We start from the raw sequence: 70,462 nt of genomic DNA on the forward strand, positions 1-70,462 counted from the left end.
GCTGACTGGAGCCGCCAGGGTCCCTTTTCAACCAGGTGTTCCACTCAAAGCTAATGTACTCAATGCTTTTTTTGCCTCTGTTTTCACTAACAAGGACAGCTCCCAGACTGCTACGCTGGGCATCACAAAATGGGGAAGAGATGGCCAGCCCTCTGTGGAGATAGAGGTGGTTAGGGACTATTTAGAAAAGCTGGATGTGCACAAGTCCATGGGGCCGGACGAGTTGCATCCGAGAGTGCTGAAGGAATTGGCGGCTGTGATTGCAGAGCCATTGGCCATTATCTTTGAAAACTCGTGGCGAACCGGGGAAGTCCCGGATGACTGGAAAAAGGCTAATGTAGTGCCAATCTTTAAAAAAGGGAAGAAGGAGGATCCTGGGAACTACAGGCCAGTCAGCCTCACCTCAGTCCCTGGAAAAATCATGGAGCAGGTCCTCAAAGAATCAATCTTGAAGTACTTGCATGAAAGGAAAGTGATCAGGAACAGCCAGCATGGATTCACCAAGGGAAGGTCATGCCTGACTAATCTAATCGCCTTTTATCATGAGATTACTGGTTCTGTGGATGAAGGGAAAGCAGTGGATGTATTGTTTCTTGACTTTAGCAAAGCTTTTGACACGGTCTCCCACAGTATTCTTGTCAGCAAGTTAAGGAAGTATAGGCTGGATGAATGCACTATAGGGTGGGTAGAAAGCTGGCTAGATTGTCGGGCTCAACGGGTAGTGATCAATGGCTCCATGTCTAGTTGGCAGCCGGTGTCAAGTGGAGTGCCCCAGGGGTCGGTCCTGGGGCCGGTTTTGTTCAATATCTTCATAAATGATCTGGAGGATGGTGTGGATTGCACTCTCAGCAAATTTGCGGACGATACTAAACTGGGAGGAGTGGTAGATACGCTGGAGGGGAGGGATAGGATACAGAAGGACCTAGACAAATTGGAGGATTGGGCCAAAAGAAATCTGATGAGGTTCAATAAGGATAAGTGCAGGGTCCTGCACTTAGGACGGAAGAATCCAATGCACCGCTACAGACTAGGGACCGAATGGCTAGGCAGCAGTTCTGCGGAAAAGGACCTAGGGGTGACAGTGGACGAGAAGCTGGATATGAGTCAGCAGTGTGCCCTTGTTGCCAAGAAGGCCAATGGCATTTTGGGATGTATACGTAGGGGCATAGCGAGCAGATCGAGGGACGTGATCGTCCCCCTCTATTCGACATTGGTGAGGCCTCATCTGGAGTACTGTGTCCAGTTTTGGGCCCCACACTACAAGAAGGATGTGGATAAATTGGAGAGAGTCCAGCGAAGGGCAACAAAAATGATTAGGGGTCTAGAACACATGACTTATGAGGAGAGGCTGAGGGAGCTGGGATTGTTTAGCCTGCAGAAGAGAAGAATGAGGGGGGATTTGATAGCTGCTTTCAACTACCTGAAAGGGGGTTCCAAAGAGGATGGCTCTAGACTGTTCTCAATGGTAGCAGATGACAGAACGAGGAGTAATGGCCTCAAGTTGCAGTGGGGGAGGTTTAGATTGGATATTAGGAAAAACTTTTTCACTAAGAGGGTGGTGAAACACTGGAATGCGTTGCCTAGGGAGGTGGTGGAATCTCCTTCCTTGGAAGTTTTTAAGGTCAGGCTTGACAAAGCCCTGGCTGGGATGATTTAACTGGGAATTGGTCCTGCTTCGAGCAGGGGGTTGGACTAGATGACCTTCAGGGGTCCCTTCCAACCCTGATATTCTATGATTCTATGATTCAAAATCCGGTCACCTGGTCTCCCTACAGTATCTCCACCCTCTTCCTCCTGGCTGTACACAGTAGAGGTCTCTATCTCAGGCTCTGCTGAGGTATCCATGGTGATCTGTGGGGTGCTGGGGGAGTTTCCGCCAAGTACGGCATGCAGGTCATTGTAAAAGAAGACTGTCTGGGGCTCAGACTCCGAACGATTGCTGTGCTCCCTGCCCTTGTGGTACGCCTGCTGCAGTTCCTTCGTGTTCACGTGGCAATGCCGCTGGTCCCTGTCATACCCCTTTGTCTGCATCCCTCGTGCAATATGCGCATAGATGTCCATGTTGCTGGGGCTGGTCTGGAGCTGTGTCAGCACGGCCTCTTCTCCTCACAGGCCCAAGACTATCTCTTGTCTACACCGGCTCGGAGCGTGTCTGGTGGGTGGAGCTGGCATGGTTGGCTGAGCAGTCACACATGAGAAGAGAGAGCTGCTAACGTGTGCTTGCTAGGGAAAAGACATTTCACTAATGTGTGTGGGGGGGGAAGGGGGTGTTTAAAGCGCAGGGCGGCTTCTGTTGTCCGTGCCCCCTGGGCCGTGGAGTTCACGAAGTGCTGGAGGACAGTTAGGTCGAGACTTGCACCGCGCCGTGCTCACTCGTACACCATGGCTTCGTGCCGGTCAGGGAGGTGGGGTTACTGTGCCGCTGTCTCCGAGCTCTTACGGCGGCCGGGAAGGAACATGCAGGGAGATGCGTCCGTGTGCCTCGATAGGTCGGTGCGTGGTAATTTACGCCAACTTCACTTTATATTGCAGACCCCCAGTTAATCTGGAGTAAGAGTGTCCACACAGCGCTTTGGCCTGAAAGACCCACACCTGTCCCTAGTGAGTGTGGTACCGGCGCGAGCGGACACAAGCCCTGACCCCCTGCCCTCAGAGCACGGCGGGGGGGGCTGTTCCTGAGGAAGACTACATTTCCCAACCGCCCCTGCGAGCCCACGTGACCGGCCGCGGCCCAATGGCAAGTGGCCAGGGGACCTTATATCCTCCCCCGGGCGGGGGGGCCTCTTCCTTTCGCCGGGGCGGCGCGACGCAAGATGGCGGTGCAGATCTCCAAGAAGCGCAAGGTGAGCGCGGCGGGCGGCCCCCAGCGGCCGCGGAGCCCGGCCACAGCGGCCGGGCTGGGAGCCGGGGAGCGCCCGGCAGGGCCCGGGCAGCGGGGCGGGGCTGCCGGGGCGGCGGCGGGGGCGGATGGAGACGGATGAAAGGCCGGGCCCGGCCGGGCGCAACATGGCGGCTCCCTGCGGCGCGTGGGGCTGGGGCCTGGGGGAGGCCGGCTCCCCAGCCCGCGGCGCGGAGCCTGTGCGGGGCTGGAAGGAGGCGCCGGGGAGGCGGCCCGGAAGCGCCCCGCTCCCGGGGCGGCCGCTGGCAGGAGAGTCGAGCCGCCCGCGTGGCTGAAAGCAGCTGCTCGTTCCCGCTTGCGTAGAGGCCAGGGCTCCGCTCCGCGCTTGGCCCCTGGGCAGAGGGTCCCCGCGTTGGGGAAGCGGGTTTCAGGCCCCTTGGGGCGAGGGCCGGTGTCCTATCAGAGCGTATAAACCTTTCGCTCTTTCCTCCCTGCAGCAGAACAGCCAGACAGTGTTTCCTCCCTGCAGCAGAACAGCTAGACAGCGTTTCATAAAGTGGGCCCTGGAGCTGGCAGAGTAAAACTCAGATTTCCAGTGAGTTTGGTCTGCGGAGCTTATCAGAAGTGGAGACACGTAGGGTTAAGGCCTTGGTCACCCCAGGGCTAGTAACCTGGTGTGAAACCCTCTGACGTCCATAACTAACACAGATGCAAAGTAGGGATCAAATCATGCCAAACTTGTAACCAGGTGTAATGTTTCCTGTCAAGTGTTTTCAGGGTCAGGGCCCGGGTTTAAGCAGTAAAACTACTTATTGATTAGGGGTAGTCTGAAATAATTAACTTCTTAAAATTCACACTGGCTAGGAAGAGCTACCATTTGGAAAAGTGAAACAAAGCATGGTTTTATCAGCCAGTTTTGAGCTTGGTTTTAGCTGGATTTGTTTGAAGTCTTGGTCTGATCATTATTAAGGGATTACACTGATGTTAGAAGTGTAGTCTCTAAAGCAGGGTTGAGACAAATTTGGCCTTGCATAGGGAGTGTTTTTGCTGTTCTGTGAAGATAAATGTAGACTCTGAGCTGTTCAGCCAGCACCTTCAACCAGCAATGAAACTTTACTTAGAAAACTTATTTGTGAACTGTTAAACATAGCTTGACTTGTTCTGTTTTCTGTTTTAGTTTGTCGCTGATGGTATCTTCAAAGCTGAGCTAAATGAGTTTCTGACTCGTGAGTTGGCTGAAGATGGATACTCTGGAGTAGAGGTCCGAGTTACTCCAACGAGGACTGAAATTATCATCCTTGCTACCAGGTAATTGAAACTTGCTTCTTATTCTTTCACAGCGTTCATCAGTAGCCAGAATCTGTGACACTTGTGTATAATCCTGCTATACGTGACCGTATTTCTTTGGAAAGATGGTAACCAGAAAATGTGAATGAAATTAAGAAATGGTGAATAAGTGCCCATATATTAGGGGAAACTTCCTTGTGATGAGGGTAGACTGTGGAATTGTCTCTGGGAATGATTGTAATCCCCATTTAGTCGGTCATTTAAAACTAGACTTGGCACAGAAATATACTGTAGTAAGACTGGTACATTGGCATGGAGAAAAAATTAAATCCTCAAATAGGTTTTACTTCACAGCTACAGATTTCAATAAACGTGTTTACTTTATTCAGAACACAAAACGTTCTTGGTGAGAAGGGACGCCGAATCCGTGAGCTGACTGCTGTTGTACAGAAAAGGTTTGGATTTCCTGAAGGAAGCGTTGAGGTAAGTGGCTTTTCTCTTTTTATTGTCTCATTTTCTGATGATACTTTAAAATGAGCCTTGATGTTGCTTTTGATTACATCAGGTCTAGAAAAGGCATTAATTTAATGTGACAACAATTTAAGTCACACATCTGTCTGCATATGTGTTATCAACAGTCATCACAAGTAAGGTTTAATAGTATTGGATATGAGGCATTAGATTTTCACTTTTTCTCACCAGCAATGGAGATGCATTGGTGCTAGAAGACCAAAAATGGGGAATGTATTATGACCTGTAGCAGGTTTGAGTTAGAATGGATCCTTGTTAGCTAGTGCTACCGGTTCTTGTCTTTTACTTCATGCAAAACTGATGGCTTCTGTTGGTCGGGGGTTCTCAAACTGCGGGTCGGGACCCCTCAGGGGGTTGCAAGGTGTCAGCCTCCACCCCAAATCCCACTTTGCCTCCAGCATTTATAATGGTGTTAAATATATATAAAAATGTTATTAATGCATAAGGGGGGGTCGCACTCGGAGGCTTGCTATGTGAAAGGGGTCACCAGTATGAAAGTTTTGAGAACCACTGCTGCTGATTATTGTAACTAGTTTGTGAAACTCATTGTCACAAGGTACCTTTGAGGCCTAGATTGTGATGGGTAACAGCATCCAGAGTACAGCAGTAAGAATTAAAACAGAGTTTGCAAGGACTGTAAAACTGGGTCCATTTGTAAGAGCAAAAACTGTTATCTGATGGAGTTTAGGAAGAAACTTTTCCTCTCTGGAGGCTATTACATAGTTGCCTACCATGTTTCCTCTAAAGAATCTGCTGCTAGCTACTGTTGGAGATGCTGCTGCTGGTAGGATCTGTGTTAATGCGATTCTTAGCTTTCTTTTCCCCATCACACAAAGCTAATTGTTTTATGGAACTTTGATTAAACTTCAGTGGGAGAAATTGCCAGGTGACTGTGACCATGTTGACTTTTGTCCTGTGCTTTGCTTAGGACATTACACTTTCAACCTCACTTTCTGACTGTGATCTCTTTATTAAGCTTTCAATTGTCCCAGAGTGCTGGGCATGTCTGGTAGGATGCTCCTCCAAGCACAGCCCAGCATACCATAGCCACCCTGCAGGATGCATCACCAGCGCTGTCCATAGTTGGACACCTCTGGAAGATTGCACCTCCAGGGCTGTCTAACATTCTGGGCTGTCTAACGTTCTGGGCTGGCTTGGTAGGATTGCACCTCCAGGACTGCACCAAGCATGCCTTAATGGTGCCTTGGTTTTCAAAGGAGCATCACTAGGATGTCTCAGCTCAACATGAGGAGCAGAGGACAAACACCAAAGCACCACAATCTGTTGTCTAAGGGTAAAGATCCAGCAGGTATGTAAGTATCAAGGAACTTAGTGGGTTACTGGATGCAAAGGAGAGGGGAGCACAGAGGGCAGTTGAGGCTCCTGTTATCTATATGCATGAAGTCTGCTAACCTTCACTGTTGTAACTGTTTCTGAGCACTTGTTCCTTGTTTTGTAGCTCTATGCTGAGAAGGTGGCCACAAGAGGTCTTTGTGCTATTGCCCAAGCAGAATCCTTGCGTTACAAACTTCTGGGAGGTTTAGCAGTGCGTCGGTAAGTGCAGAAGTGTAATAAAATGGTCTGTAGATGTAAAAGAGTAAAGTGACTGGGAGCACTGTGGGTTCTGATCCCAGCTCTGACACTTGCTCTGTGGCTTTGAGGAAAATTCTTTAACCACTGTGTTTGTGGACTGGGACTAATGCATGCATTATGCAGGTTAAGTTAGGATTGACAGAATAAAGCTGTAAAGTGATATTATCTAATTTTTCCTGAATATTAATTATCTAGGTGGTAAATTTCAGAGTAGCAGCCGTGTTAGTCTGTATCCGCAAAAAGAAAAGCAGTACTTGTGGCACCTTAGAGACTAACAAATTTATTTGTTGCATCCGATGAAGTGAGCTGTAGTTCACGAAAGCTTATGCTCAAATAAATTTGTTAGTCTCTAAGCTTTCGTGAGCTACAGCTCGCTTCATCGGATGCAACAAATAAATTTGTTAGTCTCTAAGATGCCAGAAGTACTCTGGTAGATTTCTTATTTCAAAAGTAGATTTTTTTTTTTAAAAAAAAAAAAAAGCCACTGTTACACTCCAGCAAACTTAAAACAAATTTTAATTAGTTTATTTGAACTGCCATTTCTGTGTTGTGTTTAAACACAAGGCTGTTGATAGCACATAGCATAACTAAGTATTAAATAAAACATGATTTGTTTAGGGCTGTCACAATTGGCAATAAAATTCGCTATTAGTTTTAATATAGAACTTGCCCTGTTACTGAGGGGATTAGTAAGAGAGTGCAGGCTAAGTCAAACATGAAAAGCTTATATTTACACCCATTTATTTGGAATGGTGGGGGCGAAATATTAGCAAAGATGGCGTTTCGGTCTCAAACAAAGCTGTGTAGGAAATGAATTGTGGTTTAAATGACCTGTGGTCTCACATGTTAAGATCCCTTCAGTGATGATACGATGACGAGTCAGAAAAGGGATATGTATCCTGTTAAGTGTACCCTTTGTAGTGTCATGTTCTGTGATGCTGCGCTTGGGTTCCTTGGCAGGATGGTCCTGTTCAGTGAATGATTTAGAGGCATTTGTCTGAGAAGGGATGGAGAGCCAGAATTTTCCACCTCAATAGGCTGTCCAGTGCTTTTATTTTATGTAATTACATGTAGTAGCAACCAGAGCCCATTGTGCTGAGCAGTGCACAATGCCCATAACATCTAAGCATAAGGTGAAGCAGGCACAGAATTCCCACTCTTGGAACTCTGGAGTGAAATTATTAGAAAAATTGCGTAAAAGTGAACAAGGCTGTGGGGCTGACAATGCTGCAACAGTCCCCTTTGGTGAAACTTACCTTTAACGAGAGCTGGATTTTTGGATCGGAATTTGATGGTTATGGAGGGTTTAGTTGGCACATTCCACAGCCATATCCTCTACTTGTGCAGTACACAGTGCTCTCTACAACCACTGAGTAGCTCTTTTCACTCCCCAAAGAGCCTGCTATGGCGTCCTCCGCTTCATCATGGAGAGTGGTGCTAAGGGTTGTGAGGTGGTGGTGTCTGGTAAACTCAGAGGCCAGCGAGCCAAGTCTATGAAGTTTGTGGATGGCCTGATGATCCACAGTGGAGATCCAGTAAACTACTATGTCGATACAGCTGTGCGCCACGTCCTCCTCAGGCAGGGTGAGTGTTTGGAATATGTATCCCCTTGCAATTGGCTGGCTCCCTGTATTCGCACTTAGTACCAGACAATCCTAAGTGCTGCCACTCTGCTGCTCCTTGGCAGCGTCCCTGCTGTCTGACAGCTACAGGAGTGGTCACTCCCAGAATTGCAGTGCATTTTCTGTTGCGCAGAGTATTCAGCTCTAACTGCTGCTAGTTCCTGGTACTTGTAATGCTGTTTTGCCTTTTGAAATTACAAGCCCTTACAGTCTGGGGCTGTCTTCTGTTTCACACATTTTGTCTAATGTGGCGCATCGTCTGCTCTTGTCCTATATAAATAAATTGGAAATACACGTTAAACTGTCTTCAGCTGCCAGTAAAATTCCTAGTTAGCAAGTTATGACTGGTGCTTAGTAGTACCGTACTATGGGTCAGCACATCAGCTGGTTGTGTTTTCCTGCAGCAGCATTGCCTATCAGTTAGTCAGTCACTTTGGATATGTATACATCTATATTCAAAGTTTCTAATCGTTAGCCCAGAAAATACATACATTTTTCACAGTGCTGTATAGATTGTTCCTGTAATCCCTTTGGGAGGAGATAGGACAATATTATCCCAATCATGCAGATGGGGAAAGTGGGACTTGCCCGAGTTTACACAGTAACTGGCAGTCAGGTTTTCCAGCAAGCTAGACTCTGCTGTCTCTTGATGTAAGGCTTGATGATCAGACATGGACTTTAAAAGTGAGCTGCAAAAGGAAAATGAGCTTTTATGCTTCAAGAGATAAAGGAGGCCTGCAAGGACTTTTGTTTCAGAAATACTGAGGTTGGATTGTAGCATTTTTGTTGGAGGATTCTCTAGAACAGTTGTTCTCAGCCTTTTCCGTGTGATAATCCGATGTGACAACAGAAAGTTCTGGGACTCTCCCATCTAGCCATAAAGAAAGGCAGGGCAAGCTGGTTTGCGATCCCAGGTTGAGTACCTGTGCTGCAAGGGTGTCTCTACACTGCAGCCAGGAGTAAAACTCCCAGACTGGCAGTGTGACTAAAAATAAGAGTGATTTTTTTAAATTTTTTTTTAGTTGGCTTGATTTTTTTTATTATTTTATTTTATTTTTAATCCTGTTTGAAATGAAATGAAATCTGAATTTAATACAAAATATTTTAAGGCCTAAATTTGTTGTACTCTCTTAAAACATTTTAAATAAATAAATATTCTGAATACATGAGCCTGTAGTTGAGTTAAGGCTGCCTTTCTATATAAAGAAAGAAATCCAGGAAAACATCTAACTTTTGAGGTCATGCTTTATAAACATGGCACAACTGGTAATGAACTATAGTAAGGGCTTGATCCTGTGGGGGCCCTAGGAGCGGTGCGAGTGTGTACAAGACACTGGCAAAGTGACTTGCAAGACTGTCATTTTCAAGAAACTTAGTGAGTAGGATCTTAAGCTCCAGTCACTTTCACTTAGACATACTTGAAAATTTTCCCCTGACTGACCTGAAATAATCAGTGCAATTCACTGACTACAGTGAATTCCTCTGTGTAATAAATCATTTAGTTGTAAATGTGAAACGTATTCTGATAAGTGTTGTATGCTGTTCTGTATTTAAATTCCAGTTACCATCCTAATGTAGCTTGACGCAAATTGTGCTACGAGTTCATTATCTAGTAAAGAAGCAATATATCATTCTCCACTTTCTAACATACTAAAAACGTACAGTTAATAATCTGAAACTAGAAACTAAATCATTCTTAAATAAATGTTGGTTGTTGTATAGCCTCCTAGGTAGCAAAAAGATGTACCAAATCTAGTGTAAAGGCTCTAGTTGTAAATAAACGTGTATTAAGGGTTATATCAACCAATGAGAGTGCACCTTTCTGTAGCAGAGAACTGAAGTACAAATGGAAAAGTTGTTTAAAATAGATTTAAATCGAGGCCTTCCACTTGGTGATATAAATAATTGTTTAAATCGCTCTGGTTTAAATCAATCCTCCTGCAGCCAGTGTAGACTGACTTGAGCTAGTGCGCTAAAAGTAGCCATGTGCATATTGCAGCTGAGGCTGGAACTTGGGCTCTCAAGTGTAGGGGTCAGGTGTAGCTGAGCCCTGCTGGCGCGAGTCTGTCGCCCTGGGCTGGGAGGCTCACTTCAACCAGCAGTGGGGGCAATGCCCTAGGTGACTGAAGAGCTACTGGAATTAGTGAGACTGAAATCTAAGTAGTTGAGAGAAGAAAGGATTTTAAGTCACTGTTCAAAACGTGTTAGCTACCTACTTAACCCCTGTTCCTGAGAAGCATTTGAGATAAAATTATGTCTTTGGTTTTATAAAATACCACTGAAAGCCAAGTAGTCCCACCCCAGATCTCTAATCATCCCAGGGCTCCTGGCAGAAACAAAATGCAAGACTAGATAGTCCTGATATTTTTTCCTATGGTAAAAAGCATGAGGAAGAATGTAAAAGTCTTTCAGGTCTATATAATTAAAGCTTCAAAAAGGATGCAAACTATTTTTTACTCTTCGGGTCACTAAGTGATTGTCACATGTGAGCGAACAGTCCTTGAACATGAGATGAGAGCAGTTATCTTACCTGATATCCCTTCAGTGATGATACGATGACGAGTCAGAAAGGACATTTCTTGTGTAAGTGTAGCCTGTTCAGTGCCATGTTCTTTGGTACTGTGCTTAGGTTACCTTAGCAGAGTGTCCTGTTCATTGGATGATTTTGAGGCATTTGTCTGAGAAGGGATACAGAGACTATTTATAAATTAGCACAGGAAACTGGGGCTTAAAGCTCCCACTTTGTGAGAGAGCAGTGCATGAAATGATGAAAGGAAAATTACTGGACTAGTTTTGTTCCATGCCTTCGTACGCCTAAAGGGTGTTGTTAATTCACACTAATAACTGAGTCCTAGTACAGATTACCCAAAGTGTAAGTTTTATGTGGATGTTGGAAGCTCCCACTGAATAAACATGGCAATGTTTTAGAACTTGTATCAGTTCAGCATCTGAATGTATACAGAGCATCTTATCTCCTTTAAATGCAATGACCACAGTTACAATATTGCACTTTTTTCAGGTGTGCTGGGTATTAAAGTAAAGATTATGTTGCCTTGGGACCCAAGTGGGAAGATTGGACCCAAGAAACCGCTGCCAGACCATGTCAGCATTGTGGAGCCCAAGGAAGAGATCTTACCCACCACACCCATCTCAGAGCAGAAGGGTGGCAAACCAGAACAGCCAGCCATGCCTCAGCCAGTTCCCACTGCATAATGGGTAAGTGACTTGATCTGTGACTCTGAAATGGTAGAAACTAGTGTGATGCCCATCAGAAATGATCATTTTTATTCTAGCAAAGATAACAGTAAGGGCTACCAAGCCTCATGCTTTGAGGTAGAGATTGATCTTCTGCTGGAGTCAGGAACAAACAAAGTTAGATGCATTATCTGAGTTTCTCCAAAGAATTCTGTGTGGCCCTGTGGCCAGAATGGGACACATGCAGGGCATTAAACCATTGGTCTGTTCAGGAATAATGCTCCTATGTTGCTTTGAAAATCAGCATTAAGCCACAAATCTGCTAATCTGTCAAATGTAAAATAAAATTTTAAAAAGTTGAGTACAGAAATACATGGGCTGTTATAAAGACTGACCTGTTCAATCAGTAGCTCCCAACCATCCTGTCGCTCTGTATTTGTTCCTCTCCATTTCTAGGGTGCACCCAGTCTTTGACTGCAAGGTCAGTTGCTACAGTGCAGGGTCTGGGGTGATGGAGTGGAAAGTAAGGGCAATAGGTAAGGAACCTAGTTTTGTGAAGTGTTTGAGGCGATTGTGGTGGGTGGAGCACTGTGTAACTCCATACCATTGCTGCATTACTAAACCAGTTAACGGCAGCCCTTCAGTGAAGATATGATGATGAGTCTGAAAAGAGATATTTGTCCAAGTGCCCTGTACCATGTTATGTTCTATATCATGGATTTCAGGACCTTGAGTCAGAGTCCTTGACTGATCACTTCTGGGTTATTTGTCTGAGAAGGGTTATAGCAAAAGAGGCCTCAAACTTAGTGCTCAGACACTAACGGTGAAATTCCAACAAGGATGAAAACTGAGTTATACTTCTTAGGAATCCTTACCCAACGTTTCCCATGATACTCTACCCTGACCTTTTTCCTCTTTTCTGCCAGCTGGTATACTTGGGATAACCTGCCTTGTGATATGAACCCAACTCTCTGTCAGAAACTTCTGAAAGCACCTGTATCGTTCACACCTATACTATGCCACAGTCTGTAAAATTTGCACCATCTTTTCTCCTTATACCAGCTCATGTTCTAAGATTTCAAACACTTCATAGATTTAACCAATAAAGTGCAGGTCTATTCAGTGACTGTAATGATACAATCTCACTCAATAGTTCTGTTCCTGTGTGTATTCAGTCATAGCTGCAAACATGTCCGGATATTTTTTCTCCTGTTGAAGCAGTTTACAAACAAATACAACAAATCACTGGATCATTGATCCCTGCTTCAGGAATTTTATTTGTAAAATCGAAGTATACTTAACGCTCGTTACATTTGCTTGGATTACTTTGGTCCCTTAATTTGTAATCTGACCGATCATTAGAGGCAATGACAAGTGTGTGGATAATGCTAGGGAAGTAAAGGGGACCATTTGTACTGAGTGAAACCACAATTGCTTTCACAATCATGTCAGGAATCCGCCTCCCTGAGCTCGTTTTAGATCTGTTACAGTGGTGGAATGCTGTGGCCTGGCTGGTAATGGATTGCAGTCCAGGGGAGCGTCAGACCAGCAGGATATTTTGGGGTCAGGATGACTAATAACTTTACAGTGATCACTGAAATTTGTGCTCTCGTTAAGTGTTTTGTTTTTTGTTGTAGGATTTTTCAACACTTGGAAGGAGAAGGTGGACTGTGGCCCGTGAAAGGATCTTAATAAAATCATAAAAGACAGTGTAATGTGGAGACTCTTCTTTTGATCAGTGTAGGTCTTTAAAAGTTTTGCCTCCAAGTTCTCTGGAAATTTTGCCCATCCCAAGTTCCTTTTTTTCCTACCACCTTTTGGGGTGAACTGTCAGATGTCAAGCTAAACAGAATCAGGCCGGGTCAGTGTGCTTCTCTGACTCTGGCCACAGTCTGGTGCGTAGGCCTCACGAATGTCCCTTAAATTGGAGTTATGACTCCTCGGTGACACTGATTTTATGCCAAGTGACTTAAAAAAGGGCCGGCAGTGCGGATGTTAATCCTAGTTGCGGAAATGCACTTGGAGACATCTTCACTTCAGCATTGCTGTGTGCTGTTAGCCAGCTGCTTTTTGGTGTTCGGTAAAGTTCACGCCCAAAAGCATTTTGTGAAAGAGGCTACATGAGTTTGGTGTATTGAGGCTTGCAGTTTTTTAAACTCTTGGAGATTTTAATGAATTGAGAGTTCAGTATGAACCCTGAGATGCAAAATTTTTGTAACCTCTTAGGAGTTGAAGGTGGTTCTACGTGGCACTGGAAAGAGCTTTTTTCATTTGGATTTGCGGTAAAATAGGAATTGAAGTGTGTTGTGATTTTTTTCATCATCTCTGTACAAAAGAAACCTTTTTAATGGACTGGCTCCAGGTCTGTAGGATAAACTCAAGTAGTAGATCTTACTGTATTCGAAAATACAACTAAACTGTTCCCTGGCGAGAATTTCATTGGTGTTTACTCAGCATACAGTAGTGTATGCCAGGTCTAAGTCTTTGCGTTAGATTGCTCTGGGAATTCAGCAAGTTAGGAGGTATGAATTTCCTCTCATTTAAACCTGACTCTCCTTGTATATGTTAAAGACCACTGTTTCTGAACTGGCAGGGGGTTGGAGAAAACGTATTCATGAAACGTAGGTGAGGAGAACAAAAGGCAATTGGGTCATTAAATCTTTAAATCTTACTGCAACCCGAAGAGAAAAATCTTGCTCCCCCCCTTCCCACAACACCCTTACCCATAAAGGTCAATGTTTCTTTTGTCAACCTCTTCAAGCACATGCAAATTACATAGGTGTATCATTGATACATTTACTCTTTTATGGTAAATGAAAGGATTGTGAAAATGTCTTTGAATAAGAGGTCATGACTGAGAGATACTGCACTAGCCAGCGTTTCTCAAATGTGGCCACTGAAGGCTTTTCTTGCGGCCACAGATTCCTGGGTGATTATTTGGGGGGTGGGGGAGCAGTGGCCCCTCCTCTAGGACCACTAGCAGGGGTTGGGTCCTTCTCTTTCTCTCCTCTTCCCCCCCCCCCAAAGCCACAAATGCTGGAGGATCAGGCAGCCAGAGTGAGATCCCCACCTTCCCAGGGGTGGTGGGGCTTGGACTTCTGGCTTCAGCCCTAGGGTGGTGGGCTGCAGGCTCCGGCTGTGGGGCTTTGGGCTCTGGGACCCAGCCCTGCGACAGCGGGTGCCAGCCCTGACCTCCCCTCCCCTCCGTTGTCCCTGGCCCTCATTGCCTCTCTGCCTATCTCCCCATCCAGGGCTTACTTTGTTCCTCCACTTGCTGGGGCTGAGTAAATTTGCTGTGAAAAGTGATACTTGTATGTTAATACCACTTTTTCGCTGCCTCCCAGCTAGCTAGCAAGTCTGCTTCTGTGAAAAGTGATAGTAACAAACATACAAATATGGCTTTTCACAGCAGCAGACTTCCTAGCCACCAGGTCTAATTTTTTTTAAAAAGCAACCAAAACAAAAAACAAGAACATGCAAAGCACCTTATTTGTGTTTCAATCCTGTGTAAGTCCAGGAAAAAATGGAGACCACTGCAATTATTTTTATTATTGAGTTTGCAGAAAGCCCTGTGTAAATAAATATATATAAATTTACAATGATTTGAACATGTTTTTTCTAAAGTTAATCAAGTATTTAAGGAAAAATTGTCAGAGTGGCCACCAGCAAGAATTGGTGGCCGCACTTAGACCACAAAAAGAAGTGTTGTGAGAACCCCTGCACTAAGCAGACAATTACAGGGCAGCTGTGCTCCCTCCCCCTGTGAGCACTGGAGAATCAGCTCTTGGGTTGTCAGTCGGGCATGTCCGAAACTTATTTGGTATACTGGAGTATACGAAAGAAAATAATACTTAAAATAGCTTCTGCTACATTATGCAAGGCTGTCCAACTATCTTAAATATAATATCCAGGCCTATATAAGAGCCTTGAGCCAAGGAGCATAGCTTACACTGGTCTATACATTTGCGCCACTGTGGAAGCTATAATAGTCAGTTCAGTAACAGGCTTTTAACCATGAATTCCACATGTCTTTGCTAACTTCATTTGTTAGACTGAAAAGTGTGTATCCATTCCTAACACTGGATATAATGCATTAGGCTACCTACAGTTTTTAGGTTCACAGTGGAAATAAATAGTTGAACTCTGCATTATAAATTCCTGGTAGGCGCTCTGATTCTTATCTCATTTAGGTGCCTCTTAATCTACATATTGCTGTGATAAAATGAGAAATACTGAAATGTGAAAATTCTCCCAGTGTTATATAGGGCATATGGGCTGGGACATTAGCACTCCCCTTGAGCCTTGTTCTTGTGCAAAAAAAATACTGTAGCCAGAAGTGTTGTGCAATCAAAAGAGGGAAAGAGAGAGTGGTTAATGGGATTTCACTAGTAGCCTGTAACTGGTCCATATGCTTAAAAGAAACCCTATGTGCTACAGCCATGCAGGGGAAGTGCCAGGTAGATGCCATGGATTAGGGAAGTAAGGAATACTTGATTACCCTGCCCTAGTACCCTTCCCATTGTTGCCCTGTGCTGCAAAAACAGAATTTCTTATAAAGATACGGTAAACTACTTCTAAAAGGAAAAACGCCTTTGTGGCCAGAAGGTGTCAGTAGAGTAGTTGGTCTACGTTTTAGGGCCAGAAGGGACATTTTAGCATAACCTGTATAACACAAGCCTGGGCATTTCACCCGGTTACTCTTGTAAATGTATTCATCTCAATCCTGCTTGCTAGAGTTATGCTAATAAAAATATTAAGTTTCAGAACCACTGAATACATACATTTGCTGAGAATTTTACCATTCTTGAAGAAAATTCATTTTAATAAGTTAGAGCAATTCTTCTGTCATCTTAACAGGTTTGCTCTCTTGGTTGACTATAGATCCTATTGTTTGCATTCTAATAGTACCTTGAGGCTCCAATTAGGAGAGAGATGTACTTGTCCTGGCTGCTGTACAAATGTATAAAAGACCTACTGCATCAGTGTGTTTGCTAAATGACTGTAGTGACAGATTTACTCTTGCAAACCATCAGACTAGATAATCTAATGATCCCTTCTAGCCTTAAACTCCTGTGGCGAGAAAGGGCTGGCGGCAGTCCTCTCTCCCCATCGCAGCCTGCACCCCAAACCCCTCATCTCTGGCTTCACCCCAGAGCTTGCACCCCAACCCTCTGCCCCAGCCCTACCACATACATTTTATGTGCACCAATATGAAGGTGATGTGTGTCACATCACTTCCACATTGGTGCACATAGCAAAATTCATTCCACACATGGGTGGGAAAAATTAAAGGGAACGCTGGCCCCATGGGTCTTTCCTGCAGTCACAACAGTCTCCTGGGCAGAGATGGGGCAGGGGGCAAAGCTGCAGCCCTTCCCTGCAGCACCCAGTTGCTCTGGGAGCAGGCTTCAGCCTCCTGCAGCCTCAGCCAGGCCCAGTTGCTCTGGCACTGGGCTTCACTCTATTTCTCCCCCTCCCTTCCTGTCTTCAGCCTCAGGACTCTGGGGGTGGGCATGAGCACCCCCCACTTCAGCCTTGGGGCTCTGACAGCAGGCTCTGGTCCTCAGCTCAGGGCAGAGGGACTTCAGGAAGGACAGCCTTACTAGGTGCTGTGGCAAGGAGCAGTGTAAGTATGAGGTGTGAGGCTGCAGGATGGAGCTTGGGGCAATGGGGGGGAAGCAGTGGTGCCCAGGAGGGTGATGGGGAGCTGTGGAGGTCTGGGGTAGGCAGCAGGGGCCAGGGGTGATGGGGAGCCGTGGAGGTCTGGGGTAGGCAGCAGGGGCCAGAGGTGATAGGTGGGGAACTGGGGGAGTTGCCAGGGGCGCCAAAATACAACTACATTATTGAGTCTGCAAAATAAAATTAAAAAAAAAAACCCTACATCAATCAATTACAATGATTTGGCCATGAATATGTGCATATTTAATTAAGTTAATAATTTGAGGAACATTTCTAAGAGCCACCACCAGCAAGAGTCGATGGCTGCAGTCTGAGGCCACCAAAATTTTTGTTGTGAGAAGCCCTGAACTAAATCGTTACCTACGGCTTGGCCTGCTCTTGAAAATACCAGCATAGGAATGTTGGGCAAGGCTGTGAAGCTAGCATGCCCCTGACTGATACAACCTGCAGGGTACATGCAGCTACGCTGCTGGAAGAGTGCTTCTTTCAGCTTCGCTATCATTTGGGGGAGCCGTGGTATTCCTGCAGCAACAGAAAACACCACGGTCGGTGTAGGCTGCGTCTGGACTACAGGGCTTTACCTAAACTCTGAGACTAGAACTCTTTGTCAGCTAGATGAAAAGCCTAACATAACACCATCCAAGAGCTGGAAATTCAGCAGCAAAATTCAAATTGAAAATAAGACACATTTGTAACAGTGTGGGTGACTATTTGTATTACTGTGGTACCCATTAGAACTGGTCATCAAAGCGGGGGATGGGTGGTAAATTCTTCATCAGTTGGAGTCTTTCTATCAAGATTGGGAGTCTTTCTAAAAGGCCAGTTCAGCATGAGTTGTAGGGCTAGATGTAGGAATTGCTGCATGTGAGCTGTGTCTGTTATGTAGAACATCAGGCTAGATTGCATAATGGTGCTTTGTGGCCTTAAAATCTATTAAGCTTCCTGGGATCTGCAGAAAGTTCCTGATGACACAAGTCCAAAAGAGCTGAGTTTTGGGGACTGGGAGTAGAAAGAGCTCGCTTTGTAAATTGTGACTGGTTGAGCCATGAAACCCTTTGGTATTGTCTTACAGCTACTTTTAAGATTAGCCTGCCCCACTCCATCTCTGCGCTCCTTTCCTCTTCCAGTACCTCAGATAGCCTCCTACTGTAATCTTCATGCTATTTTCCCTGCTGTTCCTTTTGCATTAGAACTGAAGAAGAGTTGTATAAACTCAACAGCCTGTCCCTTAGACCAACAGAAGTTGGTCCAATAAAAGATGCCCTCACCTACCTCAATTCTCTCAGACCTGCCTGTCATTTCAATTCTTCCTCAGAACACAAAGCCTAGCGGGTTCATCCACCAAGGAAAGCGCTGTGGCTAAAATCTGCGCTGTCAGATTATAGCACAGGGTGGTGTGTGATACAGTGTGCAAGCAGTGTCCAGTGGTTAAAGTAGAAGTGTGGACCAATGATACATCTTGCCTTGTTTGCATGGGGGCTGCCCATTGTTTCAGTTGGAATTGAGGGTGCTTCAAGCATGTGGCTGGTGTTACCAGCTAATGGGGTCACGCAGAGGATGGAGGCAGTGGGAGGGGTCTATTCTTGGCTTTACCATATTTTCTTTGTAATTGTGTTTGGTTTTTGTTGTTTTTTTTTTAAAAAAAGCCTGCCTTTTCTCCAGCCACACGCTGAGGGTCAAGGCACTGAGCAGTTGCAGCTCCTGTTAACTTCAGAAGGCAGATGACTAACCACTCTGCTGTTTCCCTGTGTCAGAGGAGTGGAGAGGCTAAATGAATGTTCATAAAGTGCTGCTCTGATTGTTGGGAGAATGGTATATTCTGAATTACAAGATGAATAATAAACCCAGGTTTGATTTTAAGTGGACAGGGCAGAGACCTGTAGGACAAGCTTCAACACCCAGATGAGGTTTTGCAGATAAACCCCTTGAACCAATTGCTTACAGCCAATGAAGGATTCAAACAATCCAGGCCTTCATGGTCACAAATTGCACCCACCACACATGCCAAGATTAATTGAAAAAGTTTAATTGCAAAATTATACAACTCATAGTTTTGTGATACAAGAATTCAAAACAGGGGGGAAAAAAGCTGACACTTCCATTCACATGATGCAAATTGACACTCTCCCAGTGTGTTTTCCACACTCCCACCCACCCCCATCCTGTATAATTGTGCAACAGACATGGGTTTCAGTGCACAGATTTGTCTGAGCATGTACACTGCAATATTTTGTGCATTCTGATACATGCCCATGCCTCACCCACCCCCCACCCTGTTGGAGATGATTGTCAAAACTCAAACTCGAGGTGTTAAGGACAGCATTGCCCTGTGGGCTGACCTGTATGTGATTTTGGCATATATGCTTCACTTTACTTTTGTAACATCATCTACTTAAAGAGACAAGATCAGGTCAAATCTTGGCCCCCAGATTTAGGTATATACCCAAAATTCAGATCAACAGGAAAGGCTGGGTTTTTTAAAACTATTGTGGAAGTCAAATTTACCAATTAAACCTCTGTCAGCCTCTGAAATCCAGATGCTGCAGGATTGGGCTTGTGCTTGAGAACCTGAAAGTGAAATAGACTAGAAAGTGACTGTAACCAGTCCAGTTTCCCTGTCCACCCTAACTGCAATCAGCTTCAGTGACATAGAAAGTAGATTAAACTGAAGAAAAAAAAAAAATCTAACCCTTTGTGCCAGTTTTGCTGTGACAGTGAGAGAGAGAGAAGTGTTAGACACACACTTAAGAATTTGTGGGATCAGGACCATTTTTTTTTTTTTTTTTTTAAATACAAGCTTCAACCTGATAATGTCCCTTGAGGAAATTCACTTTGATCCGTCAACTCTAGGCTGGAGTTGGATCATGAGACTTCCCACTTCTCACCAATAAATATAAAAATGCCTAGCTATAAATACAAATGTTACATTATGTGCCCTAGGCAGGTCAGCCATTGGGGAGTGAAGCCTCTTGGAAAGAGGAATGTGTAGAAAGGGTCTTTAGGAAGCCAGGCTATGGAAGATCTAAAGCCTTCCTATTTTAGAAAAAGGAAATGAAGGGCCTGAGCCAGCTCCCACTGAGAGGTGTCAGCAGGAGTCTTCCCCTTGGGAGATGGTTTGGGCTCTAACTTTCTAGTTGCAGAGAGAAATCTTCAAAATATAAACTGTGTTTGTTGCCCAGTCTATCCTGACAAACTGAAACAGAAGCACCAAGAGACATGAACTTCCTCCCCTCCTTTCTAAGGGGCTAATGAAACCTTTCGAGGGTGGGCCCAGTGCTGGTGAGAGTTGGCTGCTTGGTAGCCCCCGAGCCCGAAATCCTCTTGATCCACAGAGCAGATAGAGCATGCTAGCTGCAGAGCAAATCACCCCTCCCCCAGCTGCACCTCACCTCTGCTGAAGGGACCACCTGAAAAAGGGTCTTTTAATCTCTATGGCCCATGCTGTCCTTGGCCCCTTTGCTGAGACATCTCACTGCTGAGTGATTTAAGGTGGATTTTTTTTTAAATAGAGTATTCCCAGAGAAGCAGATTTTTGCAAGATTTCAGCTGTCCATGGGTAAGGAGTGGAGAGGTTTTTACTTTGTGTTCAACTGGAAGTATTTGGGGGGAAGATAACACACATTTCAGAGCATGGCTAAGTGGTTTAGAAGGTACAGGGAAAATTCTACTTGTATCTATGTTCATAGGTGGGCCCCTGCATCAGAGCACCTACTGACTTGTATGGCTCTTACAGTCTGTTTCCCTCTCCTAAAGTATCCAAAATGGTTAAACTAACTCCTGGAGGCTCACTTCTCTCCTTACATCTGCATCTGGCAGCAGTGCCTCCATTGCAAAGCGGGAGCACACTCAGTCCCTGCCCCTCTCTTTAACAAGCAAGATGCAGGCAGAAGAACTTCAAGGAGCGAACAGATAAAGGGACCGGCCCCCTGGCTTCCAGCTCAGCCAAGAAACCCACAGTGCAAGGAACCAGGAACAATCTATGTGTGGCAGGAGGCAAGCTGTCCCCTAAGCACAAACCTGAAGGAAGATATCAGGGAAGAAGGATGGGGAAGCAGCGCTCCATGTGTCTAGAACAAGGGGCATAACAGAGACTATGACGCAACGGTGTGGGCTGGTACCTTTACTGTGGCCTCAGCTGACAGTTTGCATCCTGGCAGCTGGTGCCATCATGCTTGGCATAAGGATTTATTCTACTGCAGGAAGGAGGAAGACGACACGGACCATAACCTAAAATCTCAGCAGATGTACCACTGATTGGGAACAGAATCCCAGTGAATTGGTCCCTCTCATCGTTCCTGGGCCTTTCACCCCCCTCCCTCCCTCCCCCCCTGTTCCTCCCACGCATTTTCTTTTGGTGGAATATTCTGGCAAGGTAAAGTATGCTGGATTTAACATCAAAATGCACGCTGGTCCAGCTAGCACCCATCAGTTCGTAGAGAATACAAAAGAACATTTCCCCATTTAAAAAACCCTGCCAAAACCTGAAAATTCAAACTACAATTCATCGCGCATTTTGTCCCCTTTGGGCTTCACTAGCCTGCCAATGAAAAGAATGGAGTTGGTTTTATTGTCCTTGATCACAAAGACGAATGGGTGATCGGCGTAGAAGAGTTTCGGGTTCCTCATTTCTTCTCGGCCATAGATGTCAGCATCAAAGGGGTTCCCCTCAGTGTCCCACTCAAGGGCCGCGGCATGGAAGACGTTGGAAAGGTAGAGATCTTTCTTGCCTGAAATCTTGGACAGGTCAGCCTTGTTCTTGTCCATGGCTTCAGTCAAGCCAAGGTCCACCAAGTGTTTCTATGAAGAAAGACAGGCAGGTTAGACTCCTAAGGAAGACACTAATGTTCAATCATATGCTCAGCCAGCTAGATTCTGCTCTCAGTAGTGTAAATACAGAATAATACCCCGGCGCTCGAGAAATAGGTCTAGATACCTGAGGGTGTTAACAGCAGGACGTGGCTCCTTGGATCCTGAAAGGAACAGGGGAGTTGGAGAAATTTTCCTCCCCCTTTTGCAAAAGTGTAAACGAGCTGGGTAAAATGACAATACATTGGGTTTAGCCCATAAACCCAGAGCCCATCTTGGAGCCAGGCACTCATTTAAGCAGAAGTGTTAGTCTAGGTTTCCACTGAATAGGGCAGTTAGTAAGTAATAAGCTTACCATGTATAGCAAGCCAACTTGTGTATAAAACACCTCTAATTTCCCCATCTTCACTCCCTACTTTCAGGGCTGGAGAAGAGAATTTCTCAAGTGGGGATCTGGTTAGAACTACATATGCAGATATGATCAAATCTTCCTGTTCTGGGCTCCTCAAATATAGTTCTTATAGGTTGTGCCAGGGGGATCCGAATATATGTCCACTCAGGGAAGCTCCCAAGGCAGAAATAACAGGGTCCACTCTTCCCCCACCCTCCTGGTCTCTTACAACCTTCCCAACGTTGGCAGAAATTTCTCTGCTCATAAGCAAATTACATGTGCCAACCTGTCCCTTCAAAGCAAAAGGTGGGATAAAGACCCAGGAACCACCCATAGCAGCCAGTCTGGTTTATGGCGTCAAGAGAGACTTTACCTGAAGATCATGGCTAACTTCCAAGCTGACTTTCGGCAGAGAAATGGCCACGGCTCTCCTCTTCAACTTGCCGATCCAAGTTTTCAGTTGCTCTCTGGTCAACAGCTTCTCAACTCTCTCCAGTGGCTCCACGTGATTGGGCATGATGAAGATCATGCTGGAGAGTTTGTGAGCGAGAGGCATCTCCACAATCTGAAGTTTCTCTGCCTCATCATCAAAGTAGTTGTACAGACCTTTAAAGAAAAAAAGAGTAGCAAGCAGAGGCAATAATGGTGAGCCATGGGAAGCAGATAAAGCCACCTGATTCTGTTGCTAATTTCCCCCATGTTTTCAGTGGAGTGCAATCTGGGGACTCTCTAGTTTACTGGCCCAAAAGTAGACAAGTGTGGATAGTGACTGAGAGCTGCTACTATTCCAATCTCTGTTTGATGCCCCAATTCTAGATCCCCTATGGAATCTCTTCCTAATGGACAAGTTGTCCAGATCTAAAGCCACCAACATAAGTGGCATTCCATCTGCTTGTCCTAAGATTTAAGAGTAAAGCTGCATAGTTCTGTCTCATCTGAAAGGCTACTGGGGAAAGAAAAACAGGTGAAACGCTGACCAACTGGGCTAATATAATATCTCTGTTGGAAATCAACATGATGGATTTAGTCCAGTGGATCTTGGGGCAGGGAGCAAAAGCTAAAACTTACCTGTGCGGTGCATCATGGGAACTCCCACTGTGTAAGAACGGGTCACCATAAAGCCACGGTTGTCCACCATCTTGTGATGGAACCTCTCCTCCCAGTGAGCTATAATGGAGGAGGAGGAGGAGAACCCATCAGTTAACAAGAAATTGGGAACAGGCTGTGTCATCATGCACAAATTTAACTCCAGTAGCCCCGTAAGGAATACCCTAAACTGGTGAGCATCTCAGAACCCCCAGTTTGTTCGACCAAAGAGAACACGGGTATGTCTAGTGCAGTGTCTTGTCTCTGGCTTTAGAACAGATACTTTGCAGTTTAAAAAAAAATTCCCATTTTTGTTGTTGTGCTAACTTGGGGCAAGATTGGGACTAGCAAATTCCTTGCCACCCCTCACCCCCCAAAACAAACTTCTATCCTGCAGCCTGAAGTTTATTTACCAGGGCATCAATTTGGACCAATTTATTTAACATATGAACTCCTGAAGTTTCAGATGGAGAAACTAATTCACTTCCACTCCTAAAATAAGATTTCTGTTGCAAGCTCCAATGGCTCCGGTTTTTCACTCCAGTGCATTTCAGCGGAGAGGGAAAGATCTCTCCGATCCCTCCCTGTAGGACTTGAGCAAATTCTTTGAGCCTGTGTCTCCTCTCACTTGCCCCATTGTGTAACTCCACTGATTTACAACAGTGCAAATGGGAGCTGAATTAGGCCCTTTGCATCGTTTATGTCTAGATTAGGAAGAGGAGGTGAAGCCCGCTATTGGCTAGCGGGTGCCATCTGCACTTGATCACTCATCTCACTAGTTTAGAGCACCCTTGGCATTTAACTTACGCTTGAAGAACATGGCGTTGACGATCAGGGCCCCGTCGGTCTTCTCCACATTCGTGGTGACCTCTGGGAGCTTGCCATTGGTGGTCTGGGATGCCCACTCGTTGATGGATTTCAGGGCGCTCCTCTTGTCCCTGAAGTTGATCTTGGAGTGTTCATAGTTGTAGTGCTTCTTGCTGCTCTTCACAAAGTCATCAGCAAAGCTGATGGAGCTGGGGCCATACAAGCGGTTCCCGAGCTTCCAGGTGACATTGCGGGCGGTGGAGTTGCTGACCTCGTTCAGGAGCTCCGACAGCCCACCGTGAATGTAGTCGTCGTTCAGCTTGTCGGCGCTGAGCACGGCCTTGGCTTGAGAGGCTGTGGTGTCCTTGCCACCGAGTGACACCAGGCCAAGCGAGGAGGCCACCACCACGGGAGACACGAGGATGTTCTCCATGTTCTTGTCTTTAGCCATCGTGTGGTAGAGGTTGAAGGCGAGAGTTGCGCTGCAGTCAGCTAAGGCGGCTGCCTTATCACTCAGCTTCTTATCTTCCGAGGGCACTGCAGCCACTAGGGCACAGAGGGCCAGAAGACTGGTCACCCACATGGCTTCCACTGAACACGACACTGCTGTGAACCTGCAAGGCAGCGAAAGGTTCAAAATCAGTCAGACTACAGTCCCTCCTAAAGCCACGTCAGCATCTAGACTAGTCTAAGCTCTAACGCTTCCGATTAACCCCATTCCTAGAATCCAACATGGGAAGGTGAAATAGCATTCGTGATGCCAACTGATCTGCATCTGTGGTTTGCTTCCAATTTAATAACTTTAATAGGGTTCCAATTTCCAACCAGGCTTCAGCCCAGCGTCCTTTTTTTGCAGGTGCGAACCTACACCCTCAAAAATCATCCATGCGATTACCTGCAGAAGGAAATTATACTATGTGGAGAGCTAAATGGTAGCTAATGCTTGAGAGTCCAAACTGCACTCTGAAACGCAGGGCCTGTATATTTTGAATATAAGCCTGGTCTCTAACTGAATATTAACTCACTGGTTTGCTTTTGGAACTTTAAAGTGACATGATCAGGCAAGTTGGTTGGTTCAAAGACCTAGGTGATAGGATGGAGATCTCTTCAATTCTAGGACAGTGGTTCAAATCCAGCTCAAGTTAGGAGAGACTGAAGATCACTGCTGTTTGGCGGCCCAGCAGCCACCACAATCAAGGTAGAACATTGCAGGCTGGGATCAGTCATCTCTGCAGGCTACAACTCTGAACAGAAGATGAGGGTGGCTGAAACCCACTCTATTTTACACAAATCAGATTGAGCTCTTTAACCCCAGCAAGCTGCCCACATCTGAAGAAGCAAGTAGTCCCTGGTGTACACCCAAAGGCTGGCTAAGTGCTGCTGTCCTCCCTGCTGGGGTTGTACTTTGGGCTTGAGGGTGCTCCAAAAGGTCGAGAGAGCTCAAAATCGTCCCAAGCAAAGCTACCTGCTTATGTATATTAGGGGTTAAATTCCTTTTCTATGCCCGAGACTTTTTGTTGTATGACATTATCTTTGTGGTAGCCAAAGACCTAATGTTGAATTGTTCAGGCATCCTGCCAGGTGCTCTGATTGAGCTCCACGCTTTAGTCATTCTTCCCCCTGGCTGAGGCTGCTCTGAAGTTCAGTTCCTGGCATGCAGCGGCAAGCAGCAGCTGGAGTGGCAGCATTAGGGTTAAAGAAAACAGAACAGGAAACAGAGGTGGGCCCAAGGAATTACACACACAGAAGAAAGCATTTGTGCAAGCAGCTACAAGCAAACATGTTGCAGTTCACAGGATGGAAATTATACAGCCTTAGGGATAGGGTTAATTTACAGCCTAAGATCTGTTCAATAATAAGCCTTGTTGAAAGACTGAAAATGAAAAGCTACCAACTTTAATTTGCCCTCGCTATCCACAAGAAAGACTATTTAAGACACATACGCCAGTTTATAATCTCCCCGTCTGGATGTGGGGCTGGGATTATGCAGTTAAACAGTTTCAAACTTTTTTGTGTTTTTTTTGTTTTGTTTTCTTCTTCTAAAGATACCTTGAAACTTTTTCATAGTGAGGTCAACGTTTGCCTTTTTCATTCTGAAAGAAAACAGATACAGAAAGTAGTTCCCTTGAGAATGGTGCCTGGTTTAAAGCATGTGCTAGATCTTTAGGACAGTTCCATTACTTCAGAGAGCAATGAAATCTAGCCACCATCCAGGAAGCCGCTGTGCCCAAACTTTGCCCGCAGAAGGGTTGAATCGACAAATGTCTAGGTCTCCCCAAGGACTAGGGAAATGCACAGTAACAACAGGTCTCAGCCTGTAAGCTCCACCCTGTTCTGAGCAATGTCTCCTACCCTTGAATTATGTGAAGGGGTTGTGTTAGTGAGACAACAGCATTGGCCTGTGTGTTATAATTTAGTGCCGCTCTTGGAGTCTCTAGGAGCTCATACTTGATAGCTTCCACTCACACCCTGCACTCCCCAGGGCCCCAGTCTGCCATGAGATGCATGCAGGCAGATCCTTGTGCCAGCGTGGCAGGTCTGTCTGGGATGGGAGTCATCTTGCAGGATCAGGGCCTTAGATCCCCCCCACACACACACACACACACTAGATCAGAACAAACCACATAACAAAGTGACTCACACAAATGTAGTAAGTAAATGCCGTTTGGGTGTTAGTAGAGATCTTGCACTAAGACAGCCGGAGGATTTGCATTTTGACACAGAGTTGCTTTTAGTTCATAATAAGAGAAAACAAAGAGCTGCACCCTTATCCCCAGGGCTGTGGCTTTTCTGCTCTGCAGTTCACCCTTTGGGCAGGGCGACCCAGGGCTCCCGGGGATAGAGGAAGTAGCAGCCACTGGTTTAATGCTGGCTCTGAGCTGGAGACAGGAGCAGAGAGCTGATCCCTGGGACACTGCTGTTTTATTCCTCCCCCTCATTTTATTTCGCTCTCCATTGCTTGGGCTACTTAAACCCGGGCATCTCTGCTCCCAGTGTCTTGAGGATCTGTGTGAGCATCATTGGCAGCTCCTGCCAATAGCTGCCTCTGGTGTGGGGCAGCCTGGAAGATGGACCCCTCTGGTATGGGGCAGGAGAGGCTGCTGCCGCCCTTGGATCAGTGGAGCCCAGAACTGCCTCCCCTCTAACTGCAGGAAAGCAGCTGCTCCAGACCCCAAGTTTAATACCCTGCAGCCCCACACACAGCTGCCCCCACCCCTTTCCTCCCACATCCTCCACAGGGCCAGGGTGGGGCATGCAGCCCCCCAGAAATGCTCCATGCTGCCCCTCCCCACACCCCGTCAATCCCTAGGGAGGGGGGAGCCACCCCCACACCCAAACTTTCCAGGCTGCTGAACAGAATCCTGGTGAGAGCCTCAGGTTTCATCTTAACACCACCCGTGTTCAACCCCCCGCCTCCCCCCAGTCCCATTCCCGGGCTCCTGCTCCCCTTCCACACGGGATTTCCCAGCAACCGGGGGATACTCCACAGGACCCACCCCCCTCCTCTACACCACTGATCTCCCCTAGCCCAGGGACAGTCCAGGCATCTCCCCTGACCGCCCCCCCCCAACACACCCTGCTGCCGCGGAGACCCTCCGGGGTGTGTGTGTCCGTCCCCCCCCCCCCACACACACACACCCTGCTGCCGCGGGGACCCTCCGGGGTGTGTGTGTCCGTCCCCACCCCCCCACACACACCCTGCTGCCGCGGGGACCCTCTGGGGTGTGTCCCCCCTCCACACACACACCCTGCTGCCGCGGAGACCCTCCGGGGTGTGTGTGTCCGTCCCCCCCACACACACACACCCTGCTGCCGCGGGGACCCTCCGGGGAGTGTGTCACCCCCCTCCCCCCCACACACACACCCTGCTGCCGCGGGGACCCTCCGGGGTGTGTGTGTCCCGTCCCCCCCCACACACACACACCCTGCTGCCGCGGGGACCCTCCGGGGTGTGTGTGTCCGTCCCCCCCCACACACACACCCTGCTGCCGCGGGGACCCTCCGGGGAGTGTGTGTCCGTCCCCACCCCCCACACACACACCCTGCTGCCGCGGGGACCCTCCGGGGAGTGTGTGTCCGTCCCCACACACACACCCTGCTGCCGCGGGGACCCTCCGGAGACTGTGTCCCCCCCACACACACACACCCTGCTGCCGCGGGGACCCTCCGGGGTGTCCCCCCCCACCCTGCTGCCGCAGAAAAAGTCCGAGGTGTCCCCCTCATGCACACCCCCCCCCCCCGCTGCCGCGGGGACCCTCCGGGAACACCCTCACCATACCCAGCAGATCCATGGGGCGCCCCCCCCCCCACCCGCGTCTTGCTCCCGCTCCCCCGCGTCCCTGCCCGCAGCCCGGGGCTTGACCCTGCGGAGCCCCTCACCTGGAGGGGTCGCTCCTGCGCCGCGGGGGCTCGCGTCCGGCCTGGGGGTGCGGGGCTCGCGGAGCTGGGGCGCGGAGCGGAGCAGCCGGACTCCCCGGGTGCGCGTCCCTCTCTGCAGCGCCCAGCCCCGCGGAGGGGGCTATATAACCCGCCCAGAGAAACTTCGAGAAAGTTGGGGAAGTTGCACGTTTCAATGGGAGGCTCTGAAGCTCCAAAAAAAAAAGAAGCACTTTGGAGCCTCCCACTGGCAGACGGCCCCTGTCCCCGGGAGCTGCTGCAGGGTCCTACTGCTTGGTGGGTTGCAGTCCTCTGGTGCGGGGCTGTGAACGGCCAAGCCCAGAGGTGCCCTGAATGAAGCAGCACTGGCTCTTCTCCCCAGGGTGCGGGTGGGGAGCTGAAGCTGAACATCTAAGGCCCTGATCCTCAAAGGTATTGAGGCAACTAACTCCTGTTGCTTTCTATAGGCGTTGGGCACCTAGCCCAGTAAGTGACTTCCTCAAAGCGATACAACTTGTCTGTGAGGAGCCGGGGCTGGAACTCAGGTGTCCCAAGTTTTAAGCGTTGTAGCCCAGCCACTGGACCATCTTTCCACACATCAGCCTCCTCTACGGTGCAGTGACAGACATGGCTCCTGCACCCCCATTGCTTACAAACCACAGCCCCGGCCCTTCAAGCAAGTAAGCCTGTGCATAACTTTATTCACTTGAGCCACCTCATAGAGCTTAGTGGGGCTACTGGCTTGATAAATCATAGAATATCAGGGTTAGAAGGGACCTCAGGAGATCATCTAGTCCAACCCCCTGCTGAAAGCAGGACCAATCCCCGAATTTTGCCCCAGATCCCTAAATGGCCCCCTCAAGGATTGAACTCACAAACCTGGGTTTAGCAGGCCAATGCTCAAACCACTGAGCCATCCCTCAGTTACACACGTACTCAAGTGGGTGAAGGATCTGGGTTTATATACAGACAAAACGACAGATTTTATTATTGGTGTCATCCCACTGAAGGCCATGGAGTTACAACAGGGATGAATTTGGATACTGGCTACCAGAAACCATGTTACAAGGAATAGTAAATATAGTATCATCAAAACAACTAAATAAAGGTGACAGTTGTCTAAGCGGGACTATTTAGGGCTCACTGACAGATCTGATATTCAGAGGGTGTCACTGATTTCAAGATGTCTGGTTCAATCAATGTCCCTGCCATCCACCTGTGTGTCTGACTCTTGCATGTCTTACTTTTAAATGACAATATTTTCACAGGCCTCCTCATTTGATGTCACAGAATGGGAATAGCAGTCATACCCATGAGGGGAGCTCAATGCCAGTCTATAAAGAGACACAGCTGGCTCGAGACATTGAGCATCACTACCATGGACAATGTTCTAGATATGTAAAGCTTTCCATGCTATTATTTCTCTCTCCACCCACTCCCCAATATTTGGGCTGCTGTTGGGGTGAATTTTCTACACTGATTGCATTTAATCCCACTTCCAAATCCTTTCAGTGGTCCAGCCATAGGAAGGTCTAAGGCTTTGTCTATGGTAGACACAGCCATGTTAGCGTGGATGGAGCTAGTGCACTAAAAATAGAATTGCAGTCCTGGCTATATGGGTTAGCCACCACCACTAGGAGCCCATCTGAAACCCCAGGTAAGTACTCAGGGCAGCTAGCCCAACCCACCATTTGCACCACTGTAGCTACACTGCTATTTTTAGCGCACTACTGAGACTGGAGCTAGTGTGGGTATTTCTAGCTGAACTGGAAATGATACCTCCAGCTCCTGTGTAAACATACCCTAAGACCGGCAGAATTCTTTTGTGTGTCTAAGTTTAACTGAAGCACGGTGCTTTGAGAAAATTTCTACACACTTTGAAGCATGCTTGAAGCAAGCTGGTATGGATATAGATTCACAGACTGGAAGTAATTTCATTTTCATTTCAAGCTGTCAAATCGGTTGTTTAATTCACTTTAGTGTGGCATCAAGGTAGAAAACATTCTGGGACTTATTTTCATAGACCTTAACATCACAAGGCCCCGTTACAGTGCCAGAGCAGTGTAAATGAAATCTATTCTTATTTCCTCCCTCTCTTCTAAGCACCATTTCATTTCATTGTTCATTCTCTCTAATACTTCTTTTTGCCTCTACAATCACGCTGGTTACCTAGCAAGCCAGGTATCTTAATGAATCCCTGTTGCTGTGGTAGAAAATAGCATAAAGTTATAGCGTAGGACCTGAGGCTTTAGTGTCCTAGCTTTGAATGCTCCGAAAAGTCGCCGTACATATCCGGTGTGCAATGTTGCCCAGCCAGCAGAAAAAATGGCTTGAGAACAGCTCATTCTGTAAAAAGAACAGGAGGACTTGTGGCACCTTAGAGACTAACAAATTTATTTGAGCATAAGCTTTCGTGAGCTAAAGCTCACTTCATCGGATGCATTCAGTGGAACAGTTGCTCCCAGCAAAGCCTATCAGTAGCTGATGCAGAAAGCCACATCCTGATGCCCACCTGCCTTCCTGACCTTTGCTGGCAGGATAAAGGGAAAAATGACAAGTTATTGGTTTCCCTCCTCCATCTCTTGTACATGGGCATCCACCCTCACCTTGTTCCAATCTCTCAAAAACTCACTTCTGCCACTGAAACTTCATTGCTTTTCATTCTTGTAAATGTCATTACATTTAAAAATGAAATCTGTGATGCAATTATCTCCTAACTGCTTCAGGAGCAGCTGTCCTCCCAGGGCATATACCTTTCATGTAGTACTCAACCTGGCTAACGCCTTTGGGTCCATGCCCCACCACCACATCTTTGCCACGCTCCAGGAGTTTGGGATGCCAGAGAACTTCCTCCGTGTGATCCGAGAGGTGTACGAGGGATGCAGCACCACCATTTGCTCGGTTGAAGGGGAGACTGCCGAGATCCCGATCCGGAGCGGAGTTAAGCAGGACTGTCCCCTCAGCCCCATCATCTTTAACCTCGCCATGGAGCTGTTGCTGCGAGCGATCTCCAATGGCGCAGATGGCTTCAACCTCCACGGTGAGAGCGTAAGCGTCCTGGCTTACGCGGATGACCTGGTCCTGACCGCGGACGACCCAGAGAACCTCCAATGTATGCTAGATGCCACCAGTCGAGTTGCCGATTGGATGGGGCTCCGCTTCAGTAAAAAGAAGTGCGCATCTGTCCAAATCGACGGCAGCAAAAGGGACTTGGTGCAGACGACAGGGTTCCAGATCTAGGGTGAGCCCATCATCCCCCTGGCAGAGGGACAGACCTACCGGCACCTGGGCACGGCAACGGGTTTCCATGTCCAGCAGACACCCGAGGACACCATCCAGGAGATCTTGCAGGATGCCGCCAAGATCGATGCCTCCCTGCTAGCACCGTGGCAGAAGATAAACGCCCTGAACACCTTCCTGATCCCTCGCATCTCGTTCGTCCTAAGGGGATCCGCCGTGGCGAAGGTACCTCTCAACAAGGCAGACAAGATTGTCCGGCAGCTGGTGAAGAAGTGGCTGTTCCTTCCCCAGAGAGCCAGCAATGAGCTGGTCTATATCTGTACCGTTTTCTTTTTATTTCAACATTATCTTAATAAAATTATTAAATCTGTTCTTATCAGTATCTAAACTGCCAATGACTTTGTCCTGGTATGTCTTTGACCCAATATCAGGGCATGATCATCCAAACCCTGACTGAAGAAGTCCTTGTCTTCTTTGTTACTAGCTGTCTGTATGGTTCCTAACACAATGGGACCCTGATCCCTGACTGGGTTTCCTAGGTGCTAGCCGTGATACAGATGATAATAGTAACCTCAGTAGAATTATTCCTGTGAGTGAAAACAAACCACCTGTCCAAAGATTTATCAAGCTCAGGTTGGTATGCACCTTGGTGCAGGGATCACCTTTCCATGTGCTGGCCCACCTACAATGCTAATACATAACAATAATAATGAATGCTATAGAAAATCTGTATCTTGCCGTACGTAACAAACAGAGGTGGACACAATGCAAATAGATAATATAAAGCCTCAAATTATTTGAGATTTTTGAGATCTCTTATATAACAAAATGTTTTGTCAACTAAAATGATCTGGCTACCCACAGCTGAAATAACAAAAGTAAATACATGTTTCTATTGTTATTCATGCTGTCAGTATGGTTACCAGCAAAACTTAACAGTTATAGTAGATAACAGGCAGGTAAAGACTGTTTTTTCCATTTTTCCTGGCTTTTGTTTCTGGCTGAGAGAAAAATAGGCTCTTTTATTAGTTCACAATAACCTTTATTATAGCTGAGCTGAGCCAGGTGTAATTTGCACAAAACCTGTCGCATGGAAATAATGCCAAGGGTGCATTATCTGACAGAAAACATGAAAGCATCTCAGCAGCCTAAAAAAGAGACTTCTGACTTTGTGGGATTTTTAAATGGGGAAAAGGACTATTGCATAGGGAAAAAGGAGTCTGAATGCACCAGATTTCCAGATCTTGACCTTCCTGGCATTTGTAAGAGTCTAATCTAAACTGAAGCCTGATCCTGCAACCTTTAATCATGATAGTAATACTTGCTCATACAGTTGTTCCCATTGACTTAAGTGTTGCAACCCTGGGCTCCTGCAGCCAATATTCCTATTAAGACCCTATTGTGAGAGGCTGAGCACCTTCATCTCCCAATGGGAGTCAAGGGAATTTAGTATATGGATGACGATGGTGCTCTGTACCTATTAGGAGACATTCAGCTCCTTAGAAGATTGGCCCCATTCTTGTTAGTCATGGTGACAATGAATGGATTATCACTAACCAAAGGTGCTACTGGAATAGCACTGAATAACCCCACTGATCAAAGGTGCCACTCGAAGGGGTTTGCAGCTCAGGCAGGGCACCAGATTCAATTACTGAAACTATGCACAGAAGTGGAATACTCCATGATCTGTGCGGCAGAACTCTCGCACTAAGTGCTTTTGTGTCACAAGCAAGTGGCCAGTGGTAGCCAAATCCTGTTCACCTGCCTCATGTGTATAGTCTGACTGAGCAGGATTTGTCCCTGTTTTGGGGGAGTGTAGGCTGTCTGGGTAGTGTATATCCAGGCATTACAGATGAGCTTTTTTCTTTTTGTGTGTTGTATTAGCATATTATCTTGGGATCCAATTTTTTTCTCATTCACACCAGAGCATATTTGAAGCAATTCCATTGTCTTCAGTGGAGTTACTCTGGATTCACTGCAGCGTAATGAATCAGAATTTGACCTACAATCCTTTGTTTTTAATCACATACATTCTTTGCTACTTTTTAATTTTCATCCTTTGCAGTAGCATCTTCCATGAGGGGAAAAAATAAGCCACTGAATAGAGAGGCAATCTCTAGGCCCAACACAATGCACCAAGTTCCAGTACAAAGTAGGCAAAAGGTTACTAGAGGCAGCTATACTGTTTGCCTACTGGTGAAACCAGAGGCAGTCCCTTTAAATTTCCAAGATGCACTTCAGCAGCAGGTTCTTTGCCAAACCCAGCATCTGGCGCTGCTCCGCTTCCCCTTCCTCTCTGTAATTACGTCCCATAAAGGACATTGTTCTAGCTAAAATAAAATCTAAACCTTTTAATCCAAATGCCTTTTTATGTTCAGCCTTCCTCCACTGAATGCCTTTGACAAGTTTACATGGCTATATGTACCTTTAACATTTAAAATAATCTTTACTCAGTAGCAGTAATTTTTGGATGAATAAAACTAATTCTTTATCGTTGATCAATGATCTCTGAAAACACAGACTACTCAGTGCAGAGATTTTTAGATTTCCTCAATGATTTTCTGTTTTTTGAAGGCATATTTCCTCCTAGTCATATTATAACTAAATGCCGTTATATACAAGTAATTTATCCTATCCAATAAAACAATTTTGTGAGCAAAACGAGTTGTAATAAATCGACCATGCGTTAAAATTTTAAGTCCTATAAAAAGAACAAACTACATCTAAGTGGCTGCATCGGATTGGACTCAGCCTTTCAAATCTTTGCTGCATATTGTTCAGTGCAAATTGTCTGGAATCAGAGTGATACGTACAATGTGTAACATTTCTTTTGCCAGAAAGTAATCTTAAAGTGGAATTCCAGCTCTGCACATTCTCTAGAAGGCTCGCAACTCCCTGCCCCCACAGTGCCACGTCGGACAGTCTGCATCAGGCAAAGGAATGGGAGGGGGAGAGCAGGGATACTGGAAGTTGCCTTCTTCCCTCTTCTTTGCTCCTCCTCATTACACAGCTTCAGTCCTCAAAAGACACTTCTACTTCTGGAGCACTAAAAACCCACCACTGCAATAAAATGCTGCATGCACAGTACAACTTGTCTTTCTTTTACCAAGATCTATTTGAAATACTCCCATTTCCTGAATGGAGCAGCAGTAAAACTTGCCAGGGACAGAGATTCCTTGCTTTAGGGAAGGATGTGATGAATCCAAGGAAATATAACATACATTCAAAACACCGTTAACTAATGGTCTGATCCTGCTTCTATCCAAGTCAGTGTGAGTTTTGCAATGGGATGAGGGTTGGGTGATACTTATTAGACTAGAAAAGGAGTACTTGTGGCACCTTAGAGACTAACCAGTTTATTTGAGCATGAGCTTTCGTGAGCTACAGCTCACTTCATCAGATACATACCGTGGAAACTGCAGCAGACTTTATATATACACAGAGAATATGAAACAATACCTCCTCCCACCCCACTGTCCTGCTGGTAATAGCTTATCTAAAGTAATCGTCAGGTTAGGCCATTTCCAGCACAAATCCAGGTTTTCTCACCCTCCACCCCCCCACACAAATTCACTCTCCTGCTGGTGATAGCCCATCCAAAGTGACAACTCTTTACACAATGTGCATGATAATGAAGTTAGGCCATTTCCTGCACAAATCCAGGTTCTCTCACTCCCTCACCCCCCTCCAAAAACCCACCCCCATACACACACAGACTCACTCTCCTGCTGGTAATAGCTCGTCCAAACTGACCACTCTCCAAGTTTAAATCCAAGTTAAACCAGAACATCTGGGGCGGGGGGGGGAGGAAAAAACAAGAGGAAATAGGCTACCTTGCATAATGACTTAGCCACTCCCAGTCTCTATTTAAGCCTAAATTAATAGTATCCAATTTGCAAATGAATTCCAATTCAGCAGTTTCTCGCTGGAGTCTGGTTTTGAAGTTTTTTTGTTTTAAGATAGCGACCTTCATGTCTGTGATTGCGTGACCAGAGAGATTGAAGTGTTCTCCGACTGGTTTATGAATGTTATAATTCTTGACATCTGATTTGTGTCCATTTATTCTTTTACGTAGAGACTGTCCAGTTTGACCAATGTACATGGCAGAGGGGCATTGCTGGCACATGATGGCATAAATCACATTGGTGGATGTGCAGGTGAACGAGCCTCTGATAGTGTGGCTGATGTTATTAGGCCCTGTGATGGTGTCCCCTGAATAGATATGTGGGCACAATTGGCAACGGGCTTTGTTGCAAGGATAAGTTCCTGGGTTAGTGGTTCTGTTGTGTGGTATGTGGTTGTTGGTGAGTATTTGCTTCAGGTTGCGGGGCTGTCTGTAGGCAAGGACTGGCCTGTCTCCCAAGATTTGTGAGAGTGTTGGGTCATCCTTTAGGATAGGTTGTAGATCCTTAATAATGCGTTGGAGGGGTTTTAGTTGGGGGCTGAAGGTGACGGCTAGTGGCGTTCTGTTATTTTCTTTGTTAGGCCTGTCCTGTAGTAGGTAACTTCTGGGAACTCTTCTGGCCCTATCAATCTGTTTCTTTACTTCCGCAGGTGGGTATTGTAGTTGTAAGAAAGCTTGACAGAGATCTTGTAGGTGTTTGTCTCTGTCTGAGGGGTTGGAGCAAATGCGGTTGTATCGCAGAGCTTGGCTGTAGACGATGGATCGTGTGGTGTGGTCAGGGTGAAAGCTGGAGGCATGCAGGTAGGAATAGTGGTCAGTAGGTTTCCGGTATAGGGTGGTGTTTATGTGACCATTGTTTATTAGTACAGACTAACACGGCTGTTACTCTGAAACCCTATTTAGCTCTTTCTTGTAAACATCACTGTTAACTAAAGATGGGACCTAAACTCAAACCTCAGATCCAGCCCCCTCAACCCTATATTTTGTAGGTGGATCCAAATCTGGACCCAGACTTCATGACTCAGGTCTGAACGGGCCCAGCCTTTGGGGAAGTTTGCATTGATGCTGAATCCACATCTGAACTTGGTAGTTCGCCACTCCTCAGGTGAGCAGGCTTTGGCCCTGAAGCCATAGAGGAAATACTTCTAGTTAGAGGCAGCTCTCTCTGGGGTGAGGGCAGCATGCTCCATATCAGTGTGGGGACAGGGAGTTTTGCCCAGGGATGCCACTGGAAGCCCTCTACTCTTAATGAAAGTTCATGGGCTCTTTAAGTCCCTGCAGATCTCTAGTTTTTAAGGTCTCCTCCAAGTGATACTAAGCTCTAAGGCATTCAGTTTATCTGCCTTGGAAAGATGTCAGCCCAGATGAGATTTCAGCTTTATTTCCAGGGAGTCTGGGTATTTCAAACCCGAAGCTTAGCTCACTTAGCCAGCCCCTTTGGCCTGTAAACCCCCCCCCCCCCCCCCGCCATATGGAAGAAATAAAATGTTGCCCAGCCCAGGAGACACCTCTGGCCTGCAAGAATAGGACATGATCATGCCAGGTTCTGAGTGTCTCCTGCACTGGGTTGAGCACTCTCAACTCCCTTTGACTTGAATGGAGCTTGAGGACACACAGTTTGTTGCAGGACTGGGCCCATGTGTCACATAGCTGGGGGAGGAGTTACAGATGATTAACAGCACAGCTCAGAACTGGGGGAGTGAAGTAGAACTGCACATGAATTAAGCTGTCATTCCTGATGACAGCCTCTAAAGAGCCCATGACACCGTTGCCTTTCCTGTCTCCCATTCAGCATCATCTCTGTTCCACACACAGAAATCACCAATGTTTGCATGAACTCTCACAGACAGTCTCTTCCCCTGTAGGCATGCAGCTGTCCCAAGCACCCTCTTGAAATGTGGCTGATGATTGCAAAGTCCACACAACTTCCTCCCGCCCCCAGTAATGGCATCTGCAGCCTGCCCTATAGTCTGGGTGTGTTAGGGAGTTTGCCTGCATTCCAGCCTCCTCCGCAAGCCAATCAGCTTGGGCTGCTTCTAACATGTTAATGGACAGGGCTGGGTGGAAGAGCAGGGACAAGAAGGAGGCAGACATGGGGATGGAGGAAATGGCCTGAGGTTACGCCCAGGCACTGCTCTGAGCTGTAATCCAGACACTCTGGCCAGCCCCCTGGTCGTTCCTGATCCTATAAATCATTGAAGTCAAAGGGAGTCATGTCCTGCACACGGAGAGTGCTCATACAGCCCACATACAGTGTAATCCATTTACACTGTACTGTGTAGGGCAGGCAAAATCGATCTGCCAGGCTCAGAGCTGATTATGCTAATTATACTAGTTATCACCTTTCCCACACCAGACCTCTTCTGAATGGCAGAGACCTTCAGACACATAGCACGGCTTTTTAAACTGCAACGCATAATGCATATATCTCAAGGCTATGCTAGCGTGACTGTGAGTCAATAGGAAGCAAGAGTGCAGATACACGGATGAAGAGAAGGTGCATGACTGGCAAAGGGCTGATGTGACCTTTTGCTTTTCTTTTTTTCAGAGGTGGCCAGCCCAGAGCAGACAAGGTGGGTAGGTCCTGCTGGTCAGGGCATGTGGCAGGGGCTAACAATGTGTGACATCTCTGTGCTGCGGGACTTAATCTCTAAACTCGCAGGCTCCTGCTTTTAGCTCTGGAGGCCCCTGGTTCAATCCCCAGTCATCATGACCAAGATGGTTGGCATTCCTGCCCAAGAGGGACTGATCCAGAAAAGCTGGGTAGCGCCTGCCCTTAAGGTGGCTGGGCAGTGCCCACTTGAGGGATGGTAGATCCAAAGACAGTGGAGGCAGAGTTTGCCCCAGTTATCCAGAGAGGCCGGACTCACTGTCGGGTTTGTCCACTTGCTTTCAGGTGTCACCAACCCCTGTAAGGATAGGCACCAAGCTGTTAGTGTGGGAGTGGCTATGCAAATGAGATGAGGTTACTCTGAGTGTGTCTGTGTTGATGTAACATCGACAGACACCGGTCGCTGGCGGGCAGGATCGAACCAGGGACTTCTGGAGATTAGTGCATGAGATTCTACTGCATGAGCTAAAAGCCAACTGCCTTTTAGCTCTGGCTGCAGAGCAGACTCCATCTCTCTCTCTCTCTAAGTGGTCTTGATGCCACAAGAGGGGACAGAATACCACACCCAGGAAGTGTGTGGGTTACACTGACACCTGTATTAAGCCTCTGAGCATGCCCAATGTGCACAGAAGTTTCCAGACTATGCAGGGCACTCATGCAGTTAATAGCAGGCAGGAGGCCTTTTCTCCTGACTCCTGGGGTCTTCCTCGGCAGGGCAGCCTTTGCTGGTTACTGCTGAGAATTTAGTGCTGGTGAAAGGTTCGGCCTGGTCTCTTCTCTAGACTTAGCTCCTCCACTGAGCCACTGGGCAGGGACAGCGTGGGCAGCGGTAGCATGAGATTCCCACCCCGATGCCTAGCCAATGTAACTCAGCTTTGCCCTGCACATCTGGAAGTGCATGAAGAGTGATTCTCTTTGTCCTTGGCCCTGTGTGGAGGCTGCCAGCTGGCATGACTGAGGTAGTGTCTGCGGGGATCTGCCCTGACAGCCCAATCCAAAGAGGGGGCCTGCCAGGTGTCACCAGAATGGCTTTGCAGTCACGGGGCTCCATCAGAATCGATGGTGTTTTCCTCATTGTTATCTGTATTATGGTAGTGCCTAGAGGCCACAACGGAGATCAGGACCCCATTGTGCTAGGTGCTGTACAGACACACAGCAAGAGACAGTGCCTGCCCTGAAGAATTCGCAGTCCAAACAGACAAGCCAGACTAGTGCTCTCCTGTCTCAACAGGAACAATGAACTGTCCTGTCTCATCTGTAACAACAGGCCAAATTCATTTCTGCTGTAACTGATGTTGGTGGAAATACGCCAGGGATGGCAGCATCCCCATGTGTACATTATATTTGTTCCAAACCCAGAGAGTTAGTGAAGCCCCAGGGTAGATTTATACACAGTGCAATGGAAAGAGAATACAATTGTGTAAATCAGTGGGGATCTACACTGCAGCTGGGAGGTGTAATTCTCAGCTCGGGTAGACGTGCCTGCACTAAAAAGCAGCGTGGCCACAGCAGCATGGGCAGTGGCTCAGGCTACCCACCGGTCTACATACCTAGGTCCTCGCTGATAACCTCTGCTTAATGTGCCAGAGAAAGGTCCCCAGATCTCTGCCAGTGTGTCTGGGGGAAGTTCCTCCAGTGCTTTGAAATGAAAATAACCGCAATTGTGAGGGCTAGTCTCCTGGCCAAATTCCAGGTTGCGTAACTGCATCTGCCCCAATTCCCTCTGTACTTTCAAATGGATATGCTTGTTTTTTTCACTTCCTGACCTAACCTGTGCAGGGTTTACTGTGCCCCTGCTAAACAGTTGGTATGCTTCACCCTGCTGGTAGCTGCATTTCAGTAGCTGGTGAAGCGATGCCTATGAATAATCTGTCCATCAGTTTGTAAAATGGGATTAAAATTTCTCTAGTTATCACATGAACAAGGATGGGAATAGGAAGAAAGGTAACACCCAAGTGAGATGGTCATGTCATAGGACAACATGCTGTCAGGCACTGGGGGTCTTGAACTTGCATCTGTGGGGATGGTGGTCTAGGAGTCATCACCACCAATCCTCCACCTCGTAGTTCATAGACAGCAGCTGGGACTGGTATCCATGAAGCCCAGTTGGGGCACAAGCCCTGCCCCTATGCTCTGATTGGGAGAATTCCAAGGCTCCTGATTGGGCTGCAGCCCCTATTTAAGCTAGGAAGATGGCCCTGTAACTAGGCTTCATGTGGCTGTGGATGGCTGTAATGGTATTTGTTTGCTTCTGGCAGCTAAGCCTGACCGCCTGGTGTCCTGGCTTTTGATTCTGATCTCCTGGAGTTCCAACCTGGCCTGATTCCTGGTAACTGACCCATGTGCCTTCCCTTAAGCCAGGCTGCCCATGCCCTAGCCCTGACACATGCTGAGCATGATCTATGATGCCTGTGGTACTGGGGACTGTGCCTCTAAGGGCTGAGCTTCTCAGACCAAGTCCGGGTGGGCTGCTGTGAAGCTGTTGTTGTTATGCACAGCCACTTGGAACTGGACACAGAATAAAGTGGATTTCTTGTGAAGTAATGTAAGACATTCCATTTCTTGCACTTTTCCTCTCTTATGCTGGGCATTGTGTTGACTGCCACAGCGTGTGCAGATCCATGTGCTGGAGTCTGACTTTACGTTTTGCGTATGGGAACGTATGCAAAAAGTGTGATGGGTGGAGTGATGTGATTTATTGCATTTCTTTGGATCCTCCCATAAATCTGTCTGGGGGTACATGTCTCTTGTTATTGAGTATGCTGTTTCCTTTGTTGGCAGTGATATTACTGAGACCCTGACCTGCTGACTGTCTCCTCAGATTCTGCCTTGATATGGAGAGTTGTTTTCTTTTTTTTAAAATTAATTGTTATGTGGCACACTTGTACAGTGTTGCCCTTGCTTTCATGATTCCTTAGGGGCACTTCCCTTGCTGCCAGACATGGACCAATGTGGGCTGAAACCAAGACCCAGTATCTGATTGGGACTCTGTTGGCTGAAGGCGTTGAGATCTGAACATGTACCTGGATGTGAATTTTGCACATGCTAAGTGCTGATCACCCCAGAACATTAGGGTGTTTGAAATCCAGATCCAAACTTTGCAGCCGGGGCTCATCTCTTTTCCTATGAAATTTAAACCATGCAATGCAAAATAGCTTTCTAACACACCTGGGAGTGTTGACCATAGTCCCCCACCCTTCCACGGGGAATCCCATGCTGCACACCTGCTCAACACCCCAGCATCCCGTGCGCTACCCCGTCTGACTTCATTGTCAGCAGGTAGGCATTAAATTGGGGATTTTAGTCTACCTGGGCAAGCTGTGCTTCAGCCCCACTCCTTGGCCCAGGTGAGGGGAGCTACTGAAGCTGTGGAATCCTACAGACAGTGGAGGAGGGAATCGTGTTGCAGGCAGGGGACCCTGTCATAGAGGGGGTGTGAAGCTGGAAGGACCTACCTAAATGTAGGATGCTACTGCTACAACAAATCATTTAATCTGTGAATTTTGGTTTTGTTAGAGGACTGGGAATCAGGATACCAGGGTCCTGCTCCCCTCTTGCTTGGCTTGATATCTGACTTTGGATAAGTCCCTTAGCTTCCCCATCTGAATTAAGTAACCCTGGTGAGTTACTACGTCGGTGTCCATAAAGAGCTTGAGAATGGTAGGTGGAAGTGCACAGTGTATTGTTAAGGAAATTGTATGTTGGAAGCAGTTTCCAGGCTCTTGTGACTTCATTCTTCTTGCTCACGTGTACAGTAAAAGAGCACTGTCTCTTTTTAGACTTGCAGCAGAGTGAAAAGAAACTCCCTTAAATGATGATAGAGCTTCTCCTGAGGCCCACTGTCTAACTGGCCCCCTGCGCTGAGAAACCCAACACCAGCCAATCTTGGGCTTCCAGCTCAGATGCTCTGAGAGCAGAGCAGCAAGCCTGGAGGGTTCATTGCACGCATGCTTCCCTGTGCGAATTACACAACTGTCTGTGCCATCCCGCCAGCTAGTGAGGCTCAGGCCTGGCAAAGGGACGTAATGCTGCCTTGTCAAGTGTCTTTCTAACACTCGATGGCCGGAAAGGGGATAGCTTGACGGAATATAGTCGCTGACAAGGCTGGGAGGCAGAATCCTTGCTAAGATTTAAGCAGCACTTACTATGGGGTTGGGCTCTGATTAGGTGGAGTGAGGGGCACTGGGTCAGTATTGACTGCTAGAGGAGAATGCCAGGGCAGCAGGCATGCTGCTCCGGTGATGCAGGGAAAGGAACAATCGATTGCTCTAATGTTGTTCTCTTAATCAGCCCCACACAATTGTCATGACAACTCTAACGCTCCAGTTGCAAAATCTACTCCCCCTTCTTACAATGAAAAGGGTGGGGTGAATGCTATTTTACTCACCCATTTAAAAAAAATGACAGCCTGAGTGAGCAGCAGCATTATAAAAACACTGTATGGTCACTAATCCCAGCTGAGCTGCAGCTAAGCAAGCTGGGGATCCAAAGCCATGCCTATTGAATGAGGTCTTTCCCTTCACTTCAGTGGGCACTGCATCAGGCCTGGCAGCAATAAGGAGCGCATGTGATGGCATCTTTCTCTGTCTTGCTTTGGCATGGGAGGCTCCTTTTCACTCTGGGAGTAACTCCTATGTGAGAGTTCAAAGGCCAGATCATAGTATGAAAGGACAGTAAGGGGACCAGATGTCATAGAATATCAGGGTTGGAAGGGACCTGAGGAGGTCATCTAGTCCAACCTCCTGCCCAAAGCAGGACCAATTTTTGCCCCCGATCCCTAAATGACCCCCTCAAGGATTGAACTCACAACTCTGGATTTAGCAGGCCAATGCTCAAACCACTGAGCTATCCCTCCCCTGGCACCCCATGTCCCAGTTTTATAGGGAAGGTCCTGATATTTGGGGCTTTGTCTTATATAGGTGCCTATTCAACCCCAATTTTTCACACTTGCTGTCTGGTCACCCTAGGCTGAGTCCATCCCTCTGTCTGTGCAGGACTGTTCTCCGGTCTTCTGTCTGGTTTTAAATGTACTCCATTGACAGGCCTCCCACTGCTCTCTTTGGGAGACCAGGCCACAGACCTTACTTTTAAGCTCTACCTACCCTGAATGCTTCTACCATGCTCATTAGTCTGGTATCTGATCACCTCAGACCAGAGACCCTTTCCAGAGTGATGGCCCCTCATGAAGAGATACCAATTGACTGATGTTTTCCAGAGTGACTGGTGATTTTTGGGGTGACATCATTTTTTGAATGGCCCGTTTGAGGAACACTGAGTGGGCCTGACTTTCTGAAGGAGGGCGGTCCCTCAAGTTAAGTACCCAATAAATGAGAGGAAGGATGGTCTAGGGGTTAGGGCTCTAACCTGGGACTTTCGGACGCGGAGTCACGTCCCTGCTCCGCCCCGGACTTCCTGTGTGACCTCGGACAAGCCACTTAAGTCATTTGTCTCAGTTCCCCATTTGCAAAATTGAGAATGCTAGTCTGCTCATCTGCCAGAGGGGTTGTGAGGATAACTACATTGAAGGCCCCAGGGTAACAAGGGTCATATAAATACCTAAGACCAGAGACTACCCGTGTCTGCTGATAGAGTGGGGCAGAGTGAGGGCAGCTGGCTTCAGCAGTGTTACTGAGCATGCTCAGTAAAAGCTAAGCAGCAAATCTGGGGGTGTACATGAGCTTGCATGACCCCCCCACCCCCATCACCTCTTGGTAAGACATATAAAATTAGGCTAATGGCTTGTCTGGCTGTACACTGATACAGGACAGAGGTGGTAACCCTTCAGACCAACGGCTAAGAACAGTTCTATCTCAAAGACAGAGCTCTTTAAAGAAATATTCTTTTTTCTATAAATGTTTCTATTTAGCAAAATTGTCTAAAACTGACCAGCAGATATTTTGGATTTCTCAGTTGTATTTACCCAATGAAGTTTGCCCTAGTCTCTCACTCATCCTATGCGTCCCCTTGGCAACGATTCAGTGAGAGCGCAAAGAATGTCTGGTTCCCACCACCCACGTACTGCAGATATGTAAGCAAGGGGAGAGTTAGAAACAGTTTTGGCAGCTCTGGGGCCTCATCTGTTCCACTTCTACGTGGTCAACAAGAAAAATGCTCAAGTGGATAGGGCAGGGAATAGGGCCTCAACTGTTCTTCACCAATGGAGTTAGCCACCTACTTCTATTTATCTGAGGGCTGTAAAATCTTAAATGTCTTGAAACTTCATGTGCTTGCTTGTCGTCGAAGTATGATGTTTTATCATGTATTGATCTAAATCAGCATGCTGCTAGATGCCCAAAATAAACGTGGGACTCTAAATGTCTTGTACATGTAATCCACACACCTTCTGGGTGTGGTGTTCTGCCCTATCTAGTGGCACCAAGACCACTTAGAGTTAAAATGAGTCTGCTCTACAGCCTTAGCTAAGAAATAGTTGGCTTTTAGCTCATGCTGTAGAGGCTCATGCTTTAAGCTCCAGAGGTCCCAGGTTTGATCCTGCCCGCCGATGGCCAGGGTCTGTCGGTGTTACATACGCTCTGGATGCATCTGTGAAAATCAGGACTATATCTTGGAAAGTGTGGGAATGGCTGGTGGTGATTCTATCACCGGGTATCTTGTGCAGATATGGGTAGGCAGGTGTCTTAATATAACTGGATGTTTCTTGCTCTCTAATCTTCTCTTCCAGATTTCCACAGTGGGTTTAAGTGGTGGAAACCAAGTGTTCTAGGCAAGGAACATATTGGATTCTTTATATACTTTTCCTAGTTCCTCTTATTTCCCTTTCTCGGTATTGGTGACTAGCACCATCCCTTTGGTTAGGCATAACAGGCTGGTATTTTTCTAAAGCTCTCAGCATTGGCCTAACTGCTCCCATTGACTTCAGTGGGATCAGAGTTGAGTCAAACTGATCATTTTTGAAAATGCTACTGTAAACTTCTTGCTGTTACATGACTGAACATTGTCTTAAGTTGTTTTGAGGGGAAAATTCCATGTTGGAGGGGAAGAAGAAAACACATATTTGTCAGTTTGTTTTTTTTTAAAACAAAAAACAACATAAGGCAGCTTTTAGAAGCCCTTCAGACTGAGAATGTTGGGCTGTATCTTGGGGCAATGGCATGGTAGACAGAGCACAGGTGAAGCAGTTAAGGCATGATCAATGCAATTCATCACATAGGTATCACCAGATCTCCTCCCAAGGTGACATTCCTGTGTCTCACCATTTCACTGGTGTCGGAGAATAATGTGAAAGCCGCTGGAAAAGTGTCCCATCCCCCTCTAGTGCTGGTCCACATAGACTATGACAACCTACTACTGCCATCAGTTACTCTGTTAGCTCAAGTGGCAGAGGTCTGTGCAGTGGGTCTAAAGGTTCTAGTCCTGCTGGTGTCAGCAGGATGTCACATGATAACATTTCTATTTCTTCAGTTTGCTTTTTTTAAAACCTAGCTTGTGTGTTTATGTTAAAAGAACATCATTAGGTTTGCAAAACCAAGTGCTCAAAAGTTAGGAAATACTAGAATTAAGGTTGCCTGTACAACCTTTTTCCAGGCCCCTTATGTGTATGCATTATGATAGGGTTTTTTTATAGCATGAAAACATCTTTCATGGCATCCCTGCTTCATTCAGTGCACAGAATCGACGTGCTATGGGGATAAATCAGGGTTGAGTAGTGAAGGAGGCTGGACCCATTCTTAAGGTATGCAGTGAGTGAGACAGGAAGAGAGGATGGACTCCTGGTTATGGCAGCTGAATGCTGCCCAGGGGAATTGGATTCTGTCACTGCCTTTGCCAAAGAGCTCCTGTGTGATACGTGGCAGGTCGCTTAAATGAGATCTTTCAAAGGGGTCACTAATTGTGTGTTCCTCATTTTCTAGTGATTTGCAGCAGTGCTGAGCTCTGATAGCTACCGCTGACGTCAGTGGGAGCGGTGCTTTGAACGATGCTCTGTAGTGCTAAGATCTCTGAAAAATCAGATCCCAGGCATCCCATATTGGGTGCCTAAAATTAATAGAAGCTTTTTACTTTCATTCTTTAGGCTTCAGCTTCCTATCTGTAAAATGAGGATAACACCTGCTCACCTCACAGGGCTGTTATGGAAAATAAATTCATTAGTGATTTTAAGCATTCATGTGACATGTGCCACATAATCTACAAGGGAATGAATAATTCTGTCTTCAGAGCAGGGTTTGAGTAGTGGGTAGTAAATAAGGCCTGGGGCCACACACTGGACAAGCAGAGGAAAACAAAATATTAAATAGCTGCTCATTAACTGAGTACCATTTGTCCTGTGCACCAAATGAGGCAAGGGTCCTGAGCAACAAAGTGTGTGATCATGTAATTAAAGACTGTCACAATGCAGATGAACAAAGGGGTTGAACTTAAGTTGCACAGGTAATCTCAATACTGGCATTTCCAGACTTTGGAGTACTTGACTTTGCAATCTTTTAAAGTTTGTGTCTCTATTACACATGCATTTCTCTCTCTTATGTTATCTGCATTTCAGAATGCTGTTTCTGACCACAAGAAACTTGGTAAAAGTAGCATTTGCTTTTATTCTTAGAATTACATGATGCGCTTTTTTAATAGCCACAAAATAACCAAAGCCCCACACAGTTTTTAGCCCAAGTTAAATTTTCCTTCCTGTTTTAAATGAGGAGAAAATTGCAGGGCTCCTTAGCGAGGGTATATGTTCTAGCTACTTCATACATACACAGGCAAGGCTTCTAGCAGCTGGCCAGGGCCTAAGATGGATTTCTGAAAAATTTAAGGAGTTTTCATGATGCAACACTGGTGAATTCTTGCAGAGCAACATCTGCTAAAGCAGTCTAGCTGTTCATATCATTCAGAGATGTTAAAGGGCCTCTTCCCCAAACTCTGTTCTTTCAAGGCTCATATTTCCATGCTGGCTAAAGCTCTGGATTTTGTGGCCTTCTCATATTACAATGCCATGTTCATGAGTTAAAGCTACATTGATTTTTAGAGTTGTCAATAGTTTTCTGTTTTGATGGGTTAATAAGTCAAGAGGAAATATTGCTCCCTAAAATATTTAGGCTTTATGACTTTTCTACTAATGTCAATTCTCCTTCAACAAGAACTGGCATTCAACCATTTCTCAAACTGTAAGAGGAAAAGCATTCAGCAGCTGCACATGTTGCTTGTTTGCTAGGATGACACAAACTCCCCTCAGACTGTTGGAATAAAGCAAACATTGCTGGGACAGCGCTCTGGATGGCTGAATGAATCTTGACATTTTATGGAGGTGGTATTGTTTCCTTTGGGGATTTGAATGCACTCCAGCTCTCCCTACAATACACTGTGTGCCTCTCACTTCAGTTGGAACATCTTTGGGACCTCCAGGGACTACTCATCTGCTGTTTTGTACAGGGCCAAACGTATTGTTCTGCAAATGCTCCACATCATCTCCTTTGCTATGTGGAAGAGGCCAGATTCGGTCGGAATGTGTCCTGGAATGTGTCCTAGGGGCGTGGGAGAAGAGTGTGCTGCCTCTTGGCCATTCTCTGCCACTCTGTGTGACCTGCCAGAAGCCCCTCCTTTGGTGCACTGTGGGGATCAGCTGTGTGTGTGGCTGGTGTAGCTCCTGGCTGTCTTGGGAATCCTATCAGGGTTAATGCAGCAATTCTCCTGTGGGGTCCACTTTGCTGCTGCAGCTGTGGGGACTCTGCAGGGGGTAGTGTGGCTCAGGAACTGCCCTGCTATGGGTGATGGAAGGCAAGGCACAGTGGATGCCCTCTATGGGCCTGCCCCCCAAATCACAGGCCTCCCTTCCCTGCCTCGCTTTAAGCACCTCCAAATGCTGCCTGGCCTGGGGGAAGTCCAGCTGGCCAGCCCTTCTAACCTCAGGTGTGGTGTGGGGATGGGATGCTGTAACCCAGTGTTTGCCCTGAGAGCAGGTGAGCGCATGGGCCTGTAATCCACATGGGCTGGTCAACTGTCCTACTGCAGTTCCATAGCTTGCACTGTCCTCCAGAGGTCTCTGGCTTTTATGCCTGCCAGCTCAATCGAACTAGAGAGCCAGAGTTTTATAGCACTGATGTGTCAGCTGGTGTAAACTGGCTCAGATTTACACCTGCTGAGGATCTGGCCCATGGTATATAGCACTCCTCACTTGCAGACCCCCCTCTTTATAAAGGTGGGGAAGTATCATTATCCGTTTTCATAGACCGAGAAACTGAAGCACATAACTGTTAAGTGACTTGGCAGAACCAGAAATAGAACCCAACCAGCCTGACTCTAAGCATAAGTCTACATAGCAATAGGAGAGTGACCCAGGCTTTGGCTAGGCAATGTCTATGGTGAGGGGACACTGAGGCAAACCCATACAATGGAGCTCACCTTAAATTTTAAATGTTATAAAGGAAAAATGCAGACATTTTGCAGGAACAATAATATAAAGTAACATCAAAAACTTGCTTAGGACAATAATAAACTGTAACTTACCCTCACAATACATGCTTTCTCTCCCCCCCGCCCCCCCCAACAACATGCTGTGTCACCCCAAGAGGGAATCAACTCCTCCTCTTCCTGGCTCCAAAGTCCAGCTTCACACCTGCCCTCCCACCTCCACCTCTCTCTGGTTTGTGCTGCTCCTTTGATGCTGCAATGAGCGCCCCTCTTTCCAATGGGTCCACCTGCCAACTACAGCTCCTCAGACAGAGGACCACACCCATTCTCCAGCTGCCCAAACTGTATTCCCTTCCTCTGCATCCCAGCAGTCCACCTCACCAGTTGTACGCTCTGCACCCCTCGCAGCTGGGCTCCTTGTGTAACCCACACACCTCCTGGGTGTGGTGTTCTGTCCCATCTAGCGGCAATGAGAGAGATTGAGAGTGTGACTGACTGACTGCTCTACAGCCTTAGCTAACAGGCAGTTGATTTTTAGTTCATGCGGTAGAGGCTCATGCGCTAAGCTCCAGAGGTCCCAGGTTCAATCCCGCCTGCCGACAGCTGGAGTCTGTTGGCGTTACAAGTGGGAGCTCATCCAGGATTTTAACTGGGAAGTCTCTGAAGGTCCGGATACGCTTCCTCAGCTAGGGGAAGTATGTAACCCACGTACCTCCTAGGTGTGGTGTTCGGTCCCATCTAGTGGCACCGAGACCACTTGGAGAGAGGTAAAAATGAGTCTGCTCTGCAGCCTTAGCTAACAGCCAGTTGGCTTTTAGCTCATGCACTAAGCTCCAGAGGCCCCAGGTTCGATCCCGCCTGCCGTTGACCGGGGTCTATCAGTGTTACACTTATTCATGGCTCCTCGTGGTCCAGCTTCCTGGCCAAACCTCTTTTCACCTTCTTCCCTCACCGCTTTCCCACTGCCCCCTGTAGGTGGAGTCTGAGTCCCCTCCCCAGCTCGAGCTGCCCTCTTGTCGGCTGTTGCTCCCCAGGACAGCATTTGAGGCTGCATCACAGCTGTAGGGGGCGCTAAGGCCAGGGTTATTACATCTGCAGCACCTGTAGATGCACCTGAACCAGCTTTGGTCTGGCTAGCTCAAATTAGGAGAGCAGTGAAGCTGCAATAGCCTGGCTCCTGCAGTGTAGATACACCCTGGGTCTCAGTCCTGTACCAGCTTCACTTGACCCCACTTCTGCCCTTCTCTGACAACGGTGCTTCTTTTACAACGAAGAGGAGCAGGAACAGAGTGATCTGCCTTTTAGCAGACTTCATGGAACCTCTTTTCTCCAAGAGTCCCCATGTCTCTGTCCTCACAGCTAGAAGGAACTTTATCTAGGGCATTTCAAAAGGTGACTGAACTATAAAAGTGAGGGGCAAAACCATCCCAATTCATGGCTCATTCACCTAAGAAGACAAAGGAACCAGCCCTTTGACTTCAGGGGGGGAGCCTGAGCTGAGAATCTGGCCAGCCATACTGCTGGGAACCTGTGGTAAGGATTTTGCCTTGAACCAAGTCTAGCTTGTTAAAATGCTCCCTAGAAGTGAAAACCTTTTCTTTATTTTTCTTGTAACCATTTCTGACTTTAGAAACAAGTGTATTTAATGACAGAGATTTTAAGGGAGTACAACAAGTACAGAGATATTAATCCAGTGTTGGGTTTAGGCTATACTGTTTGGTAACTCCAGTTAAAGTAGCAAACAGTTGAATATTTTTCCCTTTACAGGGGCAACAGACCTCTAATATCTGAACAGGCCAGACATATGCTTTTGAAAAAATTCAGGCCTGGGAGGGTGTTTGGGGTCACTCTGCCCGTGGTAACCAAGGCTGGTGGAAGCTGGAGTGTGACTGGTGGGTTGCTGACAGGCTGCTGGGGTCAGAGTGGCTGGACCAGGGCTGTAGCTATACAGAGACACTCAGGGGGTGACCTGCAGGCTGTTTGTGAGCAGCCCAGGTTGGGAGCTACAACAGCACAGCATTGTGAGGCATCCAGGGTCGTGGGGCACGTGGTGAGACAATCCCTTACTGGTCTGGATTGCACTCCCAAATGTGGCAGTGGCAAACGCCTGAGAAATTCACAAACAGAGGCACCTTTTGGGGGACAAAACCTGTAATAAAAGTGAGGTGGGGAAGGGAGAACAACTTAATGGATAATTCTGAGACTGACCTAGGGCTGTTGCAGTGGTGGTAGTGATCAGCAATCTGCTAGCTGCAGCTAGCCTCAGGTACAGCCAAGGCCCGGGTGTAGCTTGGGTTCAAATCTCACCGTCGGCCCAGGCAAGGATACTATACTCATTCTGATGCCAGCATTTGGACTCTGTCCCTCCAATAGTGGGACTTTATTAGTCATTGCTGCTGCTGGGAAGAATTACTCTTGTCCCTGACCTGGATGCCCAGTTTCCCGCTGTAGATGGTGGAGAAAATGCGGATGTGGGAGCCATTCCTGGCACTCTGACGGAATGATACACATTGGCCATTGTTAGAGGCTTATTCCTTCACCTGCTTACTTCCCTGGTCCTTCTCGCATGAACAGAGAGCAACAATACCCGAAGACCAAACATGCAAACAATTTGATGTTTTTTGGGGTGAACTTCCACCAAGCATGATTCCAGTTTCCTTCCTTAGCGTCCCCCTTCCCAGCTCTGACATCACAGAGCCTTACTTGTGTCCCTGTTCCCATTCCCCCCCCTTAGCAAAACATGATTCCAATTTCCCCACCCCCATTCCCTGTTCCCATTCCCCCCCCTTACTTCCTGATTGACTGCTGACTATATAGTAAAACTTGAGTTCTGCTTAGCTATACCTTAACCTATCATTTTACTGAAATTTAATTAACCAATTCTAACATTTTGTAACATGATTATTTAACCAATTATATCCCACCACCTTAATTAGTTTACACCCAGCAAAATTAATTATACAGCAGACAGAAACAATCACAGAACCAAACAGAGACCATGCAAATAAACAATAGCAAAGTGTGGGAACTAGAATGACAAAACAATACAGAAGTGAGGATTTCACAACTACATCTATAAAGACATAAGGGTTTCCCAGCTGTGTCTATTGATAAGTGGGTTCTTACTGAACAGAAAACTATCAAACTAAACCTCCTTTTACATCCTCTAGGCTCTTCCCTTTCTCTGGAGGTGATAGATCAGAGCACCTTTCTAACAGCCACAGATTGCCTTATTTCAGTGTGACTAGTTTGGAATGTGAGGATGTGACCAGTCGCTTCCCAGCTTATAGCTGCCTCTGCTGCTTAGCCAAAGATCTTAGCCTAAGCACAGGGCCTCAGACTGTCACAGTGAGAAAAGGCCTTATTCAGTCAGATAGTGATTTTAATTCTCTCTTTTATACCTCTATAACTAGCTAAGTGATAAGTATAGACCTAAATTCTTAGAGTATAGGCCTTTACAGGCAGGCCTGAATATCTATATCCTAACATCCATCTGTAGCTTGCACCCTAAGCAGCCTTTCTGGCTAAGTTAGTAAATGTCACGCTGGGCAGACCACGTCTGGATAAGACCTCAGAACTCCGCACCTGCCGCAGCCTGAGGAATCTACCCAACGCTGGTAGCTGTGGGTACAAAGGCTGGACTCTAAGAGTTTCAGAGAGCCATACATCACACTGTAGACTCATGGCCCTACGGGTATGAAATGAAAAGTTTTGTAGCCTTCATTCCCAGGGACACCTTACTTCTAGTCTGAGTTTGTCTAGCTTCAGCTTCCAGCCACTGGATCTTATTAGACCTTTGTCTGCTACATTAAAGAGCCCTGTGTTAGGAGAGTTCTGTTCCCCATTTAAAGGCAAGTGTAACCCACACAGCTCCTGGTGTGGTGTTCTGTCCTAGCTAGTGGCACTGAGACCACTTAAAGAGAGAAATTAGTAAGTTTTGCTCTACAATTGGCTTCCAGTCTTAGCAGAGAGCCACACTACAGAGACTGAACTCCACTCACACAGCCCAGAGGTTGTCCCTGGGGTCACATCCGCAGGGCAGAAGGGGGAAGCTCACGCTGCTGCTGCTCTGTGGGTAAACTGTCAACCAAGGCCAGTCCTTTTTCAACAGCACTAAATTCACGCACAGATCCCAGGGGAATATACGTAGCATCAGCAGCACGAGAGTCTGAATATCACGTGGCACGGGCAAGAGCCTGTCAATGCCACGCAATTGCTCTGAAAACAAAATGCATTTTTTCTTTACGTAGGGGGAAATGTTATTCTCAGTCTTGAAAGGTCCAAGGGCCTAATTCCCCACTGCTGCCCCCAAGCAAGGACATTTGGCTGTGAAGCTGGTTTATTGCGCTGATTAATGATGTACAGCGGGGAAAGCTGCTGCCCTAGCAGTGTCACTAATCACAGGGTGACCTGCAAGGAGCCATAGACCTGTCATCCTCTGGCCAATAATTACCGGTCCAGAGAGATGCCTGAGTGGTTTGAAGGGGATCTTCTTCTATGAACTACAGAAATAACAGTAGCTGGTTGGCGGCTCCTTTCCTCTGAAGTCCTCTCTGGGCTGTGAGCAGTGACAGGGAAGGGGAGCATGGCGGGCGTGGGGAGCCTACTTGAGATGACACAGTTGACTGAGACGAGCCATCCATTCTGTGTACTTGGAGCCCAATCCTGCAAAGTGCTGAGTGCCCACGTGTCCCATTCAAGGGCATGGACTTCAGTGAAAGTGTGGCTTTCCCCAGGTTCATTGCTGTGATGGTAAGGAGCCTTGGAGAGGATTTGGATGTGCTCGGAGCCTTTGCTCCTAGGTACATAGGGCTTGCCAGACTGGGTCAGAGCCGAGGCACCCCTAAACTAGTATCTGGTCTCTGACAGTGGCCAGCACCAACTGCTGATCTGGTGGTCATTATTCAAGCAAACCTCCCATAGCTCTCAGTGGAGAGACTGTCTTCGTGTTAAGTTTCTATGGTGCCTAGTCTCATGGGGCCCTGATCCCTGTTTGGACTCACAGGTACAACCACAACAGAAGTAACCCAGATGTTTTGATATACTAAGGAATATGAATGTAGAAGGTGAACATACAGAAAAGTGCCCTCTGGGAGACCTAGAGGACACAGCTATTATACCCATAATACCTTCCATGCTCTTTGTATCACATAGTCATAGAACTTTGAGCTGGAAAAGACCCGTTAGTTTCCCCTTCACCTCTGCAGTCTTGTTCCCTAGGGCAGTGGTTCTTAACCAGGGGCCCCCTGGGGGGCCGTGAGCTGGTTTCAAGCACGGTCAGCATTAGATGCTCTGGGGCCCAGAGTAGAAAGCCGAAGCCACACTGCATGGGGCTGAAGGCTGGGGCTCTGACCCCTGCCACCTGGGGCTGCAGCCGAAGCCTACGCAATGTAGCTTTGCGGAGGCCCCTATGGTGTGGGGCCCTGGGCAATTGCCCTGCTTGCTACCCCCTAATGTTGGCCTTGGCTTTTATATGCAGAAACCCAGTTGTGACGCAGGTGAGCCGGGGAGTTTTTATAGCATGTTGGGGGAGGCCTCAGAAAGAAAGAGGTTGAGAGCCCTTGCCCTAGGGTATATTTTTCTAGTGCTTGATCCAGTCTGATTTTCAAAGCCCCATGTGACTGAGGCCTCTGCCTCTTTCCGTGGGAGACTCTTGAGAGACAGCAGCATGGTCTAGCACAAAGAGGGACTCAGGAGATCTGGGTTCTACTCCTGAATCTGCCAGCGGCCTGCGGTGTGACTTTGGGAGAGTCACTTCTCGTCTCTTTCCCCTCCTGGCTCTTGAGTGTCTTGTCTGTTTAGATTCCAACTTCAAGGCAGGAACAGACTCTTGTGTACGTACAGCGCTGAGCACACTGGGGCCTTGATCTTGGCTGGAGCCTCTAGGAGCTGCTGCAGGATAAATAATAATCTCACCGTCTTAAATAAGACGCTCTCTGAAACAAAGAGCTCTATATTTTCACTGTGTGGGAGGAAAGGGACACGCTCCCTATTAATGTCGCCATGGTTCTCATGCTGCCTAGGACCACAGGGCTTCATCTGTAGCCAGGCCTGTACTTTGGAGACCTGGCAATGCAGCACGCACAGCGTGGAGCTGTTTGCATGGTAACGGGAGCCCAACAGAGCAAGTGGCTGCCACAGCGAGCTGCTGCCTGTTCCCCGGCCTGAGGCAAGCAGTCGCTCGGAAGAATTTGTTTCATGCACATAAGTGCTCTAGTTCTGCAGCTGGTGAAGGCAGGGTTTGTGTGAGTGGGGGAGTGAAGGACGAGGGAATGGCTGAATGGGGACATTGTTTCACCCCTAATCGCCTTGTGGGATCCTTACAGACCGACGACAACCTAAGCACTTTTTTTGCCTCATTTTCACTCTCTAGGTCACGTCCGTCCTGTTACGAGGCCCGTTTCCTTCCTTGATTCCTGGGATGTTTATGTGATAGAGATGGGCCTGAATCAACCCACCTGCCCTCCCTGGAACTGAACTCCGTGATATTTTGGCTCTGAATCTGACTCTTGTAGCTTGAGTTTATGCTTTTGCAGTAAATGAATTTGAGATAGAGAGAAGTGGAGGACTTGGCGGGGGCCGGGGGGAGGGCTAAGGGCAGCTTCCAGGCCTTAAATAGTTTGGGAGCCCAACAGAGGGTTCCCAAATTTATTTAAAGGGATAATACCCAATTTCTATATACTAAATGTCAAATATACCCCACGGGTATTTTAATACCAAGCTGTGATCTTGATGAACTCCAGTTCCAAGCAGGCATCACTCCACGTTGGATCTAGATAAGGCATACCAGGCAGCATGCTGTATATTCCATGGGTAGTGACTGATTATCCAGTGGGCTCATGGGGCCCGTGCCCAGGGGCCCAGGCCAACTGTGGGGCCCCCAGAAAAATGGGTGCCCCAGCAGAAATCTGCCGTGGGACGGCGGAATCCCGGTGCTCTGGCAGAAGCCACGGGGCAGGCAGGGGAAGTCCCAGCGCCCAGACCCCAGCTGCAGCTCCAGGACTGCAGGAGCTCTCACTCCCTGCCGCAGCCCCGAGGCTGTGGATGGGGGACAGAGCTTCTCCAGTCTTGAGGCCGCAGTATGGGGGGCAGAAAGGAGCAAACCGGGGGCAGGGCTGCAGTGGGGGATGCAAAAAGGGGTGGGACTGTGGGCAAAATGGGGGCAGGGCCGCAGGGGAAAGGGGTAGAATAGGGGCAGGGCTGCAGGGGAAGGGGCGGAATGGGGTTGGGCCGTGGGTGGAACAGTGGCAGGGCTGTGGGGGAAGGGGCAGAACAGGGTGGGGCTGTAGGCAGGGCTGCCGGTGGAACGGGGGTCGGACCACAAGTGGGGGGGTGGGGGAGACACGTAGACCCTGCTGGCGCACTTCAACATAGTGCTGTTTGAAACACGTAACATGTTAGTGCACTTTAGATATTACACCCCTGTGAAGTGCATTAACACACTGTGCAGACAAGCCCTTAACTCACATGTGAACTAACATGAGGTAAGAATACACCCGTTTTCTAGTGAAGACACGCCCTGAGACTTAGAACTCGGATACTGTCAAGTTTTCATACATAGATCTAGACTTTGCACCACAGATGTATCCTCTACCAGGTGGGGAGCTGCTCTGTGTGTGTGTAAAAGATCTAGCACAATGAGGCCCAACCTGGTTAAAACTATTGTGAATTTCTATGTAAATGTTATGTGTCACACCTGGGGTCCTGAGAAGCTGCGGATACAGCCCAGCATAGGCCTCCTGGGTTGGGATCTGATCTTCAGAGGTAAATACTCGCTCAGAGGACGTCGCTTTGCCCCAGATGCGGGAACTGCAACTAAAAGACAGAAAGTCCTTGTATTTTAAGGTGCGTGGTACATGTTAGTGATGGGCAGCAAGAGGCTGAAGTGTTTTTGACTGCTCTCTGTATCAAGGAAGATGGCTTTCTACCTCCCGCCCTGACAATCAAAAAGAAACCCCATCCTTAGGGTACAGCACTTCTTGAGTGGTAAATTCTAGTGCCCCCAAGTGGTGATTGAGGTATCCATACAATATAATCATTTTAGACCAGGGGTCGGCAACCTTTCACAAGTTGTGTGCCGAATCTTCATTTATTCACTCTAATTTAAGGTTTCGCAGGACAGTAATACATTTTAACGTTTTTAGAAGGTCTCTTTCTATAAGTCTATAATATATAACTAAACTATTGTTGTATGTAAAGTAAATAAGGTTTTCAAAATGTTTAAGAAGCTTCATTTAAAATTAAATTAAAATGCAGATCTTATCAGTTTAGTGTGATCCTTGCCCTTGCTTTTCCTTGCTGAGTTTTCCAATGTACGGCACGTATTTGGATACTTTAAGCTGTACACAGGCTTCTGAGTTATCAGTTAACCAGCTCCGAGAGGGACAGATTTTATGTGTGAAAATACCTGTTAACACAGGTATGTGGATCCAAATTCTGAAAGCACTGCAAACACAATTTTCTTCAGACAGTTAAATTTCACTGGCAGGGACGTCCAGCAGGTCAGAATAGAGGCCCCATGATCTCTTTCAGTAGCTTCAAGTGCACTCCATTGATCTCCAAACTTTGATGCCCACAATTCTGAGCTTTTTAACTGAATGAGCTGCATTTTGAAATCTTCAACACCCATCCACTGAAATACAGACAAATCCAAGTCGCTTTCTTTGAACTTTTTGAGTTTAATTAGAAAAGAAAGCATTGGGCCAAATCGCTGGAAATCTTGAAAGCTGTCAGAAACTTCTGATTCCAGTTCTCGCATGTGCATTTTAATCTCAACGTCAAATGCAGTGCGCAGTTCCACGTGGCGTGATAGTGATGTAAGCAGCAAATCAGGACTTAAAAATATCCCAGTATAGTGATGCTGGAACAATTTTTAAGGTGGGGATGTTGAGCTGTGCCCCCTCTTGCCCCTGTCTGCACCCCTCACTGCCCCAGGCTGGGGCCCGTGGGCCGCAGCTGGGGCCGGCAGCAGAGCCCCGGGCCGGTGGCCAGGACCCCAGGCCGGCAGCAGAGCCCCCCGGACCGGTGGCTGGGACCTGGGGCTGGCAGGGGGCCAGCAGACAGAACCCCAGGCTGGCAGGGGGCCGGTGGACGGAACTCCTGGCCGGCAGTGGAGGCTTCGGGACCGGTGGCCAGGACCAGGGCAGTGTGAGTGCCAGTGAAAATCCGCTCGCATGCCACCTGTTTTAGACCTGTTTCCTCCATAGGTTTCTTTCTCATTTAATTGCTTTGACAATGTCTGTCTTAGTCACATGTTGGAAGATGGTGTCAGGTTTTAGGGTCTGTGTGTGTGTGTGTGTTTTTTTTGTTTTTTCTTGGATTTGGGACAGGTGCTGTCTCTCTCCATCCCTTTTTCCCCATGTGGGCCGAGGTGCTTCTGTTGTTCATAGACTCCGATTTTAAGGCCAAGAGGGAACAGTAGATCATCTGGTCCGGGGTGGCTAAACCGCAGCTCATGAGCTGCATGCGGCTCTTTTACAGTTAAAGTATAGCTTGTGGGAACACCCCTCCCACCCCACCACCACCATTCTCTGCCTACTAGACTGGTGGGGGGGGAAGGGGAGCTCAGGGCTTCTGCCCTGCGGTGCGGTGATGGGGCTAGGAGCTTCAACCCCACGGGATGCTCCTGCCAGGGCCCTGGACTTCAGCAGGAGTGGGACTGAAGCCCCGAGCCCAGACAGGCGCCTCCTGTGGGTCTGAAGCCCCAAGACCCCCCCGCTCCAGGGCTGAAGCCCTGAGCCCCAGATCCTGAACTTCTGAAGATTGTCGTATGAGGCTCAGAGAGCCAATAAGTTTGGCCACCCCGATCTAGTCTGACCTCCTGTTTATCACAAGCCATTAAAACTTGCCTTGGCTACAGTAGGGTTTTAACTTTAGTTAGCACATATTAAAAACACATTTTCCCTAGTGAAGACAGGATCTTAAAGGAAGCCTTAGTTGCCAAGGGTGAGTGGGAGGATGAGTGCTCGGCACTGTCTGAAAATCAATCCTCTTTAAGGTGTCTCAAGTAGGGCACCCAAAATCAGGAGTCACGTTTGAAAATTTGGGCTTTGGCCTCTGTCCCTTGAGCTGAAGAATAAACTCCTGTAGTTAGCAGCTCCGGTAGAATTCTAACCCTCTACCTGTGCACAGACTCCTTAGCAGTCACTTGGCTGCCATTCTGCTCGATGGCAGTGTTGTAAGGGTTAAATAGCTCTTTTCATTCTGGTCCATGTTTTTGCTGCTGGAGAACAGCACAGAGCTGCACAGGCCTGTCAGACGCTAAGGAGTGAGCAGCGGGGCATTCCCCTGCGGGATTCTGAGTGACAGATGAGAGTTGAGAGAGGTCGTTCATACCCAGGGACTCCGGCCTCTGAGGGAAGGCAAACCTCAGCTATGTGAGCATCAGATGAAATGTGCTTTGCTTGCAGCAGATGAATGAGGCTGGTTCCAGGTTTATCCTAAATAAATTAAGGTAAGGGGCTGGCTGGTTCAACGGATATACTGGATCAGACCAAAGGTCCATCTAGCCCAGTATCCTGTCTTCCGATAGTGGCCAATGCCAGGTGCTTCAGAGGGAATGAACAGAACAGGTAATCATCAAGTGATCCATCCCCTGTCGCTCACTCCCAGCTTCTGGCAAACAGACTATAGGGACACCCTCCCTGCCCATCCAGGATAATAGCCATTGATGGACCAATCCTTCATGAACTTATCTAGTTCTTTTTTGAACTCTGTTATAGTCTTGGCCTTCACCACATCCTTTGGCAAGGAGTTCCACAGGTTGACTGCGTAGTGTGAAAAAATACTTCCTTTTGTTCGTTTTAAACCTGCTGCCTATTAATTTCATTTGGTGTCCCCTACATTTGGGGTCATTTGGTCCACTACTGTGACCTCAGTCCCATTCCCAATAGCCAGGTGTCCACGTCACTAAAACTGCCATTGTTATTGGTCTTAACAGGCACTCTAGGCAGCGTTCTTAGCAGAGAGGCTAAGGACTGGCTGTCTATGGAGAGTGAACGCCCTTCCCACCTCTAAAGATGTTCCTGGCATGAAAGGCTTGGTGTGTTTTGCTGGTTTGAAGAAATGCACATGCATGCTGTCAGGCTCAACCAATCTCTGTGTTAGGGACAGGGGCTGTTCCTTGAGCAGGGCAGGCAGGGGATCCGCTCCAGGGTCTAAAGTAAGAGTTAGCTGATGGAAGTCAGTCCAGGGGCAGGCTGTTGTGAAGGAAAGCGACATGCAGCCCCTGCTAACAGAGGGCATAAGGCCAAGTCAGGGACCCCAGTTTGGAGGGATGGCTTATCTTTGATTTTCTTGCTGCTTTCCCTTGTAGCTAAAGTGGGCTTTGGCCTTGTATCCCTTGAGTCGATGGAGTTCTTCAGCTCTGGGATCCAGATGACCCTGCCTTTGACTGCTGAGCTGGCTTACGTCATTGGTTGACAGCTCTGATTGAACACTGCTTGTAGGAAATCTCCTAAGCTGATGCAACCCATAACTGTCAGTGAGACTTATGAAAAGGGCTGTACCAGAGCCAGAGTCTGGAAGTAGATGCATCTACAAATAGTAGATGAGGAGGCTGGCCAGGTAAGGTCTGGTAGCTGGAAGAGAGTGAATGATGTAGATCTAATAAATGAATTTGGGCTGTACTCCGGTCTGGTGAGCAAGACAAGGGGTTTCAATGGTCACTCTGCTCCCAGTAATGACACCTGTTCTTCTCCAGAGCATTTTTTCCCAAGCCTGAGGCGATGTTGCCTGAGACTATGATCTTGTGAAATCTCATCAGCCAGGCGAGGTTGGGCCTCTTGTAGTGCCTTGGTGGGAGATCTGCCTGCGGCAAGGTGAGAAACCTTGCAATTCATCCTCTGTAACTCACTGGTGAGTGTGCATCATAGAATTGTAGGACTGGAAGGGACCTCGAGAGGTCATCTAGTCCAGTCCCCTGCACTCATGGCAGGACTAAGTATTATCTAGACCATCCCTGACAGGTGTTTGTCTAATCTGCTCTTAAAAATCTCCAATGATGGAGATTCCACAACCTCCCTGGGCAATTTATTCCAGTGCTTAACCACCCTGACAGTTAGGAAGTTTTTCCTAATGTCCAACCTAAACCACCCTTGTGGCAAATGAAGCCCATTGATTCTTGTCCTATCCTCAGAGGTTAAGAAGAAAATTTTCTCTTCCTCCTCCTTGTAACAATCTTTTATGTACTTGTGCCTGATCCATTGGAGATCTGAGTCTGTTACAGGCCCAGCCAGGAATCGGCCCCTCGCCGTTTTGCCAGTCAGGGTGTAAAATCTTTTTGGTGCCCCTAGCCCCAGTGGCCTGGGGGCGGGTTGGAACGAAAGCTCTGTGGCCCAGCAGTTCCCACCCCCACTGCCCCCAGCCCCAAAGTTGGTGCCCAGGGCATCTGACCTGCTCACCCACCCTTAGAGTGGCTCTGGCCCCAGCTGGGGAGTCTTGGTGCTGTTAGCTCAAGCTGTGGCAGCTCGTGCTTTTAACTCGGGAAGTCCCTGGTATGTCGGCCAGTACGGCCGCTGTTGCAGTACTCCATCATGGACCACTGGGTGTTACCGGTGATGGATGAACATCAAAGGTTCAAATGTTTGCGCCAGGTGAGCATTTTCAGGCAGCTTCTCTGACCCATTTTTAGGTCCCTCTCTTGCCTCCATCCTGACTTTGTGACTCCAAAAGGCCCCTGCCCTCCAGTTCCTCCTCTGGGGAATGTTGGAAGGTTGCAGGGAAGGTGCCGCAAAATTTTTGAGAGTTGTGGAACAAAAAGATGGATGCACGGGGCCCTTTGCGGATGTCCCTGTGTCTTACATTCCTTCACATTTGGGGGAGGGGGTGGTGGTGATACTCGGAGACCACAGCGATGAGAACGGACAGTGCATATAGCCTCTCCCAAAAAGGCTGGCCATGTAGGAGGGCAAATGTTGCGGATGTGGCCCAGGTCACCTCCCTTTGGAGGCGTACTGGCCCGCTGCCTTTTAGAGCGCTGGAAGCGAAGCTCCCGAGAAGTGTGGGGGCCACCGGCACCTGGCCCCTAGCCCCGCTCGGCCTCTTTCCTCTAGGCCCCACCCCTGCTTGGCTTCTTCCCCCGGGGCTCCCCCCACCTGCCTGCCACTCGCTCCTCTCTGCTGCAGAGAGGAACGAGTGGTCGGTGGGTGAGGTGAGCCTCGGGGGAACAGGTGGAGAGGAGCAAGAGGTTGGGGGGGCGTCTTGGAGAGGACCGAGCGAGTTGTGGGTGGCTGGGGTGAGTCTTGGGAGAAGAGGAGGGGGTAGGCGGGGGGGCCTTGGGGAAGGAGGTGGAGAGGAGCAGGTGGGGGTTTTGGGGGAAGGGGGTGGAGTGGGAGTGGGAAGGGGTGGGGCCTCAGGGGGCGGGACCACAGTCTGGGCACCGGTGGGCCCCCCCACTTCTAGGAAGCTTCCAGCACTCATGCATAAGCCTCCCCAAACAGAAGACTCACACGCAGCCTATAGTGATGGGCCAAGATTGGCAGAACCAGGACCCCCTGAAGTAGACAGACCACTGGATCATGCCTGTACATTCAGCACTTGTCTAACTGGAACCTCTAATTTACAATATGGTATCTGTGATGGGGTGTCCACCCCCACACAGGAAAGTAAGGTGGCCAGGAAGGCCTGTTAATGGTCCAAGCTGCACCTGGAGAAGAAGCCAGGGAGGGCTGGGACCTAATTGCTGACGGCACCCAGCTGAGGTGGAAGGGGCAGGGCCTACAAAGCCAGGCAGCTGGCACTCGACAGGGGCCACAGTCACTCCCTGGGAAGAGGGGGAGGGTTTGGAGCTGGTACCCCCAGAGAAAGGAGGGAAAGCAGCATGGTGGGAAGCAGCAGTGAGGGCTGGGAGAGTAAAGCCCAAAACTGCTGAGCTGAGAGTCCCAGGACTAGTGGCCACAGGGGAAGTGGCACCCTCAGGGCAATGCTGGAGAAGACTTCCTGAGACCGTTTGTGCAGAAGGACTTTGGGGGAATACCCCGGCAGGGGGGAAACCCTAAGTGACCTAGCCAGAGGGCTGAGTCACAAAGAGGATGCTGCGGTTCCTAGACGAGAGAGGGGCTATGGACCTGAGAGAGACAGTGAGGCGCCGTACGACCACAGGAAGGAGCATTGACCTCAAGAACTAATCCCCAGAGTGACCAGGAGAAGGCACCAGACAAGTGGTGAGTGATGCCCCCCGGGACAGTAACAAACAATGGCATTTTTAAAGCTCTTTGCCAGGCTAACAGTACAGCGCTTCCCAGGCCTGTCAGATGCTAAGGTCCAGACAGTCAAATACGTTCGCACAGGGGATGCTGCAGTTCCTAGACAAGAGAGGGGCTACGGACCTGAGAGAGACGGTGAGGCGCCGTACGACCACAGGAAGGAGCATTGACCTCAAGAACTAATCCCCAGAGTGACCAGGAGAAGGCATCAGACAAGTGGTGAGTGATACCCCCCGGGACAGTAACAAACAATGGCATTTTTAAAGCTCTTTGCCAGGCTAACAGTACAGCGCTTCCCAGGCCTGTCAGATGCTAAGGTCCAGACAGTCAAATACGTTCGCACAGGGGATGCTGCGTGACAGATAAGATCCCAGAGACCCCTTTGGACCCAGTGTTCCTTAGGGAAGGTGGACTTCAGCCAGGAGAATGGCAAATGAAACATGCCCGTCTTGCAGCATCCAGATGAGGCTGCAGCCCCAATGTCTCCCCACGGCTCCGCCTCTGCGAGGAAGGACCTGTTGAATTTGCTTCAGTCTTCACCATTCAGTGGGCCAGATTTCTGGGGTGCCTATTCCCCCACAATGTCAGCCCTGCAAAGTCTTGGGCAACATAAGGAGAGACACGTCACTGATCACCCTGATTTCTTTTGCACCAGACGGGTCCAGTTGCTAGCAGCACATAGCCCCGGTCCTGGTGACTGCATGGCTTAGTGGGCTGAATGAAAATGGGAGGGGGCGGGGGTGTCTCCAACTTCACCGTTCCTGTCTTGTAGGCCAGCAATTAATTCTGCCTCGTCCCTCACCTCTGCTCCTCCTGGGGCTGCTGGAGTTCTTCATCCCCTCTCCCAGCTCTGGGGTGGGAGCTGCAGTGGGGTCCCGTCTCCCCCTGCGCAGGCCAGGTGTTGTAGGGGGAGGAGCAGAGGAGCCTTCCTTGTTACTCACAGAAGGGAAGGGGGAACGGAGGAGCCCTGAGCTGCTGGGTGTCCCTCACCCACCAATTACTTCTGCTGGGGAGAGCTCTGCCTACTTTCTGCAGCAGCCCTGATCGCCCCTTTAGCCAACACATCCAAAGTGCAGTTCTTCTTTCCATGGGAGCTCTGACTGCAATCTCTCTGCCAGCAGGCTCCATGTCTGTTCTTTCCATTGCGTGGGACATGAGCACATTGGCCCCGCAAACACGCTGTGGTCTCGGAATCAGGGGAGCTTCCTTGTTTGTATGTTGTCATGAGCCAAGAAAGGTCTACAGACTACTGGGCCCTTTCTGCCCAATTTGCCACTGGCAACCCCATTGTCTTCAAATCAGAGGGTACGCCAGCCTCCACGGCCTGCAACTCTGGCATGTAAAACTATTCCTCAGCTGCGCTGGCTCTTCAATGCTAACAGGGGCAAAGACAAAGTGTTTTTTTTAGAAAAACCAGTGTATTTCTGAGGGTCTCAGCCGTGACACAGGAAGCAAGTCTACGGAGTAAGAAAGTGCATCTGACATAGTTACAGTATTAGTCCAGGGGCCCCAATGAATTTTAATGAGCGGGAAGGAGAGGATGGGGGTCCCGGGGTTAGTGCACTCCTAGGCTATGTCTACACTGCAATAAAAGACCCATAGTTGGCCTGGGTCCGATGACCCAGGCTCCTGGGGCTTAGGCTGCAGGGCTATAAAATTGCCATGTGGATGGCTCAGGCTGGAGACCAGGCTCTAAGACCTCCCAAGGAGGGTGAGTTTCAGAGCCCAGGCTCCAGCCCAAGCCTGAACATCTGCATGGCTAGTTTTCACCATGCAGTCTGAGCCTCGTGGGCCTGAGTCAGCTGACCGGGGCTCTGAGGCTCTGTGCTGGGAGTCTTTGCTTGCAGTGTAGATGTACTCTTGGTCTCTCTCTCTGGGCCTCAGGTTCCCATTGGGGCACGGGCATAATAGCACTTCCCTACCTCACAGGGGCGTTGTGAGGACAATACGTTAGACTATGAAGGGCTCAGATACTGTGGTAATGGGAACGATATAGAACTTGGCTAGAACTCCTGCACTTCGAATGGAACATTATCACCATCTTCAAGGATGTGTGCAGGCTTTAAACACCAAGGGGAGAGAGGGACTATTTAGGATGGCTCAGGGAGCCACAGCTAGAGTAATGGACTGAAAAGAAGAGAAGGATGCATGTTGGGAATAGCTCCCTACCACTGAGATCTGTGAGTGTCAAATAGTTTCCCAAGACCTCAGAGCTGCATTGATTGAAGCTTTTAAAATTAGACTACGATCAATTAGAAAATTCCCACTAGGAATCTGTCTTGCCCTGGCAGTGAGGTGGACTAGGTGATTTCACAGATCTTCTCTCTCTCTAATTTATACCTTTACTTATTCCTTTAATAAAGGTGTCCTAATAGGGCTCTCTATCCAGAATTGCTATAATTGTTAGACCAGCAATAACACTCTGATGCCAGTAGGTGGTGAGCATCAACTAACTTTCAGGGTGAATGCTGAGTTCTGGCCCTCCCAAAGTGCTGTATCTGCTTGGCTTTTAAGGTGTGTGTGTGTGTTGATTTTAATTTTCAGCCTAGTCACCTCATAGTAAAATCTCCTTGCTCCACAGCAGAGGGGCTTTCTTAGGTACAAGCCCAACCCAAAAGCCCAAATCTCAGCTCTGGGGCTGTTGGAATCCAGTTCCATGCTTTGTGGTTCAACCCCCTCTTGTATGCTCGTTGAAGCTCTCTGGTTATGCCCTGTGAATCATACTCCAGGGCCCTTCCCAGGCTGAGGGTAGTGTGTAGACAGGCAGGATCAGCCTGTGGGACCTCTGGAGAAGGCACAGTCAATATTTGGCTCAGTTCCCCCTCCAGACACTAGTCTGCCTCTCTGCTCCAGTCACTCCGTGTAATGAAGCCTGATGGCACCCAGGTCCCATCACTGCTTCCGGTGCTGACTAGGCAGGAAGCTTTCTGCAGAATGAATGGAGCAGGGAGGACATGGACGCGCCGACTGTTGCCAGAAGGACACTGATTCAGCTATGTTGCTGGTTCCTCTCTCTCCTGAGCAGTGGTAGACACAGACACAGTACCCAAAGTCCCCTGTACAGATGACATTGGGAACTGCAGGTAGGATCCCCTGAAAAACCTTAGTCCTCTCTGATCTTAGAGAGCACCTAGAGACCTCGGTTGGGGGTCAGTGGTGCGCTGTGCTGGGTGCTGTACTAGTGACATGAAAAGGCAGTCACTGTACCAGCGAGCTTACAGTTGGTGCATATGATGAAAACGGCTGGTGGAGCCAGCAAAAAAGGGGTCAGGGAGGACAAAGTAACAGTGAACCAGTCACGAGTAGTGTAATAAGCAGCACTCCAGCTGCCTAGAGATGGGGCATGGTCTAGAAGACTGAACATGGGACTGGGATCCATGAACAGTTCGATTTTCTCTCCAGCTTTACCACTGGCTTGTTTAGCCCTGGGCAAGTCACTTAATATTTTTTGCCTGTATTTCCCCATCCGTAGCATGGCGATGTTCATACCATTACCTGTCTCACTGAGGTGTCATGAGGACATAATGTTAATATGCCTTGAACACACAAAGTGCTCAGCATTATTAGGTCCACTTGCATGGCAGGGCAAATGCTGTCTCAGCATTTACTTCGGCATGGCTGTTGCCCTTTACTGTGATTGCTGGGTGGCAAACCATTCCAGTTCAGGACTAGATGGTGGGAGGATGCTGCACGCTGGCCACCTCCCAGGATCCCTTGCATCTACTCTATCGCCTGTGTTGCCCAGTGGCCCAGTACTTCCTCGAGCCCTAAGACCTGGCAGTTAAGTGACAATTAACAGAAAAATTCAGCTTCATCTTTAAAGTCCAAACAGCAGTGACTTGATCAAACAACTCTCTTGCTACACGCTGTAAAAGTGCAGGGCTGGATCTGCAACAGAGCCAAGCACAAAGCTCTAAGGTCCAGATTCTCAAAGGTATTTCGGCTCCTAACTTCCATTGATTCAGTAGATGTTAGAACCTTAAAAGGTGTTCAGGCTCCTGGGCTTAAGAGCTTAAAGTTTCTGCTTTTTTCTAATCCTGGGGCTGAATCAGGCCCTCGCCTCCTGCAGCATAAGTTAGAGCAGCTTTGTGCCTATTCTAAGTTCTATGTCCGCTGGAATGGTCTTTAGGAGCCTACTCCCCTGGCCCAAGGTCACTGTAACACAGTGGTTTTCAAACTTTTTTTTTCTGGCGACCCAGCTGAAGAAAATTGTTGATGCCTGCAACCGTACAGAGCTGGAGATGAGGGGTTTGGGGTGCAGGAAGGGGCTCTGGATTTGTGGGGGGGGGCTCAGGGCTGGGGTAGGAGGTTGGGGTGCGGGGTTGGAGCATGGACTTACTTCGGGTGGTTCCCGGTCTGTGGTGCAGCGGGGGTGCTAAGGCAGACTTCCTGCCTGTCCCAGCACCATGGACCATGCTGCGCCCTGGAAGCACCAGGTCCGGCTCCTAGGCGGAGGTACACAAGTGGCTCGGCATGGCTCTTGCCCGCAGGCACCGCCCCCCCCCCAGATCCCGTTGGCTGGGAACCGCCCAATGGGAGTGCGGAGACAGTGCTTGAGGTGGGGACAGCGTGTAGAGCCCTATGGCCTCCCCGCCTAGGAACTGAACCTGCTGCTGGCTGCTTCTAGGGTGCAGTGCGGTGTCAGAACAGGTAGGGACTAGCTTGCCTTAGCCGGGCAGCACCGCTGACTGGACTTTTAACGGCCCGGTTGGCGGTGCTGACCAGAGTCGCTGTGACCCACTGCCTTACATTCCGCAACCCAGTACTGGGTTGTGACCCGTAGTTTGAAAACCACATCTGTAATACATTGCACTCTGGCTCACTTGTTCCATCCCCTCCTGCCCCGAGATGCCTCCTGCCCGCTCCGATGTCCCCTATGCCAGAGGAGGGGAGCAGGTGGGGTAAAGCCAGCTATGCCAGCTTTTCACCAGCTGAGGTGGGGAATCTTCCATTACCTGTTTAAAGCTGCTTTAAGTGCTTTGCTTGTGGTGCTGGAGCAGGGCAAAGGGGCCTTAACCAAGGAGAAGATCTGACTTATGGTTAGCTGCTTTTTGTAATGAGGGCTGGGGCTCTGGATTTCTTCATCCAGGTGCATGCACCCCTCTCTCCTCCCGGGACAGTTTGGATCCACATTCAGGTCCAAGTTAACACTTAACAATGGAGCTCTGCGGGTCCCTGTCCTTGTGCACTAATGGATGGTTTATATGCTGAGGTAACGTCTGCTGGCTGGGCCTCGCCTGTACTCGGTCAGATTCCTGTATAATGAAAGGTTCTAACCCTGTGCTTTGCTCTCCAAACCTCAGGGCAGCATGCCTTAGGTGGGTTCGAGCTGGCTGCCTGGTGGGCTAGGCCATCTCCGGGCAAGGAGTTTCGTCTCAGGGGGGGTAATGGAGGGCTGATGTGCTCTGGATACGGCTCTCCAGATGCTCCTATCAGAGCAGGCTGAGCCTTCCCCTGGGAGCCGAGGACTCTCTCCCTCCTGCTCTGGTGGGTTCTGCCCTGTTCAAGGTAATGTGGAGCTTGCACAGGAGGAGGGCAGCTGCTGTGTGGCAGCAGCAGTCCGTGTTTCTCCTATGAATGCTCTTTAATGATGACAAATAACTAGTCGCAGAAAGGAAGGGACGCTAATCTAGATCAAAAAGCAGGCCAGCATACAGGCTATGGACAGTTCCCAGCATGCTGGCACGAACCTGCGTGCTGCCGAAAACAGGAAAGTGTGGGATTTAAATGGCCATTACATCTAGGGAAATGAGGCAAGACTCGTGCTCCATGGGTTCCCCAAACAGTCCTCTCTCCCAGGAGTTAAAGGAGAGCTGCGGGCCCCGAAGGAGTGGGAAGGTCCCTCATGCTCTCCGACTCAGCCCCTGGAGGGCATGTGCATACATACATGCTACAAGGCAATGCCGCACTCCTGCTTCTTTAATCACATCGCACCAACAGGGCATGGGGGGGCTTCCCTAGTAAGTGTGAACAAAGAGCACTAGCCCCCCAAAAGGCTCCTCTTCAAATTGACAATGCGCAGATGAAGGGATGAAAGATACTTCAGCAGCCTGAACAAAGGTAGAGGGAGTTCTCTGGGCTGGATACCAGGGGCCTGATTCTTGACTTATTTATACCCTAGGTTGCACTAACACATTGGCTAGCATGGATTAGGTATCCCCTTCTGTGTCCAATCCACAGAGGCTGAATCTGTTACAGCCTCACCTAGATCCTTAGCTCAGGGTGTAGAGACTCACGTTGTTAGCTCCAGAGGTCCTTGGTATTGGCCAAGATTGCAGGTGTCACACAGGTACTTACACCTGTGCGAAGCAAGCGTAGACTGCTCCCATTTTGACCTGACAGGATTTGGCACCCACTCCACGCAGGCCGTGGGTGTCAGACTCAGGTCCTCTAGTCTGCATTGAAGAGGAGGGCAGCTGCAATCTGCTCCCATTTCATGCCAGTGCAGTGCAACCTTCTGGTTCTTGGTAAGATGCTAAATGCGGGTCTCAGTTGGGCTCAGCTTGGGAGCTCCTGAGTTAAAGTAAATGAGTCCATCTGCTGCAAACATATGCAGCCACACTTACCCTTTCAGAGCAGCTGGAGCAGGCTTGTGTTTAGAATGAGCTCCAGAGACACGTCCATTCCAAGCGGCCTGGGGTCTACTTGGTAAATGGCTGAATAAACTGATGAATTGCATTTCCTGAATGGCCCAGAAGCTTAGTAGGTTTCATGGACATGGATTAGACTTTCATGTGAATAAGAATAACACCTATAGTTACACCAGATGCAAAAATAAGGGACTATCAAGCCTTTTGATTCAGGGCATAAACTGGTCACCGGTTGGGGTCAGGAAAATCCCTCCCACCTTGCCATTTACAGTTAGAGAGAGAGAGAGAAAGAGAGAGAGAGAGAGAGTGTATGTGTGTGTGTGTCAGACAAGATATCAGACTTATAGGTGGATCTATTCCAGTGTGGCCACTCTTACATCCTGCAGCCTGGAAGGGTTTTTATGGCTTGTCATTAGATGCAAGCAATGAAGGAAAATCTCTCATTCTGTTCCTTCACGTAAGTTAGAGGCAAAAAAGACCAGTTAAATCACACTGTCCATCTTATAGCCTGGAGCAACACCTGAGCCCTCTGCCCTGAAGAGCTCACAGTCCAAGACTAAATGTAATGAGTGAATGTGTCGATCAGAAGTAACAAAGGGGAGGAAGGATGAGGGGAACAATGATAAGAACAAGTGTTTACAAAGGCCTGTTGTGTGCACAGCTAGATGGCTTGAATTCATACTGCTACCCACCTAGCTGTCTTTTATCAGTTAGCAATTAACCTTGGGCTTCATGACAGACAGACTGAGAGAAGAGATTAAAAGAAGAACAGGATAGTGAGGAGAATTCTTCCACGCAGCCCTTATGTATGGAACAAGCACAAAGATGTTTATGAGAGAGATGGACAAAGAGGTGATGGTGGCAGGCACAGCTGATGGACTGGTGGTGATGTAGGTTGACATAAGATAAAAAGACCAATAAGTAAGAAGAGGTGAAATTGTAAAGGACCTTCAAGGTAAGAACCAGAAAGCCTGTATTTGCTGGAGAAAGGGGGGCCTGGTACCCAGCCAAGGGGGGGATTAGAGGGTCAGAGGCAGGAGAACCAGGAATGGACAGTTGGGGGAGACAGGCCTTGCAGAAGAAGTGAGGCAGCGGCGTGATCAGCTGAAATGAGTATTGAAAAGAGCTACATATGCCTGGGAAGGGAGAATTCTCTTGTGACTGGTGTGAGAGCAGCTTCAGTAGGCAGGAGAAAGCAGAGGCTGGAGGACAAGGTGCTGGGAGCAGGCACCTAGAGGGACTTGGAGTGAAACGGGAGGAGGGGCTGGAGTGATAGGTAGGGGGAGGGTGGGGTCCAGTGGATAGGAGACTCAGCAGCAGGCAGGGGATGGAGCTAGAGGA

The 70,462-nt window shown here is 48.2% G+C and overlaps 2 protein-coding genes and 2 non-coding genes across 5 annotated transcripts; 3 read left to right on the forward strand and 1 right to left on the reverse strand.

The window, feature by feature from the left end:
- Nucleotides 1-2,754: 2,754 nt before the first annotated feature.
- Nucleotides 2,755-12,776, forward strand: RPS3 (ribosomal protein S3). 2 transcript variants are annotated; one of them, XM_077841111.1, is made up of 7 exons: nucleotides 2,755-2,843; nucleotides 4,017-4,147; nucleotides 4,516-4,609; nucleotides 6,117-6,211; nucleotides 7,647-7,834; nucleotides 10,892-11,088; nucleotides 11,524-12,776. In XM_077841111.1, the coding sequence occupies exons 1-6, from the start codon at nucleotides 2,814-2,816 to the stop codon at nucleotides 11,083-11,085; spliced, it is 732 nt and encodes a 243-aa protein (XP_077697237.1). In that variant the 5' UTR covers nucleotides 2,755-2,813; the 3' UTR covers nucleotides 11,086-11,088; nucleotides 11,524-12,776. The 2 variants fall into 2 exon arrangements, with proteins under 2 accessions (XP_077697237.1, XP_077697158.1); XM_077841032.1 differs by having other exon boundaries at nucleotides 12,705-12,776.
- Nucleotides 7,106-7,256, forward strand: LOC144259780 (small nucleolar RNA SNORD15). The gene has a single exon (XR_013344913.1). It is a non-coding gene; the product is annotated as a small nucleolar RNA SNORD15 (small nucleolar RNA).
- On the forward strand, nucleotides 10,412-10,559 carry LOC144259779 (small nucleolar RNA SNORD15). Its single transcript, XR_013344912.1, has one exon. It is a non-coding gene; the product is annotated as a small nucleolar RNA SNORD15 (small nucleolar RNA).
- An 8,330-nt stretch (nucleotides 12,777-21,106) lies between the features above and the next one.
- Nucleotides 21,107-25,920, reverse strand: SERPINH1 (serpin family H member 1). Its single transcript, XM_077841809.1, has 5 exons — nucleotides 25,886-25,920; nucleotides 23,837-24,450; nucleotides 23,012-23,110; nucleotides 22,317-22,549; nucleotides 21,107-21,543 (listed from the first exon to the last, which is right to left on the reverse strand). Exons 2-5 carry the CDS (start codon nucleotides 24,417-24,419, stop codon nucleotides 21,241-21,243), a joined length of 1,218 nt encoding a protein of 405 aa, XP_077697935.1. The 5' UTR covers nucleotides 24,420-24,450; nucleotides 25,886-25,920; the 3' UTR covers nucleotides 21,107-21,240.
- Nucleotides 25,921-70,462: the final 44,542 nt, after the last annotated feature.

This window comes from Eretmochelys imbricata, chromosome 1, assembly GCF_965152235.1.
Source record: "Eretmochelys imbricata isolate rEreImb1 chromosome 1, rEreImb1.hap1, whole genome shotgun sequence".
Taxonomy (NCBI): Eukaryota; Metazoa; Chordata; order Testudines; family Cheloniidae; genus Eretmochelys; species Eretmochelys imbricata.

Coding starts and splice junctions, on each gene's coding strand:
- RPS3 (XM_077841111.1), top strand. CDS start 2,814: ATGGCGGTGCAGATCTCCAAGAAGCGCAAG. Junction 4,148..4,515: donor ATTATCATCCTTGCTACCAG/GTAATTGAAACT, acceptor TACTTTATTCAG/AACACAAAACGTTCTTGGTG. Junction 7,835..10,891: donor CCACGTCCTCCTCAGGCAGG/GTGAGTGTTTGG, acceptor CACTTTTTTCAG/GTGTGCTGGGTATTAAAGTA.
- SERPINH1 (XM_077841809.1), bottom strand. CDS start 24,419: ATGTGGGTGACCAGTCTTCTGGCCCTCTGTGCCCTAGTGGCTGCAGTG. Junction 22,550..23,011: donor TCCCATGATGCACCGCACAG/GTAAGTTTTAGC, acceptor TTTTCTTTAAAG/GTCTGTACAACTACTTTGAT. Junction 21,544..22,316: donor AAGTTAGCCATGATCTTCAG/GTAAAGTCTCTC, acceptor CTTTCTTCATAG/AAACACTTGGTGGACCTTGG.